Source organism: Thermobia domestica, chromosome 5 (genome assembly GCF_964235325.1).
Source record: "Thermobia domestica chromosome 5, izTheDome1.hap1.1, whole genome shotgun sequence".
NCBI classification, from domain to species: domain Eukaryota; kingdom Metazoa; phylum Arthropoda; class Insecta; order Zygentoma; family Lepismatidae; genus Thermobia; species Thermobia domestica.
Window position 1 is genome coordinate 96,133,383 of NC_137458.1, and position 72,089 is coordinate 96,205,471.

At 36.3% G+C, this 72,089-nt stretch overlaps 1 protein-coding gene across 1 annotated transcript; it reads right to left on the reverse strand.

The window, feature by feature from the left end:
- Window positions 1-2,377: 2,377 nt before the first annotated feature.
- Window positions 2,378-54,930, reverse strand: klhl10 (kelch-like protein 10). The gene is made up of 9 exons (XM_081758854.1): window positions 54,584-54,930; window positions 45,972-46,223; window positions 42,801-43,080; window positions 38,110-38,346; window positions 30,380-30,549; window positions 26,515-26,684; window positions 22,536-22,694; window positions 8,204-8,408; window positions 2,378-2,869 (listed from the first exon to the last, which is right to left on the reverse strand). Exons 1-9 carry the CDS (start codon window positions 54,775-54,777, stop codon window positions 2,608-2,610), a joined length of 1,929 nt encoding a protein of 642 aa, XP_081614980.1. The 5' UTR covers window positions 54,778-54,930; the 3' UTR covers window positions 2,378-2,607.
- Window positions 54,931-72,089: the final 17,159 nt, after the last annotated feature.

Genomic DNA, 72,089 nt, shown 5'->3' on the forward strand with positions numbered 1-72,089 from the left:
GATAGACCTCATGATGACCTTCTCAGAACTAGATATGCATTTAATTTCACCCTGTTTTATAAATTCTTCAGTTTTACCTATTTGATCTCAAGTGTGAAAAAGCATTTTGTTTCGAACTGCTTTTGGTTTGCTTTGTATACCAACAGAATGAATTTTCATGAAATTTTGTATTGATGGAAAATAATTTTAAAACGCATACACAAAGATCAATATACTTTTGCAATTGAATCGAACGAAGCGAAATTGAGGGTAATTCTGAGAAGGTCATAAAGAACTCTATCAGATCACATCAAGAAGTTTCATTCCGTTGTCCAACGAGGTCAAGATCGAATATACTCCTTGTTCTACTCATCAGATAGCATGTGAAGGAAATGGTAGTGGATATGCTTTACGAATGACCATTGTAAACCTGCCCCCCTCCCGCTCCAAACGATTTCTGCATATCAATGAAAAGTATTTTATGCACATTTTTTTTTTCAAATTTCTCATAACCTAGTACGGTAGAACTAGAATTCATGTGCTACAACCAAGTACTTTCCAAGTACTTACCAAGTACTTTCATATGACATATAGAAGTAATGTGTACCCGGTGTATTAAAACACCTGATCTGAGGAACTACTTGAACTGGGACCCAAGTTTATTCTATTAATTTCTCATAATACAAGATTGAACAAACGAAACAAATTACGGTACCATCCGGTACAAACAAAAGTCTTTCAAATGAACCTATTAAATCATTTCAACAACGTGGTGAGGATGCGTGAACCTGGCCCCCACTTTGTTTTCTTAACTTCTCGCACTATAGTGCAGTACAAACATAAATATTTGCGGTAAAAAAACCGGTACAAACGAAATATTTATTATTGATACGCGGAAGTCGTTTGCACCGGGAGATGAAGGGGCCAGATTCGCAAGGGTTTACGAATATCTGCTGTTAGTAAGGACATGTTTGGAAATGGACAATATACGAAATTTCTCATTTTTCAATGACACATTTCAGTTTAAACTCTGAAAAAACATAGTAGCTATCTCATTTCCACGTACGAAAATATATAAACGAATAAATAGTATGAATAAGGAGATTTGATTGATTGATTGATTGATTGATTGATTGGGGATAATAGTGGAGACGTAAGCAACGTGTCATTTGTCCCCATCACGGTAAACCCTACTGATCTAACGAATGAGAAATGTCTCCTCAACTGCAAAGAACAAAAAATAAGCATTATAAGAAAGCGAAAATAATTTGAAAATACACAGTGCATCAATTAAAAAGCAAGATTGATTTTTTTCTTCGAAGTTATTTCCATCATGGAAGTTTTCATAATTGTGACTCTTGCACGTAAACTTGGGAACGCGATATGAGTAAACAAAAATAATTTGAAAATACATTGATTAAGATACAAAACACATTTTTGCTGAGACGCTAATTTTCGCACGGAAGTTGTTCATATTGGTGAAGCATACATGTAACTTTCGGAACACCTGCAGAAATTTCAGTTCAATTGGTTGCCAGCATAGTACATGACGTGACTAAGTATTAACTGATATTTTAGGATGATTATACCTCCTCAGCGTTTCAACAATTCAACAGAGTGAAAATCAAGTTCTGAGTGCGCTTAATGGAAACTCCAATGAAAACATTTCAAATGTTGAATAATTTTTAGGGGAACAATTGCCTTTCAGGTTGATGTGTTTTAAAATGAGATAATACGTTCAGTGCTGACAGGAAGTCTGGAAAATAACGAGCGCTCAGGTTCAAGTAAGTTTGTCACAATAACTGAAATGATTGACAAAGATTGGGATATCATTTTGATTGCAAGTTTCAAGGTGATATCAGACTTTTTAGAAAGTGAATAAGGAGAGTGCTCGCCAGTTAAGAACGAAGGATTGAAAGAAACGGAATCTGTGTACAAGTTTTTCGCCTCATTCCATTATACAATAGCAGAAATCGCAGTGAGGTTTTGGCCCATAAATGTTTGTGTTACCACATCCCACGTAATGAGCAGACCTCTTCTGTGATTACTCTCTTTTTCCAAAATTAAAAATACCAACGTTGGATTGATTTTTGACAATCTTTCCGCCATCTAGAAAGCAGTGAAGAGGATCCTAAATATGCATACAGTCCTGGACTTCAGAAAGTCATTGCATGACTTACTGAGTCGTTGATTTGTTATTGGATATTTAATGGAGACGTCAGCAGCGAGTTACTGGGTCCTGTAAAGCTGAGTGTGAACAAAGTATGTTCCTACTTTGAACCAACCGCTGTAAGTTATTTCTCCTAGTTATTCATTTATTTTTTTTAAAACCCAAGCCTCGTTTCCTAATTGCTGCACTGTGTACATAGGGCCTACACGTAGTTTATACAAGTAAGTGCATAAAAATTGATATTTTTCCTAATTTTATTCTTCGACAATTCTTAAGTATATGGTGCACAGATTAAGAATAACTTGCAACATTTCCATTTGAATTTTAATCTTACATTGTCCTTTGAATATTCTCCTCTCCTATGCCATTCTTATTGATTACTTGTGGATAATTTGAGTGGTAAAAATACATGGATGAATGGGAGATTAATCTGCATTCCGCACGGGAAAGAGAACAGCTCAGAGTCCGGCGTCATCAATATTATGGTCATTGTTATTGTTAATATTTGGTTGAGGATTCGCATTAATATGCAAAGCATTGTTGTTATTATTGTTGTTTGCATTGTTGTTTCTCTGGGTCTCAATCGCTAACATCTTCTGCCGTTTTTCCTCCATCAGCCTCTCGCGGTGTTTGTGTATGTAGTCGTACACATTGGGTAAGCCCATGATCACACACGCAGATAAGGCCGAGCGGTAGATGTTCATATCTGTGGCTTCGTACCTGCAATGAAAGTATGAATTAAATCTACAGCTTATAATGTTGGCATTTGGCCACACTTAATTTGATGTAATCTTTACAAGGCAATGACAGGTTAAAGACCGAAACTTTCACAGTTTAGATCAGAGGTCCTCAATCGGTGTGACGCCACACATTGGTGTGTCACGCAATCCCATAGGCTGTGTCGCGAAATTGTAGAATTTAAAAATAATGAAGCATTCTTTTAAAATTAATTTTGAGACAGGCTGTACAAGTCAACGCATCTTGCGACAGCAATATTGCTTAGCAATACGTACTTCATAGGAACTTACAGTATTACACTACCGTAACGTATATTAGCATTAATAAACAAATAATCAAGTAAGTGTGTCATCAGTTTAAAAAGTTTGAGAACCACTGGTTTAGACTTCCAAACTACGCTCTGAATAACCATAGGCAGTTTTATAGATGACTTTGCCCATTGTCGTCATTTTCAGCTGTTGACAACTAATGAAGTGAAAACGGTAAGAGAGCAGGAGATGCTGTTTTCAGATGGAACGTCCCAAACGTCTAATTTTCTCCTTTCCCCTATTTTAAAAAGAAGTGAAAAATCTATCGAGATTTCACAACGTGAAATGTAATCCACTTGTTTTTATAACATTTTTGTTAATACTTGCAAAGTGGAAATGTGTAACATTATTCTCCATGTTAATCAATCAATACGGGAATGTAATGGTAGATCCGTTCCCACTACGTCCAAGATTTAACACAGTGTGAAAGAAAGCAGACTATTGATATTTTTGTTTTATATGAGTGACAACATAATGACAATAATTTGTATCTAGAATTCAAATACAGAACTCATAGAATATACGTGTCGAAAAGGCCAAATTGATGCTACAAATAAGAAATATTGTAGTTTATTCTTGGAAATCCTGTAATCTTCTCCCAATGACTCGCGCACTAAAGATATATAATAGGTAATCACTGTGTATATATAAAGACTATTACGTTAGCGCGTGTATATAGTATCTCATGTATGTCTACTATACAGGGTGGCCCAAAAGTGGGTATACACTCCTGCGTTGTTCAAGTATAACATTCTAGTCTATGGGTTTATTTGCTTCGGCTGTTCCGAGCTTAAGATATAAGTAAAAACGCATTAAGAACAAATAATAAAGAAACTAAGTCTGCCTGATAGATAATAATAAGAAATGATATAAAATGCAATGAGCTGATCCGTACGGTACTGTATACTTACTTTTGGGCAACCCTGTATAATATAGAACATTGTGAATATGTTAATATCGAGTATGCTGTGCATGTAACACGGTAATGTAATTGTATAATCTATTCTATAAAATCAAAGTTGGTAAAAGAGTCATAGAAACCTGGGGAAATGGCATTGTACTGTACACCTATTGTACGTCAATAAAAATATGATGAATTATATTCATAGGGATTACAAGTCGATTTAATTATTCGAATCAGATGTGTCCCTTAGGGATGGCAGAAGGACAATTACCACTCTGAGTTTGATATACAGGGTTATTATAAATGATGGACCCATTTTTAAAAATTCGTTATGAGTGAGATGGCTACCGTGGAGCACAAGGTTTTCTGCGTTCTTCAGTTCGCAAGAAGTGAGTCACAAATTGTAGTGCCCATGTGACTACTTCTTATGGGGTTATGTTAAGGAAGCTGTTTACGTCCCACTTCTACCAATAACTCTGGACGATCTGCGGAACCGTATCACAGCTGCCATGCACTCAGTAACAGTAGATACACTTGCTCGTGTGTGGAACGAGTTCAGTTACCGCATACATGTTTGCCGTGCAGCAGACGGTGGACACATTGAACATTTATAATGTATTGCCAAAAAAAAAAAAAAAAACTTTGAAACTTCCACTTTCCATTGGTATAAAGATTGTTCATTTTGGATTTGTACTTTAATAAATACACATCTTTAAAAATGGGTCCATCATTTATAATAACCCTGTACTATTCCTCGCTAGTCTAATGGCTAAGGTAGATCCTTCGTGGCTAAGCGGTTAGCGTACGCGCCTTTGGCGTGGGAGACGGGTTCGATTCCCGGTGGGAGCTCGTGTGGTTCGGATTCCACGTTAAACTGTAGGTTCACTTCTCATATAGCCTTCCTACTGGAAAAAAAAACGCTCAACTAAAATCAAATCAAATCAAAATCTAGTTGCTAAGGCGCGTACTTTTGGTGCACGAGGTTCCGGGTTTAATTCCCGGAGGAAGAGTTTTCGAATTTGATCTTTAACTATAGGTCCACGTCTCATTACTATAGTCCATGTGTTAACATTGAGGCTAAACATCAACAAACGAGAAATAATATTCTAATGTAAAACGTGAAATTACTTACATCGGTAAAGAGTCTTTCCCCTCCCTTTCCTTCTCAAAGCAAAACCTGAGCTTCTACAGACGTGGACAAATTATTAGCATTTTTTGAAATTCATATAAATTTGTGGATTTATTATATTTCTTAAATTTTGTTGAAGAGAGCTAGTCATTTGTGAGACACCACATGACAATGTTATCACTGAGGGACATTTATAAGTTGTATACAAATTTTTACATGCCAGATAAGTAATAATTGATCAAGTAATCTGACGCAACATGAAAACACATGGTTTTGAGACGAGGAATGTTTGAATGGAGGAAAAGCCCAGGGGACAAGTAAACTCGTCTTCGGAGATAAAATCGCTGATAATATTCAGCTAAAAGCCTTTCTTGATAGGAAAAAGTCTTGCTGGAACATAACTACAAGTTCATGGAATATTTTGTATACATGTATGGTGGTTCAAGTGCGATTTTGTGTGTTTGCTTGAAGAGGACTCTTGGAATTGTTGTGTACTGTGGTTTTGGAGCAATGGGTAAGAAAAAAGATATGTTGCCAAAGAAACGAGCGATAATTCTTACTCTGTTGAACTTGAAAAGCATGTCCAAGTTAGAGATTAGCAGAAACGTAGAGGTAGTGCATCGTATGTTACAAGATTTGTACAAAACTTAAGCAGAGGGAATGAACTGTCACCAAAACGTAAAGGTGCCTGCGGCCGAAAATCACTGCTATCAGCCTATGCAGACGGACTGCTGGTAAGGGAATCAAGAAAAATCATCAAGAAACTTCTATACAACTACAAGGAATGCTCACAAATGCTAGTGTCCATGTTTCATCGAGAATTGTTCGTCGCCGATTGTTTGAGAAAGGATTGAAACCTAGGCGTCCCAGCAAGAAACAAAAACTGACTTCGGCGATGGTGAAGATACGGTATCAGTGAGCCAGAGATCACAGGACTGGACTGTAGATGATTGGGGAAAGATAGGTTGATATTTTATTTGTCATTTGAGTGTAATAATACATCATTTAAGTGTAATTTGATAGATTGCAAATGTACAGGTTGTTTGTATTGTTGGTTAGTAAACGAACTTTAATGTGATTCATGTGAACTTCAGTAATTTTAAAGTCATTAAAACATGGTCATTTGTCCACACGTTGTATTCAGAGATGAGACCATAATTCCTGTAGAAGAGGAGAACCCCCAGTATGTGATGAAAACCAAAGGCGAAGCCTTTAGGGCAGATTGTGTAAGACAAAGTGTGAAATGTCCAACACGAGTGATGGTATGGAACTGCATTAGTGTGAAAGGAATGGAACGTTTCTATGTAGTAGAAGAAAACATAAACGCAGGGCAATATCAAAAAGTCATCACAGAACATCTTTTGCCATAGTTGAGTCAATGGTTTCCATCTGGGGACTCGAGTTTTATGTATGATGGTGCGCCGTGCCACCCTGCTAAGGCTGTTTCCAAGACGTTGGAACAGAAAGGTGTCAGAGTACTTCCGTATCCGGGAAACAACCCAAAAATAAACCCCCTAGAGTCTTTGTGGGGCTTCTTGAAGAAAAAAGTTACGGAGCAGCATCGAACTTCAAGAAACCAGCTGATAGAAGTGGTGAATAATGTGTGGCACGGTGATCCAGAAATGAAGAATATCTGCTGTACTTTAATAAACCAAGTGCCAAAACGAATCCAAGCACTATATCGAGTCCAGGGTTTCCATACAATGTACTAAAATACTGTAACAGTTCGTAGAATGTAATGAAATATTAATTATTCATATATTAAAACGTTTACATACGTATTCTTTCTTTAATTTGTAATTTTCTTCAATTTTCGCGTGAAAACCCTAAAATTGCTAATAATTTGTCCACGTCTGTAATACGAACATGTTATTTGAAAAAAATTACCATTTTATTTTGTAGGCTACTATTAGCTGGGAAGAAGTGTAAATTTGAGCAATTGGATAAAAATATATAAGATAAATAAAAACTTTGATGTTGAACGGGACGCTAATCTTCAAGTATATCAAATAGGCCCTAATTGAGTGAAAACCAATGTTTTAGGTCCTTTAGACATGAATCATATTTTAGATCTATATTGTATTAAATCTTCGATCATATAAATTTTGAACGTGCATAATGTTGATTTACAAGCATAATTTGGGATTGAATAGATAACATTTGATGCAACGTTATATTTTCATCCAACATTGATTCAAAGAAAACTAGTGAAAAACTCTCTCCGGTTGCATTAATATTTAGTGTCACTCTTGGATTAGACAATCATCGCCAGACCATTTTTTTTTTTTTTTTTTTTTTTGTAAATTTTCCCTACAGGGCCAAGTGAATATTTAGAGCAGTCTTAATCTAAGATTTTCATAGAAACTAAAACCACTAAACCAAAGTATTCACATCAGGCCAGAATTATTCCTGCAGCATGTTTCACTTAGGCCTAGACTAGAATCAAGTCATAATAAATATAGGCGCTTGTATCGTATTCGTGTGGAATAACAAAACTTTCCATGTCTATCAGAAGTTATACACGAAGCGTGGATGGAATACGGTACGCCATATCTATCATCTGTGATACACATAGTAATGGATGTGTTAAAATATCCACTCTCATCAAGTTCATCCGTACTTACATAAAATTATCCGAGTGGTGACTGTACCGTAGCAAAAATAAAGCTAATGAAAAACCGTTATTCGTGTGTTTACTAAACTTTCCATTTAATTTTAACTACATGGACTTAAGAATAGATAGCTTACGTACTTTCATACTTTAAGTATTTATCGTTCTTTACTCACATTTTTAACTTATTGAATAAATTATACTTGTGCCTAGGGAAACAAGATACTATATAGCCTATAAATATGTTCGACACATATCGAATGATAAGGTTCAGAATATCTTTAGCTCAGTCTGGCTACGAATCTGCAGGGTGATTGGATAATGGATATAATAGCAATCTAATAAACAATATTATAATTCTTACCATTCGTTGGTTCTTTCATCATAGCACTCGACGTGGTATATCGTAGTCACTCCGTTGAAACCTCCGATCGCAAATATCATGTCATCAATCACCTCAATGGCGAAATTACTTCTTGGGTTGTACATGTCCGGGATAGGTGTCCATGAATTCGTTGTTGGGTTAAACCTCTCTCCACTGCACATGCGAGAAATTCCATTGAATCCTCCTGTGAATAACACGCAATCAAATCATTTGATGAGTTGGCTTGGTAATCTTACAGCAAATGTGTATCTTTTCAACCGCTTTCAATAACAGAGTTGTTAACGGTAACGGATGAGCTTCGGGAAAAGAATAGAAATACATTTAGACATATCAGTTGCGTTCTGAAACCCGAAAATCGTAATTCAGCGTATTTACAAAAGAGAACCCAAAATATATTATAATATCACTCACCATCATTTGCAAACAATGATAGCTAATGATTATTTATAAACTAAAAATGATGTTGAACAACTGTGAAGCGATAACTCGAGGAAACAATCTACAGCGGTTTGGTTACAAAACATATTTCTGTCTGTACTTTCCCTTTCACTTAACTATCGGTTACGGTTCCAGAACAAGAACCAATTTTCTCAGAAAACTGATTTCGGTTTCGACTGCGGAAGATTACTCTCTGAAAATTCGTTTCGGTACTGAATGCGAAACCTTTGATTAAAAAATCTGCTTAACTTCTGCATTGTAGCATGCTCAGCTACATTGAGTTGGAGCTGCCTTTAATTTTTGGAACATCCTGTATATCCTATTGTTTTGAAGTGAATCGGAAATATGGACTAATATCAAGAATATACAAGAATATGAAAGAAAGAAAGAAAAAATGTATAACTTCTGATTGTATAAGTTATTCCTAATTTATGTTTTAAAAAAAAGAAAAAAGAAAAGTTAAAATCTTATGTAAAGAGGAGATGATCGAAGGTCATAGAAGCGAGTTTGTTTGTGACAATTTCAAGGTTAAAATTATGACGTTATGTCTGCTCGATTGCGCGTGGGCAGCTTCCTCGCTCGTGTGCGGAAGCCGTGAGCCAGTCAGTTGCTGCGTGGAATGTCCGTCTGGGAGTACCTGTTGGAATACATCTGATCGCTTTTGACGGAAGTATGTGATCGGTAGAATACGAAGAATTTAAAAGCAACCGTTTGGCTTTGCGTTCGTAATTTGATTCTGCGTTTGCTAGTATATCAAATCTTCAGCCAAGAGTCGTAACTAAATTAATTTGGAAGGGTTGAGGCTAGTAGAGGAGAACTTTGACAGACTATACCAGAGGTGGAATGGAGCAGTCTTGATTTGGTGAGTATAAACCTGAGTGTAGATATTAGAAACTTAATTCCTATAAACCCTTGGTTTATTAATTTAGCTAACAATTTTTCCTACTAAACCATGTAGCTAGATTTGTTGGATTATTAGATTACTAGACTTTAGATCTTGGTAAGAAAATTCTAATAACGTTGATTTCGGAAACTTTTTTTTTAAAAAAAGTAATATTTAGCGTCCCATTTTGTCATTTACTTTTCTATTTTTCCGAGACTTTCTATTAGAAGAAATAGTTCTTCGGCGTCGAGTTATTCTACTTGTTTGCTTCACGCGTTTATTAGTATTTAAATTTTCGTGATATTTAGATTTGCAGTTAAAGTCGTGGTCATTTGATTTAGTTTTTGCGACTTTCTATTCAGGTTGATTTCAGGCAACCTTTGAAAATGTTAAGAGGGATCAGATTGTTCGTATATTGAAAGTTAAAACAAAAAAGTAATTTATTGTATTAGACTACTATTTTTCAATCTATATAAACTTCTTGTTCAATTGAATTTAATCGTATTTAAAGCTTAATATTAGTTGAATCATTCTTAGAGTTCAAAGTTATTATTATTGTTGGTTTGTTAAATTTTTTTTAAGTATTTAAGTTTTTGTAATAAAGTTCAGATTGAATAGTTTCTTTTATTTCAAACTGTATCTTATAATTGGTATATTACGAATACTACTGAAACAAGTAAATTTTCGAGTCTTTTTAGGGAGATTGAAGCCTGCATATTTAGAGGTATTTTTCTTACGAAGTTTTTTCCAGCAACTAGAACCGTGTCATATGATAGTTTGATTAATATTAATCATATTAATCAGTATTTCTTTATATTGCTTTATACTAAGAAAAGTGTCAAACAATCAACGGTACAAGGTTAGTTACAAGTTCCACGCAGCAACTCACCTCTTGTTTGATGAGGCATCTCTCCTTGAAATTTGTAAGGCAAATATTTTTTAATTTTTTTTAATTGATTCTTAATTATAAGATTAACGACTGGTATATTAAAGTTATACATGCGAAAAGAGAAAAAATTCCAGAGAGCGAGGAAACAAAATTCGATTGAATTGTGTATTTTTAGAACCCTTGGGATAGTTTCTGTGGTATCTCGTAGTTTGATTAGATTTAGTTGTAGTTTGCTTTGGTAATATTATATGTTTAATATTTTTGCTAAATTTTGTATTTTGTTAGTTATTTTTTGTAATTTATATGGAATGAAAATGTCGGAGGAGTACGTGAGCATAAACATGTCCGAGGTAGATTCAAGTTTTGATTGGAATACAATTGATCAAACTGGATTTAACGATAGTATCTTTGATAGATCGACAATGAGTTTAATGCCACCGATTAGAGATTCATTGATAATTTTTAATCCAAGAGAAAATAGAGAAATGCTGAATAGCCCGAGTGAAAATGTAGAAGGAGACAGAAGTCAGCGTGATATATTTTGTAGGCCAAATAATTCCAGCTTAGAGAATCCTTTTAGTAGAGACATTAGTTGTTTAGCACAACCTCCTTCAACTGTTAATAGGTCATTGGAAAGAAATAGTTTTTATTCTGGAAGAAATTTGTTTTTGAGTGAGCCCGAATTTGGTCAAGCTCCCTCAGTTGAGTATGTTGATAGTAATGCCCCGTTAGGATGTGTTAGTAATTTAAATCCTTTGGGAAAAGTTTGTTCGAGCGTTAGTAATATTGCTAATAGACAGGTAGAATTTAACTTACCATCTGAGAGTTCTCAACCTGTGGGCCAGAGTAAGGGATTTGACAAATATCAACGTTTAGGGCAGTATTATAGAAGAGTTTCAGCAATAAAAAATTCTACGCCTGTTAATCTGTTTAGTAGAGGAAATCCTGTATTAATAAATAAAAGTAATCAACAGATGTGTGAGGGTAGTTCAAAAAGAAAAGAACATTTAGCGGATTTAAATCCTAAACCACTTCCAATGTTGTTTTCTGGCAATTATTGCGATCAATTTATTTTTCAAAAAATTGCTGAATTGTTAGATCAGAAATTTAAGAATTTTAGGAAAATTGATGGAAAAAATAGCTATATTATTTTTGATTTGTTGGTCAACTTAGAGCAAATCATTGAAAGTACTAGCTTCCCATTGAATGCTATTTATAGTACCTTGTTATCTAAAAGTGAAGGAGAGTTTCTAGAGGAAATTCAGCGAGCTATTTATTTGAATATTTCTTGGCCGCGTTTCAAGAATATAATTTTTGGAAAATTTATCACGAATTCAGTTAGGCATGCTTTGATGTCTGAAAGGCTATTTAGGAAGCAGAGGTTAACTGAAACTGTTGATCAATATATTAATGATATTTATTATACTGCTTTGATCTTGGATTGTTACGGTGATGAAGAACAATTGATGCGTATTATGCTTGATGGCATGAATCCCGCGGTGAGATTTAAAATGTTTGGTCTTTCTATTCCAAGAAATTTAGAAGAACTTAGAGGAATTTCTTTAGAATTTTCAAAAATCTTTCGAGATCAGGTTGAATATAATAAAAGAATTGGAAATAAGTCACCGAGTACTTCAATTGCTTTGGTAAATAAAAATGATAGAGAATATTGTTCTAAAGCATTGAATGTTAATAGAGGAAAAGTTGAATCATGTGATTTTGGTAAAAGTCAATCAAAAAATTTACGACGATCAATGAATTCTAATACGGGTTCGAAAATACAGTATACAGTTGTACAAATACAGTTGTACCTTCGCAATTAGACGGAACAGTAGCTACCTTTGTTAATGTTCGCGTTAATAATGAGTTAATTCGTGCTTGTTTAGATAGCGGGTCGTCTTATAATTTACTTACTTTATCGGTTGTTGAACGTTGTGGGGTCGTGCATTATCTTGAGGAAACCACTCCGATTGTAATTCGTGCACCTTTGGGATCATTTTATGAATTCAGTAAGGAGATTAAGCTCACTCTAAATTTTTCTGGTTGGTTCGAGCGAGTTAGTTTTCTTGTAGTTAATGATTTTCCGTGTGATTGCCTTCTGGGAACTCCATTTTTGAAAAGTACCTCTTCGAGTGTGGACTTTGTTCGTGGAAGATTGAATTTGCGTAATAATCGCAAATCAGTTATCCTGTATTTTAGAGACGATACATTATCCATTCGGAATTCGACTTCAGGATTTAAGTCAGTTGATCGTGTTGACCATCAAGGAGGAAGAGTAGATTGGAATGAACTTAAACCTAAGAAATCGATTTCGTTGTTTTTTCGAGATGATTCGTCACTAAGAAACGGACTTAGATCGGGGTACTCAGGTGGCCAATCAAGATCTTATGGGAATTTGGAAAGGAATCAGACAGTTCATCATGGCAGAAGATCATTGGATGTTGGGGTCCAATGTGATATAGAATTATCAACCATTGAGCGGCAACTATTGGAAATGCCTACTTCAGCACAACTTGAAGAAATTCATCGTGATTTTAGATTGAATCAACCCGAACAAAAAGAGACTTTAATTGGACACTCTGTGGATTCCAATTGTGTGAATTTATCTGAGTTAGCTCAGAATAATGGGTTTTCACATGATTTGAGAAATAGACAACGTAGACCCGATTATCTACAGTTTTTGGAAAAAGGATCTGATGGAGATGCGAATCTGAGATCGTTTCCTTCCACATCTTTTCATCAAGGAGATACGGATAAAAGGTTTGGATCTGCACTCATCAATGGAAAGGGAGATACAATAGAGGTTGATGTGAAGAAGAAAAAGAAGAGAAGGAAAAAAATGAAACATCGTGAAGTGGTGATTGACAATTCTAGCTATTCTGAACTTGAACAGAAATCAGTGGAACGATGTGTGGGAGGAAAGGAAGACTGTGTTGCAGCGGTTCATATGAACTTTTGTGATAGTGATTCAGTAGCTTCAGATATGGATTTAGAGCAATCTAAAAAATTCTATGAATTAGTTAAAAAAATAAAAAACAATTAATAGATCCTGAAGATAAATTGCAAACGGAGTCGTTTTCAAAAGACAATTCTAAGGATATATTGAGAGACTCAGGTTCGGATTTTCAAAATAAAGATAAAGATATTTTAGAATTCATTGATGGTCTTCGTAATGAAGTTTCAGATGTTATAACGGAAAAAATAGGATGTTGTCAAGGCTTTGAAGCTAAACTTTATTTAAAAGAACAAAAACCATTTAAGGAGCATCCATTTCCGATTTCTAAAAACAAAGAAAAAATTTTTTATGATTGTATCGATGACCTTGTGTCTCAGGGTATTTTGACAGAGGTAGATCATTCGGATTATGGAAGTAGTTGCTTCTTAGTACGAAATAAGAATGGAACTCATCGTATTGTAGGTAACTTCTGTAAGGCGAATTCCTTGATTAAGGATGACGTTTATCCTGCGCCTAATTTAGAAGAGTGTTTGACGAGTTTAGCGGGAAAGAAATTCTTTACGAGCCTGGATCTTACCAAAGCATATTTCCAGTTGCAACTGGAAAAGGGATCACGCGAAATAACTACGATTGTTACCCCACGTGGTAGTTTTCAATATACGAGGGTACCAGTCGGTATAAAGACTGGAAGTTGTATTTTAGCGAGGGTAATTGATAAAATTCTTGGTGACTTGAAGGATCTAGGCGTAAAAACTTATTTTGATGACATTTTAATATGTACATCTGATGTAGAATCACATAAAAAAGTTTTGAAAATGGTCCTCGAAAGATTGAGAAAATATGGAATTACTGTTTCCCCCGATAAGAGTGCTTTCTTTTATAAAAAGATAAAATATTTAGGATTTGTAACTGATGGTGATACTATCGAAATTGTTCCATCAAGGGTCGAAGCTATTAAGAAAATCCCTCCACCTAGAAATAGGCGCGGAGTACAAAAAATTTGTGGACTGTTTTCGTATTATTCTCGATTTTGTAGTGGTCTTCAGGAGTTGATGGGTCCATTAAGCGAGTTAAAATCAACAAAAAGAAAATTCGAATGGACCACCGAACATCAAAAAACTTTAAATAAATTAAAGCAAGAATTATTAGATAATGTTATATTAAGGACTCCTGATTTGTCCAAAAAGTTTTTCATCCATGTTGACGGGGGAGGAAAAGCGATTGGAGCTTGTTTAAGTAAAATGGATGAGAATAGTAATCTTATTCCTGTATCGTACTTTAGTAAAAAATTGACGGAAGCTGACCGACACAGGAGCATATATGAGATCGAGTTTATCAGTCTCGTTAAAGCAATTTATAGGTTCCGCCATTATTTGATTAATGAGTTTGTAGTCTTTACTGACAATAAGGCGTTATCCTGGATTTTGGGTAATTCTAAGAGATTATTAAAATATGGTCCTTTAGTCGAGACTTTGTGTCATTTCTCATTTACTATCCAACATGTTAGGTCCCAAAATAACGTAGTTGCAGATTTCCTGACACGGATGTATGATCCATTTGAATTTGTGCAAGTGGACGGACCTGTGGGTATGGCTATAATGAAAAAGAATTTTAAAATGGCAAATTCTTGGCAATTGCTTATGGTGAAAGAGCCCTTATCGGAGTTACAAAAAGAAGATCCTGAGTTGAGAAATATTATAGAAAGGTTGGAATATGGTGAGAACATTCGAAATTATGTTTTAAATAATGGCATATTAATGAAAAAGAGTAAAGCCTTAAACCTTCTTTTTAAAATAGTAACTCCGAAGAATTTGCATAAATTAGTGATTGAGTTTTTTCACGATCACGAATTGACAGGTGGTCATACCGGGACTTTTCGTACTTTAAAGAAAATAATGCGACGCTACACGTGGGACTCAGTAGTAAATGACGTTAAGGACTATGTCAGAACTTGTAAAACCTGTCAACTAATTAAAGAAAATAATAAAAAGAAAATGGGTCCATTAATTTCGAAATTTTCAACAAGCGTTGGACAGAATGTAATGGTCGATATTATAGGGCCTTTGCCGACCTCTAATTCCTTTAAGTTTATATTAATTGGGGTGGATAATGCTTCGAGATTTGTTTTTCTCGAAAAATTAAGAACTTTGAATTCTACTGTTATCTGTAATAGGTTAATCGATGTTTTTAGTAGGCTGGGAATTCCGGAATCCTTGACTACTGATAATGCATCAGTCTTTGTGTCTGCCCAATTTGGATCTTTTTTATTTGGACTAAGAATAGAACATATTAGAATCAGTCCATACCATGCTGAGCCTAATTTAGCTGAAAGATTCATAAAAATTTTGAAATCGTCGTTAAGAGCTTATTGTGCGGAAAAACAGCAACAGTGGTCTAATTTTATATCTGTGTTACAGTATACATTGAATATATGCGAACATTCAGGACTCAAATCGATTCCATACGAATTATATTTTGGACGTCCCTTGAACACCCCATTAGAATTGAAATGGATTGTGACCAAGAATTGTTCACGCATAAGATAGCTGATTTATGGCACAATGCTCTTGAGAATATGGAAAAGGCATGGTTAAAGAGGAAATCTTTATTATCTAAAATTAGAGGTCCAGATGTGGTTTCTGTTAACGACCAAGTATTAATAAAATCCCATGTTAAGTCCTCTCTTGCCGATAAGGTAACAAAATCTTTGAGTTTTAAGTGGGATGGACCTTTTATTATTCGGAGGTTTTTGACTCCTAATACCCTATTGATATCTGAGGCTGATGATTCTCGAGACTCATATAAGCGAGTTCATGTGTCGGATGTTAAGAAGTTTTTCCCTAGAAGAAATGTTTAATTGCGGTTTCGAAAAATTCAATCAGAAGGTTGTTTCTCGTCGCTTTCTGGAAAATGAATGACAGTAAGGGTAAGAATAAATGTAAAAGGAGTAAGATGTCTTAGTCAAATAAATTATTTTAATTTGTTGTGATTTGATATAATTTGTATGTTTGGTATAAAAAAATTTTAATGTGTGGAATTTAAATTTTAATTTGTAAAATAGATCATAATCTAAATGTTTTGAAATTTTTAATGAGATTAAAAATTAAATTTTTGGAAAGATTTTCAATATTTGAGATTATAATGAAAGAATTTAAATTTTCAAGTTAAATTTGAGAATGGTATATATTTAAAGTTATATTGAATCGTGATTTGTGAAGTGTTTAAATGTAATTATATGAGAATGTTTCATTTTTATTAATGCCTGTTTTTGTTATACATTTTTTATGAGTTTTTCCAGCTGAGATATTAATGTGGAGGATTCCTGGTGGTCATACAATAAAATATCCTTCTCGGATTTTTTTTTCTTCGGAGGGGGAGAAATGTAGCATGCTCAGCTACATTGAGTTGGAGCTGCCTTTAATTTTTGGAACATCCTGTATATCCTGGTGTTTTGAAGTGAATCGGAAATATGGACTAATATCAAGAATATACAAGAATATGAAAGAAAGAAAGAAAAAATGTATAACTTCTGATTGTATAAGTTATTCCTAATTTGTTTTAAAAAAAGAAAAAAAGAAAAGTTAAAATCTTATGTAAAGAGGAGATGATCGAAGGTCATAGAAGCGAGTTTGTTTGTGACAATTTCAAGGTTAAAATTATGACGCTATGTCTGCTCGATTGCGCGTGGGCAGCTTCCTCGCTCGTGTGCGGAAGCCGTGAGCCAGTCAGTTGCTGCGTGGAATGTCCGTCTGGGAGTACCTGTTGGAATACATCTGATCGCTTTTGACGGAAGTATGTGATCGGTAGAATACGAAGAATTTAAAAGCAACCGTTTGGCTTTGCGTTCGTAATTTGATTCTGCGTTTGCTAGTATATCGGATTTTCAGCCAAGAGTCGTAACTAAATTAATTTGGAAGGGTTGAGGCTAGTAGAGGAGAACTTTGACAGACTATACCAGAGGTGGAATGGAGCAGTCTTGAATTGGTGAGTATAAACCTGAGTGTAGATATTAGAAACTTAATTCCTATAAACCCTTGGTTTATTAATTTAGTTAACATTTTTTCCTACTAAACCATGTAGCTAGATTTGTTAGATTATTAGATTACTAGACTTTAGATCTTGGTAAGAAAATTCTAATAACGTTGATTTCGGAAACTTTTTTTTTTAAAAAAGTAATATTTAGCGTCCCATTTTGTCATTTACTTTTCTATTTTTCCGAGACTTTCTATTAGAAGAAATAGTTCTTCGGCGTCGAGTTATTCTACTTGTTTGCTTCACGCGTTTATTAGTATTTAAATTTTCGTGATATTTAGATTTGCAGTTAAAGTCGTGGTCATTTGATTTAGTTTTTGCGACTTTCTATTCAGGTTGATTTCAGGCAACCTTTGAAAATGTTAAGAGGGATCAGATTGCTCGTATATTGAAAGTTAAAACAAAAAAGTAATTTATTGTATTTGACTACTATTTTTCAATCTATATAAACTTCTTGTTCAATTGAATTTAATCGTATTTAAAGCTTAATATTAGTTGAATCATTCTTAGAGTTCAAAGTTATTATTATTGTTGGTTTGTTAAATCTTTTTTTAAAGTATTTAAGTTTTTGTAATAAAGTTCAGATTGAATAGTTTCTTTTATTTCAAACTGTATCTTATAATTGGTATATTACGAATACTACTGAAACAAGTAAATTTTCGAGTCCTTTTAGGGAGATTGAAGCCTACATATTTAGAGGTATTTTTCTTACGAAGTTTTTTCCAGCAACTAGAACCGTGTCATATGATAGTTTGATTAATATTAATCATATTAATCAGTATTTCTTTATATTGCTTTATACTAAGAAAAGTGTCAAACAATCAACGGCACAAGGTTAGTTACAGCATCCGGAATCATTTTTATTAGGTAAAATCGGTTCTGATTCCGATTGCGGAACTCAAACCCAGTAGAATTTAATGACACCTATTGCTTTCGTTACCATTAACAACCCTATCATAATGATTCTAAATTTGATCTCTAAGAGTTTCGAAGATTATTCTTCTAATTTTCTGATGATGAATTGCAGGCGAATAGAGACGCAATAGTGTCGTCGGTAAGGTGTCTATCTACCAAATGGACGATCTGGGTTCGATTTTCGGTATGATTCAGAATTTCTTCTCTCAGTACTACAGTACATATCTTTGTTAAATGGGAATTTTTTACGGATACCTGGGAGTAAAAGCGATCCAAGCATGGTGTTGACCACATCCTCTTCTGTATTAGGCGTGGTCAACAAAGTATACAACCTTATCTTCACACTGCCCGTGGCCCATATTTGCCTGTACTATAGGCGGAAGATGCTTGTCTTTCTGTTTTAAAGCCCTGCTATTCTGGTGGCTTGAGCGTGTGTCTTTGGTACGCGTGGTCCCGGGTTCAATTTCCGGTGGGGAGCACAAAAGTTTAATTTCACAATCATCCACATTCATTAATCATCCGTTTTCTTTAGCCTAAAAGACATATCAATGGGACATTAAACTTAAGAGATCTTTTAAATTGATTATTGGTTTATTCTTGCTTATTATAATAGCGGAAGGAGGACTTCTAAGATATTAGTAATACATATGTCACTCCACACGATAACGCTTGAATTAAACCAAATTTTCGAATTCTGTTTTTTTTTTTTTGCAATTATTTCGGCCGACTTAATTAATGGAGTGAATTCGCTAGCATGTCCACGGGTAACGGTGATCTTAACGGTAGCTATTCACATCTCATTCTCTACTATAAAAACAAAGGTATTAGAAGTTATACACCAGGCCGCTAGATGGCAACAAACATTCTTCAGAGGTCGACATCTAGTGGACTAAATTTTAATTTCTAGTGCGTGAACCTTTTTACTGTCTCTTAGAGTTTGAGTTTATTAAAGTTCCTCATTTAAGAAATCCGTTTTTACTTTCCTAAGTTTTTCGGCAGACAAATGATGATAATACCTTTAAATATTAGGTTGGTGCTATTGAAATGTCCGGTAAGCATCGGTCGCTGTCAAAGACCAAAAAAATTAGAATACCTGTTTAACCATAGTGCTTTTCGGCTGAAGCCAAATATTTTTTTACATCGCTCAAGCAACAATTGGACTCTATGGTGAATGAAGTGTGGGGTCCACAAGGTGGATAACTTCTTAACCGCACGTTGCACCGAACGAACATCAGGGAAGTTTCTTTCCTGACGCCAAGTACTCGGAATGCCACAAAAGGTGGTAATTTTCTGTGGGAAAGATTACTACAATACGGTGGGTGAGAAAACCTTTTATACTGCAACTCATGGAGAGTGACTATCGTGTTTTCTGTGATATAGTGGTGCCAACCAAAATCATTATAAAATTCCATCTCAAGAGGCAAAATCCAATTTTGTTTCACAAACTTATACAATATTCAACATTCTTGTAATAAAATTGTGGTTAAAACCAACTCAGTATTTAAAAAAAATAAAACATTAATTTAGCTTGAGAAACCGTTACATACTACTGGGTTTTCAGAAACTGGTTATACTTGATTATGCACAACATTTCTATGGTTTCGAATGTTAGTTTTTGTCGCTTGGAGCTCAGGAGATCTTTGTATGTGGAGAAATCAGTGGTGCATATCTTTTTAGCACATGGACAGGAAGTCCAGTTGACGTTGCAAAGGTTTCTACGTCCGGATAGGTTCGCAAATTCAGTTCATATTTGTCCCTAGGAAATCCATCAAGACTGCGTCTAAATTTATGGAATATTATGTATAAATCAGATTGGAAATAAAACATATTGTCCTGTCCATTAAAAAAAGAGGTAGAAAAAAGGGATAATAAAGGTGCTGAAGGCTAAAAGAAGTAAGAAAAAGGGGGGAATTTTATTAATCAACCAAAAAAAGGTTAGCAACAAGCGACAAAATACCCCCTTTTTTTACTTCTTTTAGCCTTCAGCTATAAGTTATAACACCAAAGGTGCAACAAAGTGCGTTCATTTCAGTTCGTTTTATGTCCGGAAATACATATTTTGAACTTTGGTGTTATAACAACTACATTTTTAGAAAAGGTACTGCACCTTAAAATCCGTTCTCTAGTGATTACATTTCCTTTGCTTTTGTAGTACATACTTGCGTATTAGTACAAACAAATAATAAAATGTCTTTTTCCATGTGTCAGTTAAGTACAAATCGAAAATGCTTCACTTATAAAAGAATTTCTCAATATTACATTTGGATAATTACATACATGGAAACGAAAAGAAATTGAATTGAAAAGGAAACAAAATTTTCTATTATGGTAATTATAAATGAATGAATGAGACTTTTTTGTTTTTTCTAATACCATAATTTGAATCAGTGACACTACAGACGTTTCAGTTAGCATTAAAGATCTTACCTTTATTTTCTTAACACTACACTTGAATAATTACACACACACACACACAAATAAAAAATAGTTGCATTAAAAAGGAGATCGGAAAAATCGAATTCTTGGGTATCTAGTGGAATATGTGATGTATAGTACGATTATCGCAATTACAAAAGGCTTCTAATCATAAAATATATATTATAAGAAAGAAAACTGGCAACAGGAAACGAGAATTAAAGAAAAATTCTTATACTTAATTAAAAAAAAACATTCTTATTTTTTAAAATCCAATTAATCCGCCTAGATTCTGGCAATTTTTTAAAAGGAAATTTTTGACTTTCAGTTAAGTAGCTATTCATCAGAATATCACGGTTGATATATCGTTCTCTTCAAAGCAAAGCAAGATTTCAAATGGTATCATACGCATATGTGTATTATGTACGAGATAAGGGAAATTTGGATAAAATAGGGAAATTCTCTTCCAAAAATAGGCCTATCCCTTTTTTGAAATTTGATGTTCCATTGGAGCGGCCTCCTACAGCAATCCTAACATAGTCTACCTTGAAAAATACTACTCTACACAGTGTATGTGCCGTGTTTACTATATCTAGAATAGTTACGAGGAAAAGTATTCCTCAATCCTGCTTGACAATTGATACCAAATATCATATACAAGGTTGTACAAAAGAGTGCAAGCACCCAAATAAAAGGCAGGATTTTAAAAAAGAATTGCACAAGTAACATTGTAGGTTAGTAGTAGAGCTGGGGAAAAACTTTTGGACATCTTGATGTTGATGAGTGCTATCTTGAAATTCGCTATTTTAAATTCACTTTCATTTTCTTAATTGAAAACCATATGTTGTGATACCTTCTTCTCATCTGAAATTTTCACAGGAATTTAATTCTGTGTTTGGTTTTGCTTTATCACTTACCATAACGAGATTATGCTGTTTTTTCTTCTTGGTATTGTTTCAAGTGGCTAGCATTTAGCAAGAGACTGGATCGAAGCACTCGTCGTTTGTTACAGGAAAGTGGTGTTATTCGCACATTCATCATGCATGTTTTGTTCCTGCATAAGTGGTACCCCTACAAGTTACAAGTGCTTCATCACCTGTTAGAGGATGCTCCTAATCGGCGTTTAGAATTCTCGGAATAGGGAACAGAGCTAATGAGCCAAAATACTCGTTTCGCCTACGAAGTCACTCACACATGAGGCCAATTTTTACGTTTCTGATAAGGCGAACAAACAGAATGTTCATTATTGGTCGAATACCTATCCCCATTGGTGCGAAGCACCTGTTGGCATTCCTGGAAAAGTGATTGTTTGGTGTGGTGTGTCAGGGACCGTGTTGTGGGTCCTTTGTTTATCAATAGTGCTTGAACAGCAATAGAGTATGGTCTTAAGTTATTGGAAGAAGATATCTTGCCATCTCTCTTATCTGAAGATGGGGCATTCCTTGTCTTCTACCAACACGTTGGTGCTCTTCGGCATTATGGAAATTGTGTTCGTGAATATTAGATGTGCAGTTCCAAAATTGAGGAACAGTAGACGTGGTACTGTGGAATGACTACCACGTTCCATGATCTCATTACCCTAGATTTTTATCTTTTTGACCATCTCAAGTCCATTGTGTATTCAGTAAAAATTCGGGATATTGACCACCTAAAGGAACGCATAACAAATGCATGTGCAAGCATACCTGACAGCACTTTGAGCAGGGTTTCAAACGGGAAAGTTCCTTCCTTAACATGTAAATCTACACATGTGCTATCTACTTTCGTTCTATATTTTGGTTACCTATGACGTACACACAGCCGTGATAAGCGATGCAGGATACACCACTCCTTCGCGATCTCATGGCAGTAATCAGAGTCCATTGGTTAGTTTCTGGATCGTACACCTCAGCTGTGTTCATGCATTCTTGTCCATTAAACCCTCCTGTGATGTAAATTTTATCTGCAAAATAAAATAGATTTTAATAGTTTCACAACTAGAGCACGGATTTGAGTTTGTTAACATACAAAAAACACTAAAAGTAATTTTTAACGTACTTCATAATTTACCTTAAATTAATTAAAAAATGTTGTAATTGTCGTATTTTATTAAAAATATATTCATCAGTCCATAAAAATTGCCCAATTTTATAGCAAGTAGTTAATTTTTCTATTTCTTTTCTAATTTAATACAGTAAATTGCTAATACAGAATCAGTTCAAATGATTTTGGAAGTAATTTCATAATTTATATCCTGCCCTCAGCTCTGATCTAGCGATTATCACACGCGCCTTTAGTACACGAGGTTATGGGAAAGCCTTGAAATTTGAACGCGAAAAAAATGAAATTTTTGTTTTATGTCCCACGATTATGCCGGCTAGCCTAGAAGAGACGGTGGTGATGAGAAATGAATGAAATAGTGGAATGAAGAAAGTGGGAGGAAACGGGAGAACCCCGAGGAAACCCATGTACACAGTGTTTGTCCACCACGAAGTTCACTTGGTGGGAGCAGGATTTGAACGCGGGACCCCATGCACCAGCGGTGAAGGCTCTACCACTGAGCCAACACGACTCCCAAAAAATTTGAACGCGGTTTGGATTCCACCTTAACTGCAAGTCTACGTCTCATATAGGCCTACGGTTAAATAATCCTAGCAAAAGTGATTGTTTGGTGTGGTGTGTGAGGGACCGTGTTGTGGGTCCTTTGTTTATCAATAGTGCTTGAACAGAAATCGAGTATCATCTTAAGTTATTGGAAGAAGACATCTTGCCATCTCTCTTATCTGAAGATGGGGCATTCCCTATCTTCTACCAACACGTTTGTGCTCTTCAGCATTATGGAAATTGTGTTCGTGAATATTTGGATGTGCAGTTCCAAAATTGAGGAACAGTAGACGTGGTACTGTGGAATTACCACCACGTAACGTTCTGCTGTGTGTGGAGAATTCGCGGGCTACAACCGAAGGACTTAAGAAATGATGGACAAAATAGCTGACACTGGGAAACAATACGGAGTGGAAATCAATGTCGAAAAGTCCAAAGTCATGAGAATATCCCGTGGAAACGCGCCTTTACGGGTTAAAGTAGAACAAAGGGAAGTTGAAGATGTAGATGACTTCAAATATCTGGGAAGTACTTTGACGAGAGACGCTTGCTACACAAAAAAGATCAGCTCAAGAATTATCGTAGCCAAAGAGGTATTCAACGAGGAAAGATCACTCTTAACTAGTAGACTTAATATTTGACTAAGGAAGAGGCTGGTCAAGTGTTATGGAGAGAGTATTGGACTTAACGTTCAGAGACTTCAACATTACCGAATTCAGAGAAGAAATACTTAGAGAGCTTCGAAATGTGGTGTTGGGGAAAAATGAAGAACATAAAATGGACGGAAAGAGTAATAACGCAAGTAAGACAGACATAAGACGTATAGCGTGGTCCGGAAGTGGGCATACCCCTAATTGGTGTTTTCTGACGGTTTTAGGTTTTACCCATATTTGTTTGGTATTGCTTAGCATTGCCTGGTAACATGCTTGGCTTTGTCTGGCAACATTGCTATCCATGTCCAGAATTGAGCACCAGCGCACTTCGCGATTCACGTGCGCAAATACCTGAATCGGACGTTTCCTGGCCGCTGGATTGGAAGATGTTGTGCATCTTCACCAGCTCCCTTTGCCTGGCCTCCAAGATTCCCGATCTGAAGACACCAGACAATGCTCTCTGGGGTTTCATAAAGTAACAAGCAAGAAACACAATATCACACAACGCAGGAATTACGAGCAGCTGTGGAACACGCCTTCACTCACGTGACTCCGAAGTATCTCCGCAAAACATCTGCGAGAATTTGGCGCAGAATTCAGCTGTGTTACGACATGGATGGTGATCGTACCGATGTTTATGACTCTTAAGATTCTTAAGACTTCAAGGTAACTGTGTACAGACATTCTATCATAACTAACACTATATTGTTGAAACTAAATGGGGAGTACGCCCAATTCCGGACCACCCTGTACATTCATTAGTTATTCAGGTAACATATATTCCATTTGGTTTATATTTATCATGTTATATTTTTGTTACACCACAATAATTGTAAAATAATTTCAATGCTATGATGCATTTGAATTCCTTTTCCATTCTTGGAGCTCGACGATAGTTATGGCTATATTCATGCTGAAAAATTTCAAAGACCGACACATTCCAGGTGAGGGAAAATTGTCGTGAATCGGTACAGATAGATCTATTAATTTCAGTTTGTAGATTTGAGTCTTCAACCCTGACTTTAACTTTTATGACGTCATAAATTAATATTGAGTTGATTTGGGGTTTAACGTCCCTTTCAGCAGCGAAACTATATGAGACGGAACCTACTGATTAACGTGGAATCCGGAACCACATTAGCTCCACCGTGAATCGAACCCGGGTCTCCCACGACACATAATAAATTAAATAAGATAGATTATTGCTTTTATCAGGTATCTAAAGAAAAGTTCGTGCCGTATTTTTCAGTGAAAATTAATGACCCGATAATTTCATGCAAATGCATTTTATTCAGCAAAATAATATCCTTCTTCAATTACATGTTCCTAACGACATGCAAGGTTCTAAAGTTCTCGATTGTAAAAGTTCTTGTTCCTAGAACCAAACAATTATCCTATGGCCTGCGTGACATCATCTATAAGTCTCGAAACTATCGCTCACGCAAATTGTTATAGATGGCCAAAAACAGATAGGATGGAGAGATGTCCAGGAAGTAATCAGGATGAGGTAAAACTTTCTAACCAAGTGTGTTGATCGCATCTTAGGTCGACGTATAATGTTTGGCGTTGTTTGAAGAACAATCACCCGTTTCCTGTTGACTAGTGCTGGATACTTCTGACAGAGTGTGACTGCATCTCTTTGTGACTGGAATGAGTATACCTCGGTTATGATAGTTTTGCCACTCTCTAGCAATTCAAAGTGCACCAAATAGGCACTGGTCCATCAAATATAGAGCAGTGCCTTTCATTGATGAATGTTTTGTTCGGGGGTAAATATTACAGAACCAGAGACGATGAATGATACTTTCTTTCGTGTTAACTGTATAACACCCATTTCTCGTCACATGTTAATATTTGGTCCAGGGATGGAGCTTTCTTGTGTGCCGTGATAGCACTGAAGAGCAAATGGTGAGTCGCTGGAGTTTGGTTTTCTTTGTCAAAACGTGAGTAACCCACTTACTGAGATTCCAAGTCTTCCCAAGGTTGTGCAGATGAAATCGAATGGTCTCTTCCGACACTCCAAACCCGTGTGCAACTTTCGTGCACGTTTGATGTGGATCACACTCGATGTTGTGCTTCATCGATAATGGATGGATGTTCAGCTCGCTGCTTGACCAGGATGCAGTCAGATACAAATGGATTAAACCATTTTCACGCTCTGCGCTCACTCACTGATGCCTCTTCAAACGCGAAGCATGTCTTTGAGCAGCTTTTGCAGCATTTCTGCCCAATTTCAATTCATAAAGCAAACACGACCATAAAACATCTATTGACACTGGAATGTTCATTTCAGAATTGTGGTCCCTACAGAACTGCTTTCGACACGACCGACATGCTTCACACTCGATGTCAACCGTTTGCACTGCTTAACGGTTGACGGGAATGCTACCATCTGACGTCATCCCGACAGGGTTGCTGACACCTACCGATTGAAATTCACTTTTCGTTCCTGCGGCACGAACTTTCGTTGGATACCTTGTATTACAAAAACATTGTTACTAAGTCAAAGTATATAAAAATGTATACCGTTTAACGTTGTGGCACTAGCGTCCGATCGCTGCACATTCATTGGTGCAATGAGTGACCATTGATTAGTTTTATAATTGTAACGTTCTGCTGTGTTTTGTCTATGATGCCCATCATAGCCTCCCATTGCATACACTAAATCATTATGGACGGTAACGCTAACGTAGCACCTGTAAGAACACACATACAAAAGGGTTACAAATAATGAGAGAAAACAACGACATACAAAAATTTTCCTTTCTCTTTTCAAATCTATTCTATACTTAATCATTTTTACTAATTAATACACTTTACTGTTTAATATAAATTTCAATCTTTATAATTAACTTTATAGCTGACTTCCTCTTCGGCTGTGCCATACGTTTATAGATATATATATAGTTTTGACGGAAGAAAGGAATTCTCCATATCACTGCCCAAATATATGTTATTCAGTGGCGTATGAAAGAGAAAATTCCGAGGTTTCAACACCACTCTTTGAGTAAGGTATTATGCAAGAATAAGCATTTACTAGATTAAGATGTGAATAGAAGTACCTGAAATCATATGAACTTGGGAGTTTGAACTCTTTCCATTGACGAAATTTGTGTACGCTACTGATGTTTATCTTGAATTATCTGGGAAACCATCACAGCTTCACATTTTAATATAGTAGTATGAAACTCTTTCTGATACTATTCTATACTAAGATGAATTTATAATTGATTGCTTCTTAGACTTAGCTTTTACTTTATTATTATTATTATTATTATTATTATTATTATTATTATTATTATTATTATTATTATTATTATTTAGTGTGTTTGTACGTGTGTAGGGTGAGCAACCAAAGGCTAAAATTGCCTTTCTAAATATAATTAAATAGACTAAATACATAGGTTTCATTTATAAACTTTTAATCAGATAGAATTATCATGCTTTATTCTTTGAATTTGGTGAAGGATCCAAACCTTTCATAGAAAGCAGAAAATTAATGTTTTATTGAAAAATCTTCTGACTTATCAGGGTCAAAGTCAGTAACTTCCTTTTTACTGAATGCAATTTGAGAAGGCTTTTACTTATTTCAACCTCATCCGTCTTTCACTTGGTCGCATTCTTTGTCTGTGTGCGTCTGTGTGATTGTTCTTTTTTTTTTTTATCTTTTCCTACTGGCTTACCAAATGAATTTTCCACATTTATACTGTTTGTAAAACCTGTTATAATACCATCTACGCAGTCTTATCTACGTTTATTTCAAATAAACTTTCACTGTTTTCATAAAACTTTCTCTCCCTTTATCGATATTTCTCCTCCCTGTTGATCTTTTGATTCTTACTTTGCCGCAACAACCTACTCAAGAGATCGACGTCTTTATTGCAAGTAATCCCATTAATTGGATGACTATAATACTCTAATACTATTTGACGTTCCACTGTCCTCAAGACATCGTGGCTTTTCCTCCCCACGTGGTTTTCCTTATTCTGAATTCTTTTTTCTTCTTTTTCTTCTCGAAGAGGAATTGCGTTGGGGTTTTAGTTCCACAAGAACTGGGCTTACTTGAGAGCACAAAATGAATAATAAGTCAGTGATCTATGTTCAGTTTCCTGTTCTTTAAACTGTGACAATTTAATCAACAATTGTCACGGTTTAAACAGATATCAAGATGTAAGTTACATTACAATGTTGTAGGAGATCACATGTTATGACTCATTAAGGGATACTTTTAATTTCTACAATTTCTTTCCTAGAGACATTTTTTTATTATTTTGTCTCATGAAAATTTAACTATTCTGGACTTAACATTGTATCCAAAATTACCGATTCATATACATTTTCCAATGTAAGAAAATATTAAGCATTAATGCATGTAAATATGGTACAATGAATAGGACCATATTTACGGTTTGAAGTTGTTTTACTACAGAAATATATAAATAGCATACGTAACTAAAATGCTAATAGAAAGTACTGTAAAGTACCCAAAAGTACTGTTACCTACGGTATCTACGTAAACATGTTAAACTACTGAAATATAAATAGTTATGTAACCATAAACATCTTTACTGAAGGAATGATGATAATGTAAATCTATTAACAGTGATTATTTCAGACGATTTTCTCCTGGGGGAATTTCCATACATATTAAATTAAATACCCCTGCGAAAATACTGGAAATCCTTGTTAAAGCAATCTGAGATTTGATCTGAGAGAGAATTTCACAAATACCTATGAATTATATTTTCTATGTCTTGAAGGTCTGTTTTGTGACTTTTGATCCGCTCACGTTACAATATTAGAGCGAATAAATTAATTTTAAAAAATGAGGCACGCACCAATCACAGACTAGATAGAATACATACAGACGAGCAACTTCCTATATGCACTATTGAAATCAGTTTGGATCGTCTGCATAGCGAAAGAACCAATCAATGCTCTCGGTGGGCGGGATCAGTGATGTCGTGTGTTTATGGCGCTGCCATCGGTCTTTGAACGTGACGTAATGGTTTGTCATAGTACCAGGCGGATTGTTTTCGTCTGCTTCGCATCTCAGTGCAGTTAGATGTAGCGCAGAAAGAAAAATGAAATGAAATCTTTAAGTTTTACGTCCCACGGTTATGCCGGTTAGGCTAAAGGAGACGGGTAGTGCAGAAAGATCAGACAAGCTAATGTTCATTTTTTCTTGTACTGTCTCTGGACTAGATGTTCCTTTCCAGCTTCTTTTATATTAATAGAACTTTCTTCCTTTTAAAAGAGTTCACTTTGAAAGCAGTATTAACACCACAGAACACCACTGATAGATTTACATGCTAAATGGAGGAAATAACTGATTTCATCCTGTATCATGTATATTTAATGTGACATACAATCGATTATTCCCTCCAGTTATCAGATATAGCAGTGAAATTAAACCGTTCATCCTTAAAATAATCCGAATACTACTATACAATATTACGATTGTGTAACAAAATGGAACAAAGATAAGAAGAAGAAAAATAATCTAGTCTGTGGTCACTTTTGAAATTTCCACGTAAGTGACTTCAGATCGACAAGTTAGTTCCGTCGTCGTGTGTTAGAGGCGCTACTGTGTCAAGTTTCCAGTTTTTCGCTGAGTTTACGGTCTGTATATTCTAGTCTGTGGTACCAATTGATTGAATTCACTGGGATGAACACGATTATATGAATCAATGTAAATCCTCATGTGTAGTTTTGAGAAGATCGACACTTGTGTGTGTAAATCTAAAACTTGATGCTGTGTGAGTGATAAAATGAAGCTGATACAGAAATGTTACAAATGTTACAAACGAGCTGTGAGGAAATCGTTACAAATGTTTATGATCAAAATGAGAGTTTTGCAGAAGTTAGTGCCAGGTGATGCCCTCAAGAATGTTGAGTTTTGTCAGTGCTTTATGAATCATGTAACGTCTAATGAGAAGGAGTTAAACCACTGGTATTAGTCAGATGAGGCTTTATTTCACCTCGACGTACGTGAATTCTAGGGTTGCCAAATTTTTCAGGATCTTCCTCGTGGCTCTGCGAATAGTGTGCGCATCCTCCCTCCGTTTCTACTAATTGGCTGTGGTGCAAGAACTGAATCCATGAGATTTTGTTGCTTGAGATAATGGATGTGAGGCGCTTCTTTGCATACCTCATGACCAGGAACGTACGCAGGATGTGGGTCCTGGAGATTCGAACCCCCCGAAATTTCGACTTTTGTGTAAATTTAGCCTATTTTAGGGGGAATTTTAGGAATTTTAATATAAAATACCCTCATATTGAGTTTGGGGCCCTCTCGAAATAAATTCCTGCGCACACTACTGCTCATGACACACTCCTTCACTTGAGATCATCATACAAATGTGTTCCATATAAGAGCCTATGCACTAACCTCCGAGCATTCATTGGCGCCACTTCTCTCCATGCTTTGGTGACAGCATTGAAACATCTACAGGAATTAAAGTAGTCCATTCCGTCAAAGCCTCCTATGACATAGATATTAAACCCTACAACTGCTGTCCCATGGTATGCTCTAGGCCCAGTTGGATCTACCTCTTCTACCTGGAAAAAGGACAAATCCTGAAAGATGTATTCAAATAAAAATCAAGAATTCTAATACATAATATACTACCGGCTATTCATCCTAATGTGACAGAAGGGCAAGCCGGATAACAAAATGCCAGTTTTATAATTATTTACTTCTTGCCGCACTTATACCGTTAAATACAATTTGTACTCCAAACTCCACTCTTATTCATATTTTCTGATCTCATAGTACAGGCCAGTACTTTTTATAAATGTTATGTATTGTACAGTAAGTTTTTTTTTAAGTTACAGGAAAAGGAAGTCCAAGCATAAAAAATGTACACATTTAGGAGCATAAATGATGTGCAATGTAAGTGCATACAATGTTAATGTAAACAAAACATTAAGTTAAAACGTAGGCCTGATTCTTAAATAAATTATTTAAACATGTTTCACAGTTCAGTCACAACTGTTTACACAAATGTAAAAAATCGATCTAAAAGACTCAAATCTTAAGTTTTCACCAGTTTTGAAAAAAGTCCTTGATAGATACAGAGGTTGTTTCCGATCTATGGTGACGATTTCGAACTTCACTTGTCTTAAGAGAAACCATGTCGCCACCACCGAGAGTGCTCTATTTGGTGGCCCTGCCTCTGGGCAATTGCCCGACAGCGAGGTTTCCACTGTAGGAGACTGGAACGCACTGTAGTCATGTCAAGCCGCAGACAGACTTTGCATAGCCGTTAACGGTGCGAGGTCTCCTGGAAACAAGGATCGTTTCAAGAGGTCGAAGGTGCAAAAGTCCATCGGTGATCATCAGGGGGCTTCACTGGAAAGTCTGTGAATGAAATGGCACAAATTCCAGTTTCTGCTACCATTTGTTGGAGGAAGAGACGTTTTGAAAGAGATTGTGACGTGACGCCTTGTCTTGATGCACCCACACACAATTATTGTCCCTCCCGTAGAAATGCGAAATGTCATGGCGATAAACGTGTGTCAGGAAGTTAGCCTGATAATATTTGGAATTCACCTTCGTATTTTTGGCTACAGGATATATGGTCAGCTTGCTCTTGTACGAGTACTCAACAATGATCATGAAACCTGTGCCTAAAGTTTCCTTGCATTCGGTGAATCATCTTTGAAAGTCCCTCGCACTTGTCGGTCAATACAAAATTGCACGTCGCTTGCGACAGTCATCCAGATAAACATATGCCTATTCCAATGTTTCAACAAACTTCCACTTTTCACCGCTAAGGTGCCGCTCATACAGTTTTCGACAGTTAGTGCGAAATTCCTGGATGTGTTTTGGCAAGAGCTTATGAACACGTCCTGTCCGTCGCTTTACCAACCTCAAATCACGGTGACTGATGGTGTGCACTGTCTTTTTTTCAGTGATGTATGTAGCCGGTTCTCGATCCTCTTCTGAGTGGGTGGATTCTCTCTGGTGACCAGAGCCCCGACTTGCCGAATTCTAGCTCGTGTGCGGCTAGTGGCAGTCCGAGTGTTGGCCTGTTTCTGCCCCACAGGAATCATCCCACGCCTCGCCTTACCTGCCCCTTTCAACACCCGTGATATGCCATTTTTGGACACAGTGAATCCATAGTTTGATAATGACATTATAACTATAACTCACGTCAGAAAGGGTTGTTATGTAGCCCTTCCAATAAGCACTTATTTTCGGCTGTATTGGTCCCGAGATACACTTACCAGACCTGTCACGCCTAGTCAATGGTCGAAGGTACCCACATGACTGGCAGATTCCTTCTCTTTCCGCTTGGTGGTGCTGCACAAGGCGTGAAAATTTGTCACCATAGATCATAAACAACCTCAGCAGCTGTTGGTATAGTTAAGACTATTATGAAGGCGTTACAAGTAAAGTAGATAGTTCAAAGAGTATGTTTAAGTTTATTACAGAGTAGTATTTTCTTTTTTGTTTCTTTAATCGGGGTTTATTATAATCGGGGTTTATTGTAATATATATATATATATATATATATATATAACATAATATGTACAGGGTGTCAGTAACCTTTTGGGTCAAATTTATACAGGTGATAGAGGGGTCCAATACACATATTTTGAGATGGGAAACCGAAGGTCGAAAATGGCTAGTTCAAGCGCCACGCAATCTTGAAGTTGCAGCAATTTGTGGGAACAAGTACGAAGTTTCAATAACAAATGTGTTTATCAAGTCGATGTAACCTGCTTTATTATGCATAACACTATATCTGAGTATGTAAGATTTAGTATTAACAACCATCTATTGCTGCACTGTACGTTCCAAAAACTTACAGTAACTCTACAAAGTGACCACTTCGATTCACGTAGCACAATGCCTAAGTTAATTTTGCCTCACTCGATCAAATATCCCCGACGTCTCTTGCACAATTAAGCAAGTAGTTAGGACTCTTGCAAGCAAGTCTTCCTCGGATTCTACTGGCGATTCATACACCAAGGACATTCCTTTCTTCGTAATGTGCTGCCCGAACTATTGGAAACTGTACTTCTAGATGTCCAGAGAGAATGTGGGTGAAACATGACGACGCTCCTGCCCACTTCGATGTGGATGTGGATTATTTGGATACAACCTTCCATAATCTTTGGACTGAAAGAATAGGTGCCATCCTGTGGCTAGCATACTCCCAGAATCTCAATCCTCTCGACCTTTTCCTTTGAGGATACATCAAGTCCTTGGTGTATGAATCGCCAGTAAAATCCGAGGAGGGCTTGCTTGCAAGAGTTCCTAGCTGCCTGCTAAATTGTGCAAGAGACGCCGGAAATATCTGAGAGAATGAGGCAAAATTTCCTTAGGTGTTGCGCCACGTGCGTCGTGGTTGGTGGTCGTAACTTTGTGCAGTTATTGTGAGTTTTTGAAATGTGCAGTGCAGCAGTAGATGATTGTTTGTAGTAAACCTTACATACTCAGATATAATGTTACGCATAATAAAGCAGGTTACATCGATTTGATAAACACATTTGTAACGTCGTACGTGTTCCCACAAATTACTGCAACTTCAAGATGGCGTGACGCTTGCACTATACGTTTTCGACCTTCGGTTTCCTATCTCAAAATACGTATATTGGACCCCTCTATCACCTATATAAATTTGTCCGAAAAGGTTATGGACAACATGTATATCAAATTTGCTGGTTGTAGCTCGAAGTGCGATATTGTGAATCATCACTTCTCACCTATTAACTTTTATAACAGTCAATTTGGCAGTGTCGTGTACACCTAGCATCAAAAGAACAAATTAAGAGTATTTTGAATGAAAAAAAAAAAAGATACAAACAGTGCTTACGTTAGAAGAACCAACACTAACAGCAAGGGAGAGCCAACAAACAGACCACAAATCACTTTAATGGGAAAGTTAAAATCTATAATACTTCTGGTCAGAATTGAACAAATTAAAACTATGGAAGTTGTGCGGATTCTATATAAAGACTTCTACTCTGTCTACACCTCATGATAGGTATGACGCTCTCTATTTGGAAACGAAAATAGGTAACAAAAAATGGACTTTACGTTCAGAATAAACAAGACTCAAAACTTCCAAAGAAAGCCTGAATCTCGGACTGCCGTTGGGATTTTTTTTTTTTTTTTTTTTGGCTTAAGTTTAATCAGTAATTATTTTGAAATTAAATTCCCACTTAACGTTTTACACGTTTCTGGTGGCTCAAGCGTGATGATTTGTTGAATGTCCATTTTCCTGGACCTCCATAGATTGTTTTCCAAAGCCAAAGAGTTAAGTTGGTTAAGTTGTTCACAAGTATATTTCGAGCTGAAGCTCGAAAAAATCCTACACTAGTTACTAGATACAATTAGGCTTATCCAAAATAAAGTTTTCCTTCAAGTTTGAAACGTCGTGTAAGACTGGTAAGATTATCACAGAATGCGCATTATCACATTATCTGAAAGATACTGGAAAACTTTTGGAAAAATTTTAGTGTAAGAAAATCTGTTTCTCCATCGAAGTAAAACTGTCCAGGTTTCATTATACAAAATGGAATTAAAGTTTACTACAAGGATAAATCAAAAAGGAAGGTGAAATTGCCTGTCAAACCCATAGTATTGTGTGTAGCTAATTAATTCTTTTCAATGTTACAGGTAATCTGGTAATAGAAGTGTGACGGCTTGTACAACATTCTATGTCCACCCGTCTGGTGCTGAGAGCAACTCAAAGATGGCGCAACGACTGGAACATTACACCAAGGAGGAAGTGCGCGGTGTCATTCGTTTTTTCTGGGCCAAGGGAACAAAACCATGTGATATTCATCGAGAATTGGTGCAGGTCTACGGAGATAGTGTTATGTCGCTGAAACAAGTAAGTGTACGTGTGGTGTAACGCATTTGCAAGTGGTAGGAGTACTGTCACAGACGATGGCAGAAGTGGCAGACCATCAACGTCCATCACCGACACGAATGTGGCTGTCGTCGATGCCATGATTCGTGAAGACAGAAGAGTGCGGTTGCAGGACATTGCCAATGAATTGAATATCTCTTATGGTTCCGTAAGCGGTATCGTCCATGACCAACTGGGCTTCACAAAAGTGTGCGCGCTGGGTACCCAAGCTTCTGAGTAACGAACACAAAAACCAGCGAATGGGCATTTCCCTGAGCCACCTCACACGTTATGCCGACGAAGGAAATTCATTCTTTCATCGCATCATAACGGTCGATGAAACTCCGATACCTCTATGGACACCTGAATCCAAACGTCAGAGCATGACATGGAAACATCCATCGTCACCACAGGCCAAGAAATGCAAGACAATAGCATCTGCCCAGAAAACAATGGCTACTGTCTTTTGGGACCGTCTCGGTGTTATTCATGTTGAATTTCTGGAAAAGGGTACGACCATTAATGCAGACACCTACTGCCTAACCCTGGACAGGCTGAAAGCAGCCATACGGCAGAAACGGCGGGGGGCACTCCGAGAGGGCGTGTTGTTACTGCATGATAACGCACGTCCACATACAGCCGAACGGACCCGTACACAACTCCGCGGGTTCAAGTGGGAAATTCTCGATCACCCTCCGTATAGCCCTGATTTAGCCGCGTCGGATTACCATTTGTTCGGCTCACTGAAGCAACATCTCCGTGGGCAGCGTTTCCAGACATTGACAGAGGCACAACAGGCTACACATACCTGGTTAGGAAATCTGGAACCACATTTCTTTGAACAGAGCATGGATGATTTGGTGCCACGTTGGAATAAATGTTTAGACAACTACGGTTACTTCTTCGAATAATAGTGTGATAGCATACTTCAAACATAGTAAAGCTTCATCGACGTATCTCTGTACGCTTTTCTGTAAATCAACAATTCACCTTACTTTTTGATTCACCCTTGTACTTTCTAGTTTTATGTTCCATGATTACGACATTTAGGCTAAAAGAGGCGGATAATTAATAAAAGTGTATAATTATGAAATAATTGATGGAATGATAATGTAGAAGGAAGTGGGAGAACCCCGGAAAAATCATGGGTACGATTTTGTCTACCACAAACTGGTGTAGCCGGGAATCGAAGCAGGGACGCTTCGAATCAGAGATGGATGCGCTACTACTGAGCCATGTGTCCCCTAGGTCTCATTACTAAATATCTAGAGCAGTCATTTCCAGTTGGGTTGCCTCCGACGTAATAGTTTCCCAGTTTCTTTCTCAGTAAATTACACTGACAGTATAAGGCGCATGCAGAAGATCTATTGTGGAGAAAGATCAGTGGTGACAGGTATTCAATATCGTCAATAGCGTAGTCGATTGTTTTCCAACCATAGTGCTCGTGAATTCATGACTGCTTGCACACTTGCAACACTGTTATTTCATTTTCCTGCTTATTCACGTCTCATCTTTTACACTACGTGTTTCTCACTTCACTTTCTCTGATTGTAAAAACGCGATCCTACGTCATACATGGCCTAGTTAGAAATGGCTGACCTAGAACAACCGCAATCAGAACTTTTCATATGTATGTACAGAATGGTAATTAAAGGAAAACTTTTCATATGAATATTTTCAAGGATAAATTAAGCCCACGCATTCTGTCACTGGAACATCCTCGTGTTATCGTTTTATTAGGTGTTAAGTGTAGGTCTATTAAAAATGAGATAAAATGTTATTTCAGTGAATTGAAGAATTACAGATAACAAAATTTTAGAATACATCCATAACAAGTAAAAGAAAAATAATCAAACCATTTTATTAGCGTATTCACAAGCACACACCCTGTAACTCCACCTATGTCTAGAGAAATGAATAATTATCACTGATCGAGTGATGGGGGCAAAATTCAGGTCCAATTTTCTTTGAAGCAAAGTCCCTAATACCATTAAATAATTCCTAATGGATTTCTATCCTTAAATGCAGAAGAAAGAAAAAAAACATATTTTTGCTCATAGTACGCAATTTTTTCTTTTTCATTGCGTATTTCCAGAATAAATATTATGCATTATTCAAAAAGAAAAAGAAAAATTGGAATTAGTCTGCCTCCTTAGTATGACGAGTTCCCATAACGAAGTTCCTGTTTCAATTAGTGGTGGACACAAAAACCGGTTTTTCGTTTTTCTTCAAAACCGGTTCGGTTTTCTCCGAAACCGGTTATCGGTTTTCTCCAAAACCGGTTCGGTTTTTCACCTGATCCGGTTTCGGTTTTCTTCAAAACCGATTCCGTTTTTTCTTTCAAAATTTGTTCCATTTCTGACCAGAATTGTGTTTTGTTGTTCTCTGGAAACCGAATCCATTTCCGCAGAAATAGTTTTATGTGTTTTCGAAAAGTTTTCACCGAAACCAGTTTCGGTGAAAACCGAACCGGTTTTGGAGAAAACCGAAACCGGTTTCGGTATAAAAAAAACCGAACCGGTTTTGGATAAAAACCGAAATGTCGGTTTTTCGGTTTTTATAGAAACCGGTTTTCGGTTTTTATAAAAACCGGTTTTGCCCATCCCTAATTTCAATATGTATGAATGACAAATTTTAAAGAAAACATTAGAAAATAAAAGTATACTCGTACATGATGTAAGACATGTGTCACATTAATCAACCCAACCTAGAAATCTTTAGTTAACAATGTTGACTACCTAAGCAATTTTAGTTTTTTCTTTATTCCATTAATTTATAGGAGGGGGATTATCTTTCTGTAATCTTTGAAATGAATTTTAATGGAGGAATTTTAACGTTTTCTTCTTTAAGTTTAGTTAAATGTCCCTTGCTTTTTTCAAAATAAAGTTGCATTACATATGAATCTATCAAATTAAATTAAATTAAATTTGGAAACGATGTTTAATTTTCACGAAAGGACATTTAAAAAGAACTGAAAAAGAAATCAGTAATGATCAAACCATTAATATTTTAGTTCCATTTTTAAAAAAAGCGGAAAGGTGATTCCCTAATAAAATCAACTTGCTAAAAATCAAAGGTCGGGCAGGTATTCAACACCGTTAATCGATAATTATTTTAAGAACCTATTATTTACCATATAGATATTTTACTGGTCGCCTTTAGAAAGTTGTACAAAAAAATAGCTGTAGTTTGCCTGGAAATAAAAGTGTACTGATATTACTAAGCATCTACCAATCTACTTATAATAACTCACTTTAACCCATCTGTCAGCTCTTGTATCATAGGTTTCTATAAAATTGGTGGGACTGCCTCCACTCCATCCACCAATGGCAAAGAGAATCTCATGAGGCACTCGAGGTCGCGCAATCTCTGGAGTGGGAACCTCTCCATCCTTTTGGGTTATCATCTCCAGGTCGTAGAGAAATTTAAGTGTGTCGATGATAATGGGACGACACGCCTCATTGCCAGATACATATTCGTGGTCCTTCACCTGCAGAAAAGGAAATAATAAACACACTTATAGAAATACGCAATGGGAATTTTCAAAGTTAGTAATTTTCGCTACAAATTTTGTGAACATCTCAACACTGGTTACTCAAAATTGACTAACTAATTATTAAACGCTTTATGACTTTTAAATTCTAAAATTTCGATACACACTAGTTGGAAAGTACAGGGTGTCTAACATACAATGCAACCCGGAGTTTGAAATAATAGAACTTTTGAACCTGAAGAGATACACAAATCATAGTAATACCAAAATGAAACCTTGTTCATGCATGTATTTTTAAACTAGAAACCAATGATTGAAGTACACTAGGAACAACACACTGCTGCCTTTTGCAAAGCACGTAAATTGACCCATAACTCATACGTATGAATGTTCTATCGTTAATTTTCAGTTTGTTTAGTTGGAGTAACTTCGAAACTGTGGGGCAGAAAAAAGAATTTTTCATTTTCAACGAAAATTAATCGTTTGAGGCCTCTGTAAGGATGAACTAAAGAAATCGTAGTTTTCATAAATTAACACTCTGAATTGGCAACACTACTGATGTTTCAGTGCATCAAAAGGTGTATTAAGGATCTGTCTACTTTATGCAATTCCTGAAAACAACGAAAAAGACACTTTGAAATTATCATGATAAAACTTTTACTTACATGCACCCGGCAAATCTGCTATTATCACGAAATGAGTCACCAGCTACACAGCAAATCCAGGAAGTGCCTCTTGTTTTGATTCAAACACTGGGTCACACGTTTTAGCATGTTGGCAGTAACTTTACGAAGAGTACAAGTGTTAATGTTCTCAATGGCACTGCGAATGTTCATTTCCAAGTCTTATATAGTTCAAGGATTGCTCTTGTATACATCTTGCTTTAAGTAGCCCCATAGAAATGAATAGCAGTGTTGCCGCATGCATGTAAGTAAACGTTTTATCATGATAATTTCAAATTTTCTTTTTCGTTTTTTTCAGGAATTGCATAATGTAAACAGATCCTTAACACACCTTTTGATCCACTGGAACATCCGCATTGTTGCCAATTCAGAGTGTTAATTTATGAAAACTACGATTTCCCTATTTCGCTCTTACAGAGGCCTCATCCGATTAGTTATCGGTATAAAAGAAAAATTCCTTTTTCTGCTCCACAGTTTCCAAGCTACTCCAACTAAACAAATTGAAAATTAACGACAGAACTTCCATACGTATGAGTTATGAGTCAATTTACGTATTTTGCAAAATATATATATATATATATATATATATATATATATATATATATATATATATATATATATATATATATATATATATTTACAACTTCGGTTACTGGCAATACATTTTGGTTCCTAGCGTACTTCAATATTTGCTTTCTAGTTTAAAAATATATGCATGAACAAGGTTCCATTTTGGTATTACCATTATTTGTGTATCGCTTCAGGTTCAAAAGTTCTACTATCCCAAACTCCGGGTTACATTGTATATTGGGCACCCTATACTATTTTAACCCATTTTAGAAGGACTTAAATAGTCTCGGAGATCTACAAAAACTTATTCAATCCTTCCCTCATCCCCTTTAGAACGTGTATTTCGCAATTTTTTTTCTTATCTACAACCTAGGGCGGAACATTTGAAACTTCCAGCTGTAAGCATAGAAATCAGATTTAAATGTCCTAGAGGAGTCTCCATTGCGTGCTAACAAATGCTATGCCTAAAAATTTGTATGCATAATTCTGAGAATATAAAAATATCCTTTATGCATATCTAATATGTTTATTTTCTTTCTCTGGCGATCTCAACACATGCAGATAAATGAAGAACAAACCGCTTTTTTTTTTTTTTTGCACTGCCATGCACTCTAGCGTTTCCTTTTCCTTTACTGAACAAACTAATTACACAGTGGTAACTAACTTCACCCTAATTGTAATTAGATGGTGTAACATTAATATTATCATTTCCTAAGGAAACACAATGTAGAACACTTTTTATGAGTGCTGTTAGAGCTAGTACATCGCTTGCACTATACTTTTTTTTTTTTACACCATGTTGGATACTGGATATCACGCACAAAGAAATAGTTATTTCTCTGACACATGACAATACATAATGTCCTCGTGTAGCATAGTTCTTAACGCTCTTGGCTTTGGTGCTGGTGAGGACACTCGGTCCAAAAGGTGTAAAAGCCTTTTCAGGCCAAGCATCCTGAATAAAGTTATTCCTGAGTTTTCCTCATTCACATGAGACAAATGCCAGGTTGATAGCTAAAATAAAAAGGTCACATGCCACATCCTTCCTTCCCGCTTCGTTTCTTTTCCCTATCCCGCTTCCCCTGGATAGTGTGATCGCCGAGGGACATTATCCGTCAAACGTAACGGCCTTAAAGAGCCATAGATGTAATGCCGAATGCCCAGAAATATAATTCCTAACCTTCATCTTAAAAGAAACATGATAATGTATTTGGGTGGCAAATTCTTGACCCACGTGTCTCTATTAGAAGAAAAGGTGGATCCAAGAGACATCTCTGGGTAAGAAAATGTACTACTTCCTTTACCTTTATTGACTGGTTACACCTTCGCGAGTTCTGATCGTCATGATTTAAACGTGCTAACACAGCTGATCATAACATTTCAATGAGTTAACAAGCTCTCGTGTCATATATATTAAAAAAAAACTTGAAATTTCATGTGAATAAATTTAATATCGTAAACAAATTGTGGTGATAGAGTGACAGTGTGATTTTGTTCAACTTTTTTTAATGCAAAATGGACGTTCCAACTAGGTTATAGAGAACGAAACCCACTTTTACAATGTAATTCAAATCACTATTTATCTTACTTTTATTATTGAGTTGATTTGATTTTGAGTTTAACATCCCTTCCAGCAGCGCGACTATATGACAGGGGACCTACTGATTAACATGGAATCCGAACCACATGAGCTCCCGTCGGGAATAGAAACCGAGTCTCCCACGCCAAAGGCGCGTACGCTAACCGCTTAGCCACGAAGGAGCTCATTACTTTTATTAGTACCATTATTCGCGGCGTTTAGCTATTTTAGCCGAGATTTAAACCAGCGACCACACGCTGGATCAACGAGGCAACGAAGAAACTCTGGTATTATATTCCAAGTGAATACAAATTATGTTACTCAGAAGGCAATTATTCTGAACATTATGCAAAGAAATGTCGAATAATCGCCAGAAATAATTATTAAACTTTCGTTTTAGGTATATTGAGAAGTCAAACACATCAGCAAACCGTCGAAAAGTTTAGACTATTATCATATTCATAATAACTCATTTTATTACCTTTGATAATATGTGGAAGGAAACAGTTTGTTTGTTTGTTTAATGCCCCTTTTCAGCACCGAGGTTTTGTGAGACTTAAGCTTAGAGTTTAAGGTGGAATCCGAATCACTGAAATGAGCTCAAATTTTTTAACGATTTTCTGCTGTGAATCGAACCCGAGACCGTACACCAAAGATGCACGCGCTAGCCAGTGAGGAGAACAAACTAAACGCTGACCGATATTGAGTGTTAACACAGCAAAGGAGGAAACAGGGGAACTCGAGAAAACCCACATACACAGTGTTGTTTACCACAAATTCACATATCCTGGAATCGAATTAAAGACCCTTTCGCACAAAAGGAGATCACTAAATAACTGAGCCACCGAGTTCCCAGAACAAACTCGAGGTCACGATGCTTTTTACCACAAATTCACATGACTGAGATACAGCTTGTGTATCTCATTAATAACATTATTTGCAGGGGCGTAGAGTCCATTAAGACAATAAGGCTAAGCCTATCCAAATATTTATACATTAAGCTCAAAATAGTGCTCATAAACATGAATACACTGTATTTTATTAAAATAAAATTTATTGGAGCGAAGCTCCTCTAATTCGACTTAGTTTTTGTTTGTCCGGATATTCCTCCGAGATGCCTAAATCGTGCTTAACCAAATTTGACATGGTGATTCGAGAACGTGAACTGAGTATCGAAAGGGTTGCATGTCCCGATCGGACATACCATTGAGGAATAATCACCGAAAACCTGGATCTCTGAGAATGTCTGAATGGTTCTGCATCAAATTTTACATGGTGATTCGAGAACGTGAGCTGAGTATCGTAAGGGGTTGGATGTCCAGTTAGGACATACCATTGAGAAATAATTACCGAAAAATTAGATCTCCGAGGTTGTAAGTAATGTTGAGTATAATGTTTAGTTGAAATTCTCCGTGTGTCCTTAAGTTATGCTGGAACATACATTTTTATATACAATTATGTGGATATATATTTTGAAAGAAAATTGAAAGTGTCGTTATTTTTCTGTGTACGATATTATAATTATGTTAGTAAGTATTCCCTGCTAGCAATCTGTAAAGTAATTTTAACTATCGCTATGCATTTGGGAAGAAAGAAAATTATGTATTACTAATTCTTACGTGTTCTAGAAAGAACTGTGTGTCTAGAAGCCCAAGTCGAATATTCTTCATAAGGCTGACAATATGTTGTTGCCTGTGCTCTGGGTCGTGGTTGATCCATTTGAGAACTGCCTCCCACACCACCTCCTCAGTCTTCACATTTAGCTCATCAGCTCCTACCATCTTGATGAGCTCTGACACTGGAAGCTCCAAGAGCTCTTCGCTTTGACGAGAGACCAAGACAAAATTTCGCATAATATATTTATACGCGTCCTTCTCAAGATCTATACAAAAGTGATCCCTGTAAAATTAAAACAAGAACTATATTATTAATTAAAGCTTACTCAGAGAAATAAAAGAATATTAATTTCTGGTCGCTGAGATAACAATGTCAACTTGTCAAACTTCAAACAAAGAATTTACTATAAAAGCTCATTGCGAAGAAGTTTAAATTAATTTAATCAAGATTACAAATGAAGAATGAATATATATTAGCTAACAACGAGTACGATCTTAAATATGGTTGCCTTAATAAATATTTTTAAAGGGTTGTTTTCCTACAATCATACAAAAAATCATTTAATTTTCAACTTAAAGGGCTGAATATCTACGTTATTTTTCACCGAATAATTTATATGGAGTTATTTCTCTGTTTTTTTTTTCTCAAATGCACAGGAATTTTAATTATATACTTTTACTAATTCCTTCTTGAAGACTAGATAAATATCCTTTACTTTTTCAAAATGAATTAGAACGTCTTTTTGTTCGTCCGTCTGTCAGTCTGTTAACAGGCATCAGAGCAAAAACGATAAGATATATCGATATACACATTCCTGCAATCAATTCAGCATCCTAAGAATAGGTTCCATCTCCTCCGTTAATTCTCTATTCAAACCGGAAGTGGTTAAAATTAACCATTTCCGGTTTCAACGTTTATCGCCATAGAATGAAAACGATAATAGATAGGGAGGAGTGGTTTTCTGCAAACCATTCAGCATCTCAAGACAACATATAACGACTATTTACAACACTTGAGCAAAATCGGAAGAGATTCAAATTTACGTAGTGATTTCCGTGGTGCGAGAACTGTAAATGCTATCAAGATATTTTTTTCGCAATCGATTCAGCATTCCAAAAATAGGTTTCATCTACTTCGTTAACCCTTTATTCAAACCGGAAGTGGTTAAAATTGGCAATTTCTGCTTTCAACGTTTATCGCCATACAACAAAAACGGTAACAGGTAGCAAGAAACTTTTTTTTTTCAAACGATTCAGGGTCTCAATACAACATACCACAACTATTCACAACACGGTATCAAAACTGAAAGTGGTTCAAATTTCCTATTATTTCCAGTTTCAATATTGATTTCCGTAGAGAGAAAAAAAACGGTAAAAGATATCAAGAAGTGACTTTTTGCAAGAAGTGACCCAAGAATAGATTGTATCTCCACTATTAGTTCTCTATTGAAACCACAAGTGGTTGAAATAAACGATTTTTGGTTTCAAGCCTGATTGTCATAGAACAAAAACATTAAGAGATAGTAAGTAATAGCTGTTTAATATGGATTCAGCGTCCGAGGAACATGTTATACCTTTGATCTTTTTACTCTACTGTAGCCAATACTTACTTCAAGCATTACTTCAAGTTTTAGCATTGAATTCGTATAGTTTGGAAGTCTCAGTTTCACATTATGAAACCATACTCACTTGTTTCAATTAAATTTGATCAATAAATATTAAAAATATATATACAAGATAACAAAATTTATTTTTTACGAAGTAAGAGTCATGTAAATAGATTTGAAAAGAATCAGAAACAGTAAAAGAAAAGTATTAACATTCCACTTGATTTCAAACAGAACAGAAAAATGTTCTCCATATGAATCACGGGATATTTAACACCGTTAAATGAAAATCTTAAACGGCCAAAAATGACCATATTAGTTTTATTTACTCCCATTTACCGATAAGACTAAAAAACTATGAATGGCAAGGATATGTTTAACACGACTGTACGTAACTAACTCTTATCTTTTACTCCCACTTATTACTAGATTCCTGTGCTTGTTCATCTTATGACTTGGGACTGAAAATAATATATTACAACTCATTTATTTTTTTTAAAAAAATGAGAACTTATGAAGATGTAACAGTGAAATAATTGAATTAACTCCATTAAATAATAACTATCCTTATTGTATATCACTAATCAATCGTAATTACTCCAGTATTTCTAATGTCTTAAGTTTCTTTCTACTGTAAAGAGAATGATTTTTAATGAAACACAATTTGGTGAATTTCACTCCACAACAACTTTAATGTTACTTTTGATTTAGTTCTAATTTTCTAATCAAATGCAATTGTAAAATAGCTTCAATAAACTAGTTTACATTAAATAAACTAGTGTCAGATCAGTATGTAAGTACGTGTAATTCATATGCTGCTCTAACTTCGACGTAACTTTAGGTAGATCCAATTTCACACTAGCGCGTCACAGTTAAGTCTGAATGCACACACAACACCAGCGATACAGAGTAAGGTAACTACCTCTGCTTTCCACTGTACGTGCTGAGAACAAGTTATAAGCAAGCGATAATATGACGCACAACAGTTTAGCTAAGAAGTTCTGACTCTAAAAGGAGCTCGTGCCTTCCATGTGTAATGTTTACTGAAATGGTGTGTAACGATGGATGGTGATGCTAAAAAAAGGGAGACACAGTCATATACCTCAGTAGCATTTTGATTGAATGCTTGGAAATTTGCACCGGCTGTTTCCACTGATTTGCACGCAGCTGAAGATGGTAGGGAGAATCAGTAGATCAGCGGGCAGACAGCAAGCTGGCGGGAAACGACCGGTGAACCACAAATGAACATGTCCGGTGAGTACTACCACCGAGTAGTGCGCCAAAAGTGGCACCAGGCCACTGAACGAGAGCAAAAATCATCTCTAGATGATGATTTCACTCCAGACAGAGAACAAATACAGACACATCAGCCACCGGTGCAACAAGAAATGGCTGTTGTCGTGTATGGTGGCTGACGATGAACTGTGGAAGTTTTATCTCCTAGGCACCATATGTGAAGAGCAGTGAGGACGAGTGTGAGAACAGCAATGCCCGAGTGTGAGTTTAGCAATGCTTTCTTTTCAGACATCGTAAATAAACTTTATAATGAAAAAGAGATAATATTTACCTTGCAAACCTCATAATACCAATGCAGTTCTCTGGACATAAGCTGTTGCGAAGATAGTCGCAGCATTGCTCTAGGACTCCGAGCATGCAGAGGTAATCTGCGGTCACAAGTAGTTGGCAGACATTCTGGTTGGAGATCTCGAACCGACGCAAATATGCATACTGAAGGAGCAACTGCATGATATCCGAAGTTACACCAGGAAGGAGCACGTCTGTCTTTTCTCTGGGATGTAAAGTCGTCGTGAAAAGGGCTCTGAAGACAAATAAAAACATAGACATTTACTTAGAATTCTACATATACGTAGATAGGTAATTTGAGTGAATATCTAAAACACTGTGTTATATTATCATCTGTTTGAGATAATTAAATTGTCATTATTTCTGAGGTTGAAGAGGCTTATAACTAGCAGAAAATACTTATATACTTAGTTGTTCTCATATTCTTTTAAGATATCAAGATTTTCTGAAGAGATTTCCAGACTACTCAATCTTTCACTAGTGTCTTTTTGCTTCTTCCTACATATTTTCTGAAAGAACATTTTCACATTTTCTCTCCACTTTTACTTGTCCCTACCCACTTCTCGGTATGTTTGATTCCCGTTCTTTTCAAGATCTTCTCTCTATCTCTGTTCATATTTTATATCTGAACTACTATAATTGATTGTTTTCTATAAACATGACCAAGAAAGTTCTGTCGCTTTTTTGTGGAGATCTCTGTTCAATTGGCCCTCACACCGTGAGTTGAATGCGAAACGAGATAAGACGAAGGTCAGTTGTTGGTTTGGGTATATCCAACATACTACCTGGTTGTGGCAGTTCAGTTACCCCATAAACTTGCGTAAGGACAGAGTGAACATGGGACCTCCATAGAGTGTCATAAGGGCGTGTATGCTGTACGAGTTCAAATTGGCGTCAAACGCAGCTGCAGTGGAGCGAAGATATCCCAGGCCTTTGGTGAGGGTGTCGTGACAATGCGGACAGTGCAGCGGTGGTTTAACAAGTTTAAAGAAGGTGATGAAACACTCGAAGACGCATCACGTGCCAGAAGACCAACACATGTACAAAATGAAGATCTTCAGGCAGCAATTGAAGCGAACAGTGGCCGGACATATGAGGAACAGGGACTACAATTCATTGTGAGCGGAGAAACAATTCGGCAGCACCTCCATCAACTTGGGAACAATACAAGTTGCGCCGATGGGTCCCACATGACTTGACTCTGGGCCAGGAGGCAACGCGAGCAGACACCTGTGTTTCTTTACTATCTCGTCTGAGGAAGGAGCTATTTCTGGACAGGGTGTTGACATGCGATGAGAAGTGGCTCTTGTACGAAGCTTCACGGCGCAGTCATCATTGGTTAGCATCCCGTGAAAGGGTTCCAAAATAGCCGAAACCAGCACTGCACTATTAGAAGGTGCTCCTGTGTGTTTGGTGGACTGCTCGCGGTATCGTGCATCAGAAACTGCTACCAGCTAGTCAGAACATCAATGCAACTGTGTACTGTCAGCAGTTGAGCCGTGTTCAAGAAAATCTCAAAACTCTGGAGCCTGCACTTCTGAATCGCAAAGGGGTCCTCCTGTTACAGGACAACGCTAAGTCCCACGTGGCTAGGATGACCTGGAACAGCTTGGATGGGAAACTATTGCATCCGTCATATTCTCCGAACATTCGACCCTCCGATTATCACCTGTTCCATTCCTTGGACAATCATCTTAGAGGACACCAGTTCAAATCCCTAGTAGAGGTGCAAAATGCACTTGATACTTTCTTCGCTTCACGGCCCACCAAGTTCTACCGCAATGAGATCCATGTCCTTCCAGAACGTTGGGAGAAGGTCATCGATGATGATGGGGACTGAATTTGATCTTCCAGATACGTCTTAGGTGACAAATCGATGTTTCGAAGATGGTGGGTGAAAAAGCGATAGAAATTTCTTGGTTACCTTTACACTTTCTTCCTGCGCTGATACGAGGACTGTGCCAAATAAATGCAACGACCCTCAAAGTTTTGTTTTTAATCATTAGAGACCGGGTGTAGGTAAAGTGCCTATTTCTTAATGTTAGAGACAATTGCATTATAAAAATGAACAGGTTGAAGTTTATTTGGAGGATCTATACTTCTATTTAAGTAAATTTTACGAGTATTTTGTCTATATGAATCTATATTGAATATATTATAGCTTAGATACTGAATATTGCCTATTCTTTATTTTTTTTTAAAAAAAAATAGTACTTTACTGAGATAGAAGAGCCTGGAGCTATTGAGTCAAAGTAAGAAAAAAAGCTCACTACGCACTTCTTTTCAGTTTTGAGTTTGATGTTCTTGTAAATTATGGTGTTTTTTTTTTTTTTTTATTCTCAATTTATTCAACAGTTTCCAAGAATGTGAATATTTTCTTCGCAAGGTGATTTGCATCGCTTTTTTCTTGACCTAAACACAGTAGACAAGGTGCCAAAGCTGTAAGTACATACTATATTTACTAAAGCGTTTGCATATGTGTAATACACAATATTTGTATACTTCGTACATCATTTTGTTATCTTTGTTTGTCACGTCTGCGAGTGGCACTTCATTATTCGTTTTCTGAGTCAATCGAATTTTGAGAGAAGCATGGGATTTACAATTTGTATTTACCACCACATAATGCCCATGTAATAGAAATATCGGACAGCGACTTTTAAACTAAACTAGTGATGTGTTAGCAGTGATGCCAACTCGTAGGAGTTGTTGATTGAGTCGTTTTTGAGTTTAACGTCCCGTTCAGCAGCGAGGCTATATGAGACGTGGACCTACTGATTAACGTGGAATCCGAACCACATGAGCTCCCACCAGGAATCGAACCCGGGTCTCCCACGCCAAAGGAGCGAACGCTAACCGCTTTGCCACGAATGAACTCTCCAACTCGTAGGAAAAAATCCCATTTCATGGGATTTTTTGCTCTTAATTATACAGAATGGGATAAAGAGAATTTTAATCGAAATTGGCAGCGTATATAGGATTTTTCACTAGACATATAATCCATGCCAACAAAATTCTCTCCGAGCAAAAAGTTGACAATAAGTATGTAAATGTTGTCAATTTTTAGTCTGAAGTTTTCTCTTTGTTATCAGCAAAGTCCATGTTAGTGAAGAGTGACTTAATTATATGTGGTTCTTAAAAATTAAGTAGCAAGAAACGAAATGTGTGCTCTGCTATTTGAAGAAAGAAGACAAAACAATGAACGAATGAAATGAAGAAAGTAAAATATCAAATTTTCAAACGTTCCACAAGGAATGTATGGAGAACGAAGCTTTTGTAGTATAATTCGTCTAAGATAACTGCATTTCTAAAGACATAAAATACTGTGTATTTGTTTTCGATTAAGGAAAATAGTTATTCGTAAAGTATTTTATAAACTAGAAGATCGAAATTTATTGATAATTACCAAGAAATTGAAAAAAGTAACACGCGTTATATATGAAGTTCTATTTCTATATTTTATTATTATTATTATTATTAATTGTTCCCACATTGTACTATTATTAACAATAATAATAGTACATCGTGGGAAATTCGGATGCAAAATGTGATTTTTTTTACCTCTGGAAATGGGATCTTATAGCATTTCAGGTTGGCATCATTATGTGTTAGGTGGTTGTAGTATATCAGACGGCTTAGACAGGAACGCGTGTTGAAGTCGACAGACGGCCATGATGCAAAACGGAAGACATCTTTGAGTTTCAAAGTGGTCAAACCTTTTGTATGTGGTTAGTTGACACAAGTACGTACTATCTGAACCTGAAAATTAGGCGCCAACTCGCAACTATGAACTCCGGCTGAGTTTTCGAAAATAAAGTTATGGGGGAAATATTTTGAATGAAAAAGGACTGGCAAACGAATAAGGCAGAAAGTTATTTAACGCTTATCTTCACAATATAATGACGAAACCAAGTGGATATACAGTAGTTGCCGAATACATTAATAATTTTACAATAACAATATTATTTTGCCTAGCGAGTAGTTTAAATCAAATTCAAGTCTATAAAAAGCAAAACTTGTATATACAATGGAAAACATTAAAATATAATGTGTAAATATTAACAGATAGACCGAGAAGGAAGTGGGATAGTAATATAGAACAGGTTCTTAGGGAAGCAGGCACTAATTCGGATTGAATTAACTTGGGAGGCATTTTTTCTGTGGTCATTAACCCTGGAGTTTGTTAGTTAGTTATAATTATATGCACTAACGTCTCTGGCATGTAAAATTTGACAGGGACATAAAAGAAAGTGATTTAAATGGTACTACCTAATCTAGCCTGTTTATTATCTTCGATTCTATTTGTTACCTTTCAGTTTACCTTCACAGCCCCCCCCCCCCTGAGGTATATCAAGAACTCTGCTATAATCGTTTTACAGCCTGAATATTATATTCCAAATAAATATAGTTATTTATATGTTATTATGCCTTTGGTAGAATAAAATATTGAATATTTTGTACTTCAAAATATTGGGGGGGGGACACGTACCTCTCGTCCCACCACCAGAGACACCCGTGATTATATATTCAAATTTATGAACAGGTTTGGAACATTTTCTACTTGCATAAGTATACTTTTTAAAATAGTACAATGTTATTTTTTCTAGGATTTTTCACCTTAATACATAATCAAAATGTATGTAGCAAGAAAAAAAAAATGAATAAGAATTCTTGCCAAGCAGAGGAAGACATATTAACTACATAGTTATACAGGGTGTTTTAGGGGCTAAAGGCAATACTTTGGGAAATGGTAGTATGAGGGATTCTAAGCAAAATAGTTAATACGAACATGGGTCCAATTCTCAACGGTTTGAGAGTTACAGGCTGTGAACCATTTTGACCTTATGTTGTTTATTGGTCACTCTATAGGTACTCTACACAGATGAGACATAGCACATTTGAAAGATGATAGAATAGCTTTTCCAGCGATATGCAATACGTAACAGTGGAAGGCAAGTTATTTAGGAATATTTGGCAGGGACATTGCACCCCTTGCGTTTGATATATATAAGTACATGTAATTAATAAAATAGAAATATATTAATGAAAAACATAAAACTATTTGTATCAGTGGTGAGCCTTCCCCTCTGTCCCCCCAGTGAAAACCTGGAGTGACACTACTGCTGCAGGAATACAATATTCTACACTATAGTATGAAACATCAATTTCGTTTCAGATTCTTTACATAAACATATGACTGAAAAATATTAAAAGTGATATTTTTTATTAAACTAACAGAACAAGGAGATAAATTTCGTAATTTAATGACTTTTGTGTAGCGCCAAAGATACAGTATGTTTATATTACATTATTTGGTTTCATTCTGTATTTAAATATTTCAAATCTTTTGATGTTTGCAAAGCGGAAAAAGGGTTTGGGTACAAAACCTCGCGGCGACAACCCCGCGGACCAAAACGTCGCCTGGCCAAAACCTCGCCGTCCGAAACCTCGTGGCCCAAACTCTCGCCTGCCCGATAACCTCCCTGGTCAAAACCTCGCCGGGCCAAAACCTCGCGGGCTAAAATCTAACCGGGCTAAAACCTCGCCTGTTCAAAACATCACGTCCCAAAATCTCGCCTTGCCAAAACCTCGCGGTCCTGATTTCGAAACACAGAATCTCGCCTGGTCTAAACTACGCAGGACGTAATCTCGCCTGTGAAGAAATGTCATCAGTATAAAACGTCGTAAGGACGATTTCTTCGATGTAGAATGCTCTATATATTGCTATATGTACATATTTTATAATAACACATAAGTGCATGAAAATAATGGCAAGAAAATAATTCTAACGCATGCTTTGAAAATCTATCCTACATAAATATGAAAATGGCTTTGTTTATGACATCATACCTCTTGACCCCCTGACCGATCTCGATAAAATGTTCAACATAGATGAGATTCGGGCCTGGGATATATTTTATAATTTCTCTTTGATGGCACAACGAAGAGTAGGGGGAGATATATAAAAATAAATAAAACTTAATAACTCTTGAACCACGAGATCAATCTCGATCTAATTTGCCACACAAATCAGGTTAGAGCCTGGGAAGGTTTTTATTTCACTTTGACGATGACTAGGAAGTTCTAACAAAATCGAATAATATTTATGAAAGTGTGAAATAAGATATGAGTTTTTACGTCCCTCGATTATGCCTTGTAGGTTAAAGGAGACGTAGATGATCAATAGGAAGGAAGTGATGAACTGAAGAAAGTGGGAGGAAACGGGAATACCCCGAGAAAGTCCACGAACAAGATATTTTGTATCTTCTTCTTCTTCTTTTTGTCATTATTATTATTATTATTATTATTATTATTATTATTATTATTATTATTATTATTATTATTATTATTATTATTATTATTTGTAATATGGAATTGCATATTAAGAAACTCACTGGGAAAATTTTAAGGAAAGGTCTCATTTCGCAAGATTTTGGCCAAGGGAGATTTTGGTCCGCGAGGTTTTTGAACGGCAAAGTTTTGAACTGGCGAGGTTTTGGCCACTCGAGGTTTTGGGCAGCGAGGTTTCGGCCACGCGATGTTTTGGCCCGCGAGGTTTCGGACGGCGAAATTTTGGCCAGGCAAGGTTTTGACCCGACGAGATTTTGTCCCGCGAGGTTTTGGGCGGCGAGGTTCTGGCCACGAGAGATTTTGGGCGGCGATGTTTCGGCCGCGAGATTTTGTCCATATCCCGGAAAAAGATAAAGAGATAAAATTGCAGAGGGAAACACATGTAGGACATTCAAACATAGGACGAATAAAAAAATAACAATTTTAACTGTATAGGGTGGAAGAACAGATAGCGTTAATGATTCCTAATCAAGAGGTAGGACTATCATAGGCTTCTTCTGAGGCGTCTGAGGTTCCTTTACAGATTTTTGTCAGGTATATTCTGGAAGATACTCCAACTTCCGAAAAATGAAATAAAGTTTGTAGTTTCACGTCCCATAGTTGTATCCTTTAGGCTAAAGGAGATATGCGATTAATCAAAGGGTATGAATATTATAATGATATGAATATGAATATTGTATTGTTGAAATGATAATATGAAAGCCCCGAGAAAACCCACAGACATGGTGATGTCCTCCACAAATTCACATGGCCTTGCATCGAGCCAGAGACCTTTCACTCTACCACTGAGCTACCGCGCTCACCATCTGACTTCCAAACTATGATATAAATAACTGTCGGAAATCTTATATGATGGATATGTCTATTCTAAATCCGTCCGTCTGTAGACAGGTATTAAAGAAAAAAAATTAAAAAATAGGTTAGTAAGTTTTTCTAAATATATGATTCAGTAACCCCCTACCATTTCTGGTATTATTATTGATATTGACCTACATAGAGCAAAAACGATAAGAGATAGTAAATAATGGGTATTTATATGAACTCAAAATGTTAAGAATGAGGTCCATTTAAACCTTTAGCCGCCCATTCGAACCGAACGCTGGACACAATAAATAATAACAAACAGAGAGAATTAGGTACTTTATATGAATTCGGTGTCAAAGAATAGACTCTATTTTCACTATCATCTATCTGCTAAAAGGAAGTGGTATAGTTGCGGTAGATCCGAGTTCAATTACCGGTGGGAGCTGACGTGGCTTGGATTCCCCGTTAAGTTATTGTTTCAAGTCTCATATAGCGTCTGTGCTAAAAGGAACGCTGAGTTCCAAATCCAAGGAACCAGCAACGAACAGAATTGTTAGAAATTTCCTGCTCCCTCCGGTCCCAATATTCAATTCCATACTTTTAAAACGTTAAAGGATAGGGAAACTAAGCTTACTTTTCATATGGACACAGCGTCATCCCCAACTATATCCTTCTATTGCAACCACACAGATAAAAAATAAAGTATATGGCGCACGTAACAACATAGGTAACATGCTTAAATCTTGCAGTTTTTGGACTTAACGTATGACTATAGATAACACCCTGTAGAAAACGTACGTTAAGTGATACTGAAAACGTATGTTTTATAATACTTTCCGTATAAGAGCTCCATCTATACGTACTTTCCATATGAAACAAAAATGTATATAGGTGGTCAGGATCTCACTTCAATTGGACTCATGTAACATATAGCTTACGTATGTAACATATGAATATGCATGTAATATACAGAAGACTGTTGTATGTCAAACATCCTGTAGCGGCATGATGTAACATCTGCGGAAAAAAAGACAGTACGTATGTAGCATATGGATAACGTATGCTCAGTACAGATTTCTGTAGTAATTTTATGGATTCCATATATTTGTACAATATACCGCTGTCCGGATAACGGAGTTTTCTCAGTGCATAAATGATAGACCTACTACTTCGTGTTTCTTATATTGAAACCCCATAGTTTGCAAGCCTAAAATGGTTTCACAATGCGTAATGGAACTCACTTGTTATTTACAGAATCTGATCAATTTCCTTACTGTATTTTATTTTTGTTTCACTCTAAAATTACCTCACTGAAATACGTTAATAAATAAGGTTTCTTCTTGTTTACTTTTAGTTCATTCGTTTATAGAATAAGGTTTAATACTCTTACAACACAAGAACTTGATTAATTCATCAAAGAAAACACTTCCAAAAACTAACCTGAAATAAGAACTGCTAGCGGACAAAATTGCTCTGTGCACCGGAAATATACCACCGTCTTCTAGCCGAATAATCGCATCACATAATAAATTATTTTCTCGAAGTTCAAACAATGATTGCATAGCCTGAATACTCATACATCTTCCTGGAACGGGCACTGGAACTGTACCGTTCGAGACCAGATTCACTTCCATCTCTGGGAATAACCCTCGGTGGAGTCTCCACCAGAGTGGATCCTCTTCTTTTTGCGAATTATGTTTCTTGAGGGCCAATAATCAGTTGAAGTTTCTTTCCTCCCCGTGACGGCATAATTTACACTTATATGCGACGAAAACGGTTTCCATAGATGCTTCCATGACCACCATTAACAATGAAAATAGCACTTATTAAATGGCGTGAAAATGTATAAATTAAACATTTTATATTGATAAATGATTTTAAAAAACTGTACAGTAATAGCTTATGGTTTAGCTTTTAATTTATTTAGTTCTAACAGGTTTAGGCAAGATAAAAAAAATCATCAACAATTCGGAATGGTCCTTATTATATATCAAGAAAAGAGTAAACCCACTCATTAGATGTCCAGAAACAATTAGCCTAAAAATTAGAGATTTTGCACAAATCATCATCATCATCATCATCATCATCATAGGTATTCTGCCATCATAGGTATTTTGCGCAGAGGATATCCTCAAATTCTAGGCTGTGGACAAGTTCAGATTTACGAGTAGGAAAAGGCGTTGAAACATTTTTCGCTATTATTGTATGCTTCTCTGAACCGTTGAAGGTGTAATGACATAAATTTTGATATGTTGGGGCTCTTTTATATCAGCAAATACGAATATATTATGCATTGTCATTTATTGAACATAATGACATGAAATGGAAAAGATCACCGCCATAACTAAAACCTGGGCATATTATCTAATCTATAAAATTAAATAAATGAAATGAAATATTTCAGTTTAACGTCCCGCTAATATGCTCTTTAGACTAAGGGAAACGATGATTAAAGCAAGTGAATGATGATGGAAGAATTGGTGGAATGAGAAAGTGGGAGTACCCCGAGGAAACCCACAGACACCAGAAACTTACTTAGAAGAGGATCGAACCAGGGTTTCCATGCACCAGAGGTAAGCGCTCTACCACTTACTCATCGTGCCTCTATCTAATCTATAAAGGTTTATGTGCGTGTATAATTCTGGATTCAAACTTCAGTGAAATACTATCCTATATATCCAAAAATGTGAAAGAGACGTCTTCTGAACGTCCCGTAAGTCCAAGGACTTTTATGGACTTGCACTAGGAACTAAGGATAATTAGAATTTCCCTTAGAAATCAATGGGATATCCCTGTCAGAGGACAATATTGAATGTCGAAAATTCATCGTGCAAGTATCCGTCAAGGAGTATGAAAATGTTCCCATAAGAATTCCATAGGAAATCCCACTTTCGAAACATAAGCGAGCATTTGGATTTTCATAGGATTTCCACGGAACTTCCAGTGCAGTGGACATCTAAGGGATGTCAATGTATCATGTGGGGTGCCTTGCACACAAATTTATTTTAAGCATTAAGGCCCTCTTATATAGCTTTAGTGCTCAAAGGTTGCTAAACTATAGTCAATGAATGGTATATATATATATATATATATATATATATATATATATATATATATATATATATATATATATATTGTAAAGATCCCCACATCATAACATGAGCACATGTTTATGGACGACACATACTAACGTTTACAAACAAACACAGATTCACTGAACAGGAAGATACGAATATCAACAAGATGAGAACCGAAAGAGGACGATCCACCTGAAGAAGGCCTATAAAAGAGGAACCACAGAGGAAGGAGGCATCAGTTGATCACTGATCGCCCACCCACGACTGCTCTGGAGGTCGCACTGGACTAAGGGGCTCAACCTATCCTAACATCCCTGGAGGATGCTCTGAAGCAAAAGGATTTCTCACCATAAACCATACCTCACGAGGCTGCCATGAGCCGAGGAGGTTTCCTAGGACCTTAACCTGAAGTCGCTAAAAGACAACTCGGTGGCTGCCATGAGCAAAGGGATTCCCCTACGAAACGTTACTTCCTTCACCCTTGGTCATAAAGGAGATTCTGATTTATTAACTTTGTAAAACATAAAGGCTATTTTGTATTCTTATAAATAAATCCATTATTGACTCTACCTTCACAAAATATTGCATAGTGCTAGTCGCGGAAGTTTTGTATGGGACGCTCTTTTTATTAACTTTTTATCAGGCATAAAAATCAAATAGGTCCGTATCAAAATTTTTCCAAGTTCTATTTTTCTCCTCTCTTCTTCTTCCTTTTTCTTCTTCATTTTCAATTAGTGCTATTTTATGCCCGAAACAAGGTCTGGTAAACAGACATATAGATCAGGAGAAAATAACAATACAAATTTTAACATGACGGAGAGTGCATCTAGTATGTCTTTTAGTATGCCGCATCTTACTAAATATTCTGGCCACATACATGAAAACCCGGATAAATTTTTCATGTTTACGATCATATATGTAGCTACCATCCAGTCGTGGTCAGCAGCCAAGAAGAAGGAAATTTTACCGATATATTTACAGCATTAGATCTAGTATTGCAACTTAAGAATCAGAACCAATTCGAAACGTTAACCTATGAAAATTTAAAAGCTAAATTAATTACATTAAGTAGACCTAAGGTGCCGTCATATAAAACAGAACAAGAATTATTTCAAGTTCATCAGGGACCAGAGGTACTTATAGATTCTTACTTCTTGCGTAAACTTCGTGCAATCAGACCATTAACTCCGGATGCATCGAAGGAGCAGAAATCCACCAGTTATTCCTAGGACTTCAACGAGATTTTCTCAATAAAATTTCATTAGAAAGATTTGAAATGGTTGACGCTTTACAAATTTGAATACCTTAGAAGCCGCCAATAATCTTTTACGAAAGCGAGATCATGCAGAATTATCACAGACACTACATACGTTATACGGCCAAAATCCTATACCTAATTATCAGAATCCATCATATATATTAGCTAACGAACCAAAGATGACATATTCCATTCAAGAACCTTATCACCGTACCTTTCCTGTACAAACGCAACCTGCTATGCATGCAATGCATAGTTATATTCCTGTACAACTATGCATCCAATGCATAGTTATATTCTTGTATCTGCACAACAACCGAAGAAGGCGAGAACCAAAGGTCGTTCCTCACCAGGAACAACCTCCTCCTCAACCTGATTTTTCCACTTTGGCCAATAAATTGGCTGAGTTATCATTAGTAATAGCACAATCAAATTATAGAAGCCAACAGGATTAATAATAATAATAATAATAATAATAATAATAATAATAATAATAATAATAATAATAATAATAATAATAATAATAATAATAATAATAATAATAAAGGAAAGAAAAAACAGGGACCCTTCCATAACAATCAACAAGCCACACCTACGAAGGACCAGATATTAGTTTGTTCCGTATGTCGGAAGCGCGGATATGGAGCTTCTACATGTTTTAGGCGTCAAAAAACGCGTAGGGCAGCCCCTTGACAAGGGGACCGACAGTCAAAATCATCCAAATTCCAAGGAAGAAAATGTAGAAATTAGCAATTATAGTTCAAATGATGTAAATTACGATATTCCTGCTTCAGAAAACCAAGCAGAAAATTTGGCCGGCGTGAAAACATCACTTTAGAAGACGAAAATAATAGATCAAATCTAGTAATCAAAGTTAGGACCACAAAATACAATAATCGATACAGCAAGCACAATTTCAATCTGGCCCTTGGATAGTTTACCAGCTGGAACGGGTTTAATTGCATTCCAAACGTTATTGAAAGGAGTGTCAGGAAGAAACATTTATTTGAAACAAATAGCACTAATAACATTCAAAATAGGATAAACAAATTCAGCCACTATTTTCAGATAGTTGACAGCCCAATGCCAATCATTTTTGGAATTGATTTCCTCCAACGTACTTACGCCACCATAGGTTCAAACAAAAACATAATTTCTTTCTTTACATATCCACGAAAGCCGAGACTACCAACTGAGAAGAAGGAAGATTGATTCACTAGTCAACAAGGTTTTTGCCACATGAAAGAAGAATGCTGATCTTTTAAGGAACTTTGGCCGCTGAATTCGAATCTGCAATCAGTTTTTCTCTATCACGCACAGTTTTCCCGTGACAGAGGGATTTTCGGGAAATTTCCCCCAAAATTTCCCTTTTTCTTCATTTTTGTACCTCTAGCTCGGGTACCCTTAGGCATATAAACATACAAATTATATTCTAGGTTAGCTTGATTTATACTTAGTAAACCCTGTAAGTTTCATCTGAGTCGCATCATTCTTCATTGAGAAATAAATGTATTTCTATAAACATATGCTATGTGTACTGTCCATTTTATCATATACAATAGGTGCAGAAAAATCACATGTAACTTCCACGGGAATTACAATATAAGCAAGGTTTATACTTCATTGGATTTGTAATGAAACATACTTTACAATAATGTATACACCATGTACGCCATTTTTATAAGAGGGAAATTCTAAATATGCCAAATTGGCAGAATTACCCAACTTCACGATTTTTTTCAGGCCTTTGGGAGCAGCTACAGGTCTGCAAATTTTTGAGTACGAACTTATGACCTCGGACTACATGCACACATAAATTCACACCTCTACGTCAGTTGCTTCCTCTTCCCAAACATGTCTTCAATGTTGAAAAATGTTGCTATTATAGGCCCTGATTTCACCCTTTTAAGTGGTTTTAGGCAAAAATGTTAAGGGATCAAAGTTTTAGCTCTGCACAAGTTGGAGACGTCCAGCAATCTTCAATTTGGTAGGACAAATACATGCTGAGATATTCAAAACCACGTAAACGCTTAAAATCGAGAAAACGCAAGATGGCGGCAGCCGCTGCGTCGCCATGTGATGTTGAAAAAAATAATTAATTGTGGTTTTGAAGTACTCTTAAATAGGATAAACATTCATGAAAAATTAGATTTTTGGGGGGATGGTCAAGCGGCACATGCTTGATCACTTAGAATGGATTGACCTAATTATGAAAATATAAACATTTACATTAATATATATATATATATATATATATATATATATATATATATATATATATATATATATATATATATATATATAAATTAAAACCATATGAACGTAGAAGCTTGAACATGGATCGAGATTGCTATATAGCTATTGGTACACAATAATACAATTGTGGGAAATTATTTTAAAATGGTGATTTTGTCTGCTTCTATAATATTACAGCACTAGTTTTTCGTAGTTGTAATTACAAGTTCTTGTAATTTGATAATTTTAAGCAATGTTATAAACTTCACCAACCTTCATCATCTCCGGAATGGATTCAGGTATGATTAAATTGCTGTAAACGGTACTACGAATTTTTTGTTCATTGGAAACTATCTATGCGATTTGATGTTATCAAAGATGCCCACTTTCGAGTAATCTAATTCAAACTGAGGCCCACAACATCGTTTCGACCTTACGCTCAGATCTCAACATCACACTCACTTGAACTCACGCTCACAACATCCCTTCGACATCACGCATACTTTACCTCACACTCACCTCATTCTGACATCGCGCTCACATTATGATTTGAAACTCGCGCTCACTCAATCTCACACTCACATCGTAAGGGTGAGCTCGAGTTAGCATCAGTTCGGAACTCATGAGCTCAAGCACCTTTAGATGTGATACACATCTAAATATTTTTTTTTTCAAAATGAAACCTTTCCAAGAAAGTAAAATTTTCAGTTCCTTGTAACCCTTTTCCTAATTTTTAGAAATACGTGTACGTCATATCATGATCATTGTATGCGATACTGATATCTTCTACTGTATATTGACACATTCGTCTCACTCGCGTAATTGCTGTTGTAGAGGCCTCCAAATGAATATTTACAGATGTTTGTGATAATGTAGCATTCTTGGTTTATTTATTTATTTATTTAACAATTACCAGATACAGCTCTGAGGCCATTTTATACTGGATATATAACAATAACAATAAATATAATAATAATAATGAATAATAAATATTGTATTTTCAGTTTTTTTAAAAATATTTAAATTTGAAATATTCAATAATCTGGCGTAGTACAACTTCCAAAAACATGTTATGTTGAGTTGGTGATACTGTTACTCCAGTGGTATTGCATAGTATGTCAAACAACGTACCTTTGTCGATATTTCCATATTAGAAAATTTCATTGAATTTTATTCATTAGTTTAAAAGTTTCAAAGTCGTTTCAAGATAAATGGCTCACCTTGTATAAAAAACGAATGTGAGTTTGTGTATCATCGCGTCACGATCAAACGGCTGAACCAATTAAAATTACACTTGGCAGAATTATGAACCTTAGTACTCGCTAGGATCTTATTAGTTACATTGACAATTTTCGCTATGCACATCAGTACCGGTAGTGGAAGAAGGAAGAGATGAATACAAAAGTAATCAAATACTGCTATTAGTGTTCTAAAAGCCCCAAGCGCGCACCCAGAAAGTTTTGCTGGGAGGGAACCAAGCTTTAGGTTGTTTCAATACTCCAAGCCACTACGCCTGTGTAGCATTGAATGGGTACTATTCTGCTTCCGGGAAGACAATAGATTATTCTAAAATACTTCCACCTATATTTTAGAAAAAAATGATAGATTGTTTTTATAAGAGAAAGAGTAGAAATGAAGTGTAAGATCAAATTTTCATGCTATATGAATCACTTCCATGTTAAATAAATATAGTTGTATTGAGAAATTGTACAAATGTATGTTAAGTTAGGAGGTTTTGCAGAGGTTCGAAGTCGGTGGATCTTCTCGTGGGTACGCACCTGGAACGTCTCATGTATTATATATAATTACAATCGAGAAAAGTTTAATATAAACCTTCACACGCGTGTTTTCTCCGTTAAAGGTTAAAGCAGACAGAAGAACCAACAGTGGGAAACGGTAGGCCAATCAACTACCAACGTTGTGCTTGGCCGTTTTGCTTAGCATATGCCGACCAACTCAATTCCTAATCCCTACGAAAAAGTCAAATTTTGATTGGGAATTTGAAGTCGAATCTGTTGGATAATTCGTCCATGAAGGGGCAAAGTGACGTACTTCGAAGAATCGTAATTTGAGTTATGAACACCATCTATCCTTATTTAACCTGCTTTATGAATTGTAAAACACTCATAGTTGATTTTTCTAAACATTAACGGACATATGAACTTTCTGGCAATGGTGTATCTTGAAATAAGTAGCATGCTATATTGTTAAACGTGAATATTTAAATCACTCTTCTGCAAAATCATAAAAAGCAAGATACGCCATTTAGCTCCTTCATCCATGAATTGAGCCGAACTGTTGGTTGGCCAACGTTACACTTTAAACCAAGCTGCCCAGAGCAATGTATTTTCAACTTAATTTTTGTAATTCTTGACCATGTGACAGTTACTTTACGTAGAGCCAACCAAGTAGTGTACTTAAAGGGAAATTTTTGTTTAAAATAAATCTAGTATCTTAAATATGGCTGGGGTGATTATATACAGTCTGTAGTCAATGGAAAAACATAAACACAACTATCTAAATCCTAAATCTGCTTCGCTTGTTCCCCACAATTGTCAACACTCAAATGTTCATCAACGCGTACTTTATGTTATTATTGATCAACGATGTTGCCTACCCGCAGCAAGCTTACAATGTTTCTAGACTATTACTTTCGGGGCCACGCGATAAATACCAGTAATATCTATATCACCACACCACAAATAATCGACTAATTGGATGACGGTATCTTTTTAATCATTGACGGCTTGAACCTAAATTATAGTATGAAAATGTTATTCAAAATCAAGAGAAGACATATCGGTGGCTATACCCGGCAGATATTATCCTTTGACTGTAATGAATTATATAATAATCTGTTACAATGAAGATGTTTCTTTCGCTAAATTATGGTAAACATCCGGTAACTGTTATTGAAAAATCTTCTACTTGGCAGGGCAGCAAATAGAGTGGCTGGGTCATAGTCAATTCCACAGTATAGAGAAACGTCGAATCATATTTTAAGGTCATGCTGAACACACAGGCCCTTATCCATGGGGGGTCTAGGGGGCCGGGACCCCTCTAAATTTTTACTGTTCCCTTAAAATTTTCACGATAGGTTTGCAAATGAACTATAATATAGTGATGAATTATAAACATGTTGGATTGCCCCCCTAACTTCTACCCCCTCTACATTTTTGGGCTGGCTACCGGCCTATGCACACATTACATCTTGGGTTAACTGGCTGCACTTGTCTTGTAGACATTACAGGTAGAACGTATGGTAATATATTTTTAAAAGTTTTCTTGCTTTTTGTAATTGTATTATACTCATTTTTCATGGATTACGAAGGAAGATAAGGAAGTGCCTCTCGCCATGATAGAGATATGCTATTATTGTGCAATTTTTTAGGATATAGTAGAGGTGTGCTAGAAATTTACACAATAATGGATCGGGGTCTTGCTAACATGTGTCTAATTTGTGTTTTACAGGTTCTGTTCAATTACTGTTATAGCCAGAAATCTTGGCGGCGACAGTATGGTGGACATAATCCAATACCGAGCTGTGATAGGTTACTGTCAGCACAAACGATACTAAAGAGAAGACAGTTGTGTAAGGTTAAGTATGCCCATCTTATAACACAGTGAAATGCTGAAAGGAAAAAAATCAAATATCTACAGGATGATTCAAAAGAAATCGTTACTAGACGACTACAGACTCAAGAGTGGTGGCTAAAGTTGAGTAACTAATTTGAAGATAGACTGTGGCTATTAGTTATTTAGCTAGGGAAGTGAATATTAGTAAAGGTTTCCTTCACAGCATATTACATGGAACTCTGCATGTGAAGAAAATGATAGCAAGGTGATTCCCCGATTGTTCACTCTCAGATACGGCGTGTGCAATATATACAACAGATTTTGGACCTATACAACGTAACCGCTTTCCAGATATGCTCCTGTCCTCCAACAAATACATACTACCAAAACAACTGAGCTTACCTGGTTAAGACATTGAAGAACATTTCCGAAAAGGAAAAAAATCCCGGATTGCTCTTAGGTCTCGACAATGAAATGAGCAGAAAGCACCGACAGGTTCGGATGTCTCGTCTCGAAATCCTCATGGACATTCAGACAATCGCTTAGACCGCGGCACACAAAAATACTATTCACACATGAGACGAAAACACATTAAATAAAATAATAACATTTATTAATTAGATGCACTATATGTATAAAAAATAATTATATAGAAGAAAATAATCACAACACGAAACACTGGTATGGATGTGGACAATTTACTACTTCAATAAACACGAAATTCCACTCTACATTTCATAATACGATGGCCCTTTTAAATGTGTATCACATATATACACTAATAAAACTTTATACCTAGGTATTTTGGAGACCACTATAAGCACTCTTCTCACACCACAACATGATGCACATTGGGGTTAACACTGTGGCAGGGGCGGATCCAGGTCTGAGTTCTGGCAGGGGCGGATCCAGGAGGTTTTGGAGAGGTCCGAAGTCGGTGGATCTTCTCGTGGGTACGCACCTGGGACGTCTCATGTATTATATATAATTACAATCGAGAAAAGTTTAATATAAACCTTCACACGCGTGTTTTCTCCGTTAAAGGTAGTAGCAGAAAGAAGAACCAACAGTGGGAAACGGTAGGCTAATCAACTACCAACGTTGTGCTTGGCCGTTTTGCTTAGCATATGCCGACCAACTCAATTCCTAATCCCTACGAAAAAGTCAAATTTTGATTGGGAATTTGAAGTCGAAACTGTTGGATAATTCGTCCATGAAGGGGCAAAGTGACGTACTTCGAAGAATCGTGATTTGAGTTATGAACACCATCTATTCTTATTTAACCTGCTTTATGAATTGTAAAACACTCATAGTTGATTTTTTTAAACATTAACGGACATATGAACTTTCCGGCAATGGTGTATCTTGAAATAAGTAGCATGCTATATTGTTAAACGTGAACATTTAAATCACTCTTCTGCAAAATCATAAAAAGCAAGATACGTCATTTAGCTCCTTCATCCATGAATTGAGCCGAACTGTTGGTTGGCCAACGTTACACTTTAAACCAAGCTGCCCAGAGCAATGTATTTTCAACTTAATTTTTGTAATTCTCGACCATGTGACAGTTACTTTACGTAGAGCCAACCAAGTAGTGTACTTAAAGGGAAATTTTTGTTTAAAATAAATCTAGTATCTTAAATATGGCTGGGGTGATTATATACAGTCTGTAGTCAATGGAAAAACATAAACACAACTATCTAAATCCTAAATCTGCTTCGCTTGTTCCCCACAATTGTCAACACTCAAATGTTCATCAACGCGTACTTTAAATTATGTTGAACTCTAAAAACATGAGGATCTAGGGTAGCCCTTGCAGTGATTATCTTCTATATGTCAGATAATCAGCCCAAGAATTGTTACAGCATTTAGTTGCACAGTATATGTCTCATTTTTCAAAAACTCAAGTGTGTCAAAATATAGTTCTGGACGGTCCAACATCTGATCATCATGCCACCATGTTTTCTTCCTATAAAAAACCCTCGACGCGCATTGTAGATCCGCGCAGGTAGTCACTAACGCTCTCGCCTTCGGTGCGAGTGGTCCCGGGTTCGATTTCCAGTGGGGGCACTCGATCGAAAAAGTGTACAAAGCTTTTTCAGGCCAGCCTGGGTTTTCCTCATTCACACCAGGCAAATGCCGGGGTGGTACCTAACATATAGGTCCCAGGCTGCTTCCTTCCTTACCCAATCCTTTCTTCCTTCACTTTCCCTGGATAGTGTACTCGCCGAGGGATGTCATCCCTCAAATGTGACGGGCTAACATGGCCATAAATCTCGAAAGCCCAGAAATCTAAACCCTCCTCCTCGACGCGCACACCCGCCTAATGCTTTCATGACGCCTGATTGGCCGCCATCATTTTAAATTATTATTACTTCTACGTAAACATAAAAATTATAGGGATGAAGGATATACTTAACGTATTCCAAATTTAATAACAATTCATATTTCAAGTTTATTAGTGAGACTATTCATGGCTTTGGATTGATTGTTTTAACAAAAGAGACACTGACCAAAGCTTAAAACCCACTTTATTTTAAATTATTTTCTTTAATATTATATATTATTAATTATATATAAATATAATATTTATATATATAAATATAAGTAAAATATAAATTAAAATTAAATAAAAAATAAAGTGGGTTTTAAGCTTTGGTCAGTGTCTCTTTTGTTAAAAAATTCAAGTTTATGTATTTCCCAAAATGTATTACTGGAACCATTTTTCCCCTTCTCAGTCTAGCGCCTGTTGTGAAAATCATTTAGTACTTCCAAGCTTCTTGCAAGCTGGTTGAGCAATCCAGGCTGTTGCTCGACACGGTGGAAGGCGTGACAACAGGATTTGTGGCTAATACACGAAAATCCTACTAATTTCACTTTGGGACGGGTAAGACGTTCTGTCAAAACGGGAGCCGACAAAAATTGTAGGCTCACAAGGCATAGGACGTATAGGCATGACTTTGGTTTCAGCCATATATCCTCTTTTCTGTATCCTATCTAGGTTACTTAATCGCAATAATATAATTGTCGCGTTTGATGTTGCCTACCCGCAGCAAGCTTACAATGATTCTAGACTATTACTTGCGGGGCCACGAGATAAATACCAGTAATATCTATATCACCACACCACAAATAATTGACTAATTGGATGACGGTATATTTTTAATCATTGACGAGTTGAAGCTAAATTATAGTATGAAAATATTATTCAAAATCAAGAGAAGACATATCGGTGGCTATATCCGGCAGATATTATCCTTTGACTGTAATGAATTATATAATAATCTGTTGCAATGAAGATGTTTCTTTCGCTAAATTATGATAAACATCCGGTAACTGTTATTGAAAAATCTTCTACTTGGCAGGGCGGTAAATACAGTGGCTGGGTCATAGTCAATGCCACAGTATAGAGAAACGTCGAATCATATTTTAAGGTCACGCTGCACACACAGGCCCTTATCCACGGGGGGTCTAGGAAGCCGGGTCCCCTCTAAATTTTTACTGCCTCCTTAAAGTTTTCACGATATGCTTGCACATGAACTATAATATAGTGATGAACTATAATATGTTGGATTGCCCCCTAACTTCTACCCCCCCCCCTACATTTTTGGGCTGGCTACCGGCCTATGCACACATTACATCTTGGGTTAACTGCCTGTACTTGTCTCGTAGACATTACAGGTAGAACGTATGGTAATACTTTTTAAAAATTTTCTTGCTTTTTGTAATGGTATTATACTCATTTTTCATGAATTACGAGGGAAAGTAAGGAACTGCCTCTCGCCATAATAGAGATATGCTTTTGTTGTGCATTTTTTAAAGGATATGGTAGAGGTGTGCTAGAAACTTACACAATAATAGATCGGGGTCTTGCTAATATGTGTCTCATTTGTGTTTTACAGGTCCTGTTCAATTACTGTTATAGCCAGAAATCTTGGCGGCGACAGTATGGTGGACATAATCCAATACCGAACTGTGATAGGTTACTGTCAGCACAAACGATACTAAAGAGACGACAGTTGTGTAAGGTTAAGTATGTCCATCTTATTACACAGTGAAATGCTGGAAGGAAAAAAATCAAATATCTACAAGATGATTCAAAAGAAAATCGTTACTAGACGGCTACAGACTCAAGAGTGGTGGCTAAAGTTGAGTAACTAATTTGAAGATAGACTGTGGCTATTAGTTATTGAGCTAGGGGAAGTGAATATTAGTAAAGGTTTCCTTCACAGCATATTACATGGAACTCTGCATGTGAGGAAAATGATAGCAAGGTGATTCCCCGATTGTTCACTCTCAGATACGGCGTGTGCAATATATACAACAGATTTTGGGCCTATACCACGTAACCGCTTTCCGGATATGCTCCTGTAATCCAACTAATGGATACTACCAAAACAACTGAGCTTACCTTGTTAAGACATGAAGAACATTTCCGAAAAGGAAAAAAATCCCGGATTGCTCTGAGGTCTCGACAATGAAATGAGCAGAAAGCACCGAGAGGTTCGGATGTCTCGTCTCGAAATCCTCATGGACATTCAGACAATCGCTTAGACCGCGGCACACAAAAATACTATTCACACATAAGACGAAAACACATTAAATAAAATAATCACATTTATTAATTAGATGCACTATATGTATAAAAAATAGTTATATAGAAGAAAATAATCACAACACGAAACACTGGTATGGATGTGGACAACTTACTAGTTCAATAAACATGAAATTACACTCTACATTTCATAATACGATAGCCCTTTTAAATGTGTATCACATATATACACTAATAAAACTTTATACCTAGGTATTTTGGAGATCACTATAAACACTCTTCTCACACCACTACATGATGCACATTGGGGTTAACACTGTAGGGTAATATTGGAAGTAGTCTCACGAAGTAAGCCCCTGACTGCTGTGGTGAGAATCCAATATAATTCACGATGGAGTATTCATGGAATAAACGTTTGCAGGCACAGTACAAAAATCGAAAAGTTGCTAGGAACCTATAACTGTTATTCGAACTTGGTCACAGGAGCAGGGAATGAACTAAATGGGACTGCTGCTGACAACATCCTTGTGCGACTACTTAATAACTTATTCCCCTTTGCTTAACTGTATAATGAACTAAACTACCATGTTGGCTACGTCAACACATGGAGAAAACTCCCTGAGTTGAGATACTCGGGGTAAAAGCTGTGCTGACAAACTGTTGAATGTTGGTAGTTAATTTTAAGATGTAATATGGTTTAAGCCATCTGTATGGATATGCAAATTAAACGTTGAAAGAATTTGCGTTAATTCACAGTTCACTGGCTACAATGTAGAAGAAGACGAGAATAGTTCGAACGTGAGAACTTCGAGATAAGAACAGGTTGGACGATATGGTTGCCGACGGTTTGACTATATCGCACCTGTCATGCTAGTATTTCCATAAGTAATTGAAGAAAGCACTTAACTCAGTTCCAAAAAACTATATAACGTCGTCTTTGCATATTAATGAGTAAGGAAGAAACACTGAAGGGTCCAAGTAGACGAAGTAGATTCTCACGCATGTAGTTCACAAAATTGAATGTTGTCTTTGTTACTCACTAAAATTCTTCCACTGTGAAACAACGTTTTGCATATATGTATTGGTGAACGATGAAAGATTCTATTGTTGTACAAAGTCGTGAGAAAAAGTGAAGTTGTTAGCAATTCCCATCGAAGAAAAGAAATGACTTTCGTTGCAAGAATAAAACATAAATCGAAGAATGGTTTCTGTCCTTCCAAAATATACACAGCGTCCCCCTGGTAACGGTTATAGCTACAAGAACAAAGATGCTTTTGTAAACAGATTATTGACTACGGATTAATGCTGGTTGTATCTATTTGATCCTGAAACCAAAACATAAGTAAAACATGGAAGCATACCTCGTTCTCCACTCTCTCCCTACCTTTCACAAAAAGGGCTGAAGTACAATCAGCAAGATCATGCTTTCCATGGTTTTGGGACTATAAAGGTGTGATTTTGACTGATTAATTACAAAAAGAAGCTACAATCCAGTAACATATCATAGGAGCATGCTGCAAAAGTTAAGGGGTGCTTTCAAAGCACAGAGACAGAGTTTGCTCACAAAAGGTACGTTGCTGCTAGTGGACAATTCACGGGTACATCGAGCAGCAGAAACACTCACTTTTGTGCATCAATGTGGCTATGAACCTTTGGCAAACTCATCATATCCACCCGATCTGCTTCGGTTCGATTCATTTATCTTCCCATATGTGAAGAAACGTTTGCGAGGTAGGAGTTTTGTTGCTGATGAGTAAATCATTAATGAGGCAAAATGTGGTTTCACTCTACTTCCACAAACTTTATCGCAAATGATATTATCGAACTGATCCATAAATGCGAGAAATTAAGGCAATATGAAATAAGTATGTAGAGAAGGACGTGTCCGTGGATCAAATTGCAGATCTCTATCGTGGTAAGGCTAAGAACTTTGTAGCCTCTCCTCCCATAATATAAAAAAACAATATTTTACAGATTTTGCCCGGCAGTGGCAGAAATACTCCGCCAATCTATAAATTTACTCTAAAACAATCAATGGATGAATCGTTATTTGCTAATAACGTTAAAAGTTCTTTATGTTAAAAATTAATTTAATATTTGTTATACTGTTCACAATAGATTATTATTTAGTAAAAAATCTTAACCTTCTAAATGTAAATTTGTTTGTTCTAAAAATTCCTACCAAGGCGTTCGAGTATTTTAGTTAAAGGTTATCAGCTGAAGAGGTCATCGCCGCGTTTCTCTGCTTTCCGCTGAATGAAGGGTCAAGAAGGGCACTTGAGGATCAAAGTGTGTCAGTGCAGTGAAGTGTGATGCTTGCGAAAGTTGGCTATGTTTTCATTAGAAGTTGCAAATTGTTTTTGTTTTCGGAATTAATGCAGTCAGGCGTTATATATCTCTGAAATAGTTACATTTAGACTTCAACTGTTTAAAATGCCCCTTTTTCGCTCGGGGAGAAAAGTTAAAAAAAAAACATTTAAACGCCTTCTTCCCTTAGAATACGCATTTCTAGTTGGTTTAATGACAAAAATCCTTCGTGTCACTCAGTTCCCACCTCCATCCTTCACCCCTATGTCCATGGGAGATTAATTTTGACTTAAATGTCATTGAGAGTATCACTATTCATCTCAGCTAAGGTCTAAAACTATAGATTGGGCACTAATATCGGTCATTAAGCTAACTAGGCTCTCGCTAATCCGACCATTTCTTGCAAAGAGGGATGCTGGATTAGCGAAAGTACCGGATTATTGAGTGTCTGAAATTGAATTTAACACATATAGTATTATACTATACTAAATAGGCTAAAAGGTTACATACATTATCACAGAAAAAAATAGAGAAACTTAATGCTTGAGATTGATTGTACGTAGACTATCACCCAGAAGGAAGCATGTCCCCAATTTTCAGTTGAAGCAATGAAGATGCTTAACGGTGGCATGCATTATTACGCAACCGCTTTTCAAGCAACAATAACGGAAGCCATAATAGTTCTGTATGTATTTTCCCGCTACTAGAGTATAAACAGTACAATCGTTGATAGATTGTTGCAACGTAATGCGGTAGACGCCAGATGTCGGGAACGGATTACAGAAAGGATCGGACTACTGAGGGCAGGATTAACAAGAGTTTATTTCTACATGTCATCGCTTCCCAATTACACTCTTCACCTCCATACTACTGTTGGAGGATGAGTTTCGACTTAAACATCAAGGGTGTCATTATTTATCTCACAAGTCAGTAATCTTGAAAACTATAGATTTTACTCCGATATCGGTCGTATTAGATTATTGTTACGTCCCCCATTCCATCCTTATGAGGGATGAATTTCGACTTAAACGTACCACTCACTATTCGTGTCAAAGACTCCGAAAACTACGGAATAGAAACTAATGTCGGTCTTTACGATTAATTTTACATGTCACCCTCTTTTAGTCACTCTTCAGTCCATGAGGAAAACTGCCAATGTAATATCTCCTGATTCTTGGAAGCTGTAAGGTTAAAAATCATGCTAAGTATCATTTTAATTAGTTCTCTAGTTGTTGCTTGATGAGCTAAAACACAAACTCGCATTCGTTTTATATATATATCGTTTTATATATTGCAGTAAAGTTACTTTTTAAAAATATATTCAATTTAGTGTAAATAATGGTGTTATTCAATATAACGTAGTTGAAAAAAGCGCCAAAATTGTTGAAGTAAAATTTTCTTGGTATAAAATGTTATTAACTTTGGACGAAGTGGTGCCATTAACGTATTCACTTGTAACTGCATGTTTTTAATGCCATCGTGTTCTGCTCCTCTGCTCAGTAAACTAAATGGAGAGGAGCACCAAAAAAACTCGCCTTGACAAACAGCAATGGTGACATCGAAATAAAATCGCTGATAGCGTAGTCAGTGGTCGAAGTGAGACGGTATGCCGTGGTATGCCATACCGCCTCTGGTTTTTCAGTGATGGAGGCATACCGCCTCTGGTTTTTCAGTAATCAAGAGATACCGTCACTGGAGAATAAATGCTAAATATCTTTAATAACTCCATTTTTATACACAGTCAATGATGAATAACTTTGCACGTAAAAAGATTTTATTTCTTATGTAGAAATACTTTCATAGTTGACTACACCGACATTTTTGTTATCTTTTCCTATTTTTGTTTTTAAAATGAGGTGTTTTCAAATAAGTTCATCTTGTTTATATTTTGATGTGCCATATTTAGTTGTTTTTTCTCATGTATGTGTGTGTGTCTTC

Bases quoted from the DNA above. Each gene is read 5' to 3' on its own strand.
- klhl10 (XM_081758854.1), bottom strand. From the start codon at position 54,777: ATGGAAGTGAATCTGGTCTCGAACGGTACAGTTCCAGTGCCCGTTCCA. The intron at 30,550-38,109 runs GTGAGTTATTAT...TCCTTTTTCCAG, and splicing joins GAGCTGACAGATGGGTTAAA to GTAGAAGAGGTAGATCCAAC. The intron at 8,409-22,535 runs GTAACCAAAATA...TGTTATTCACAG, and splicing joins CGGCTGTGTGTACGTCATAG to GAGGATTCAATGGAATTTCT.